General features: G+C 33.6%; 1 protein-coding gene and 2 long non-coding RNA genes across 3 annotated transcripts in view; 2 read left to right on the top strand and 1 right to left on the bottom strand.

Moving 5' to 3' along the window:
* Nucleotides 1-27,998: 27,998 nt before the first annotated feature.
* LOC147074166 (uncharacterized) lies at nucleotides 27,999-36,533 on the top strand. Its single transcript, XR_015070270.1, has 4 exons — nucleotides 27,999-28,221; nucleotides 28,626-28,775; nucleotides 32,086-32,211; nucleotides 34,676-36,533. It is a non-coding gene; the product is annotated as an uncharacterized LOC147074166 (long non-coding RNA).
* Nucleotides 36,534-39,836: 3,303 nt separating this feature from the next.
* On the top strand, nucleotides 39,837-47,450 carry LOC147074165 (uncharacterized). The gene is made up of 5 exons (XM_085943797.1): nucleotides 39,837-40,072; nucleotides 41,048-41,194; nucleotides 42,374-42,478; nucleotides 43,497-43,649; nucleotides 45,310-47,450. The coding sequence occupies exons 1-5, from the start codon at nucleotides 39,917-39,919 to the stop codon at nucleotides 46,645-46,647; spliced, it is 1,899 nt and encodes a 632-aa protein (XP_085799923.1). The 5' UTR covers nucleotides 39,837-39,916; the 3' UTR covers nucleotides 46,648-47,450.
* Nucleotides 47,451-68,562: 21,112 nt separating this feature from the next.
* The window catches only part of LOC147074164 (uncharacterized), a 5,376-nt gene continuing 1,849 nt past the window's right edge, over nucleotides 68,563-72,089 (bottom strand). Inside the window, exons 3-4 of the long non-coding RNA XR_015070263.1 lie at nucleotides 70,517-70,669; nucleotides 68,563-70,326 (exon numbers count right to left, since the gene is read on the bottom strand). This is a non-coding gene — a long non-coding RNA (uncharacterized LOC147074164). The remainder of the gene's footprint in view (nucleotides 70,327-70,516; nucleotides 70,670-72,089) is intronic.

Genomic DNA, 72,089 nt, shown 5'->3' with positions numbered 1-72,089 from the left:
GGCGTATTTCAAAAAAATACTACCTTATTCTTAGGTCAATAATTATTATAAAGCAAACATTATTCGTAGGATGTTTATCACATTTGAATGTTCAAAGACATAGATTATAATCCGTATCTTCAAAATTATCTTCAAATGTATTAATCGTGCCCATTTTTGAATAATAAAATGCCTAATTCTAGTCAAATTTGGGATCAAAAAGATTATAAAATATATTTTTTTATCGTTAATATGTCGCTATATAATGTTAACATTAATTTTACAAATGGTTTTGTAAATGCATCTAAAAATTAATAAATCTAAAAATCTTAACACTACTGCACATGGACGTACTAAAATATGACTATATTATAAAACATTACAGCAAGAGGTTTAAAAGAATACTTTTTATGTAATAAAAATACTTTATACAGTCATGAAATGTTTAAAATAAATAATAAGGCTTCAAAATCATAGAAATAAAATACTATCTAAAACGTTTAAGGAATGTCCATGGTTATGCTTTGAAGATACTATAAAAGCTCCATTTTGACCTACGCTGAGCATGTGGGCCGTTAAGCAAACTAACAATACCTTCCTTCTTTCATTTTTAGCTTCAAATTACTTCTGACCTATCTCAATACCTATATATTTTCGTTTATGTTAAACAGACAAATACTCTAAAAATATTTAAATTGACATACCTACAAACTATCTACTGAGAAAAAGAACATTTCCACGAAATCTGTTCTCAAAACAGTTGCGGTTTTAAGTAGAGAGAGAAAAGATTCCTCCGGCGTTGTGCCACGACTAAATCGCTTTGGAACAGTATTGGTGTCATTAAATTTGATAGTAGGTAACAAACCAACACCTGAGTCACCTGAGGCACTGCCACAAGAATCTAACATTCTACTTGGACAAAATGTAGCGCTGATAGGTTTCGAAGCACACTACTGACAATTTCGCCTATTACAATATGTATTACAATGGGTAAAACAATACCTACAAAAATAGTTAAATGATCAGGATTTTTTATGCTTCTATTTTTTAAACTAACATAATATCTACTTTCTAATGACAGTCCGTTTTATAAAAAACCGTCACTGCTCTTTTTAAGATTATGTTAGGTTAGGTTATCATGGGATCGAGGGATGGTTTCCAATCCTGGTGTCCTAATAAATTTGAATTAACATGCGCCTGTCAATTACCTACGTGGTCGCAGCCATGATTTATTCTGGATCGGAACCGTTTCCTCGTGTCAAGCCTATCAGGCACCATTAGCAAAGGGTGCAAGATTAGTAAATGCGCTTCGTAAAGACAGACATTTTCAATGATGTACTCTGCATTTTGTTTTTAAAACTATTTTTTCGTATAAAATTGTATCTTTTTTGTTTGAAAAAATTATATTTTTCTGTATTAAATTATTGTACTTAAGTATGTTTTGATTTATTTTTTTTCTGTTATTATTATACCTAATTATATTCTATATATTATTCTCTTTTTCTATCTTGTGAAGGTAATATTTGTTATAATGTAAATCACATGTTGTGTACGTCTTGGATTTAGATTTGTTATGTCCACAATGTTTTGTATTCTTAAATAAATAAATAAATCATTCTTGAATTATTAATGAATCAGCTAACCTTCAATAGCTGTTTTGAAAAACTAACCTCAAAACTGCTGGTGGCATTGTAGCTATTCTCCTCAGTGTTGCCAACCGTACTATAATTATAGTATTTGTACTATAATTTTGGTCCGCGTACTATGTACGATATAAAATAGGTATAGTACGCCCAAAATACTATAATTTTGAAAATCGTACTATAATTTTATATAAAAGTACTATAATTCTGCATTTGCCATTTCGCAATCGAGTGGTCTTCGAAAATTTGGAAATCTGCGGCCCGCGACGAAATATTTTTCCTAAAAAAAACAAGCCGACTATGAAAAATCGGGAAAATTTTCAACAGATGACAACGCGTACTATATTTTTTTATCTCCAAATACTATAATTTTGGAGGCTCTGTACTATAATTCCTCTTTCAAAATATGGCAACACTGATTCTCCTGCTTGGTGCACATGCTGTTTGGATAACATATTGGCACGTCAAGACAATGATGCCCTGCTGCATCAGCTTCGAATTTATGTGGTTCCCGTTTTATATCCATTGTATAATAATATTATATTTAAAGCAAACACGCGTTGCTTATAATAATAGCATTGAAAAATAACTATTACCTACTACGCTGGCAGCCGTGACAAAGTATAAATTAGTCTATAGCCGTGACAATAGACGTTTTGTCATATTACAGTGTTGCCATCTTTTCAGTGTACAATTATAGTACAGAGCCTCCAAAATTAGTATTTGGGGAAAAAATATAGTACGCGTTGTCATCTGTTGAAAATGTTTAGGTCTTTTTGTTTCTCAGAAAAAAATAACGAAGAATTTGAGAAGCTCTGAGACCTCTTTTTATTTAGGTACCTCTTTCGACCAAAAATGCGTACCAAACAAGGCCTGAACAAAAACGATGCATGAGTGCGAGTAAGAAAGTATTCGGCACCCTTATGATCTCTGCGACACGCGCTAGAGTAAGATAAAAGGTCTACATATTTTTGAGATGGTTTCCAAAATTATCGCCGGCAATTCGTGCTGAATCGCTTCACGTAGCATTGATAATCTGCGAGTTCGTGTTGCTAAATTTGCTATTTTTTGTGTTAAACATAAAGTCAGTGGTAAATATTTTTAGTTAATTAAATAGGAAAGGTGGTTCTGCGTGTTGTATTAAAATATGGTAGCCGTACTGATAAGCAAGAAGATGGTATTACGTTTCATAGGTAAGTTGATACAGTCATGTTCGTGACAATTTATTTGTATATTATTATTTATTTTAATATCAGTGACCTAGTGTTTCTTTAAAATAACTTAAATTATGGATATCTTTACCTAATTGGTTGCATTTTGCCCGCTTAAAAATACTATAGGTATAACGTAAAAAAACAGAAAATCAAATTTTAATTCTGAGCGTCTAGTGCGAGCACTTTGGGCGTGCACTAGCGAAATGGTCTATGGTCTCGAACATTTGTAGGCGAATGAGTTCGCTGGCCCACAAACCAAACGCACGGCACGTAGCTTCATTTAGCAATGCAACGGGTGGCGTCTAGATGTATCTATAGTCTATAATTATTTAAGATAATAATTTATTGTATAATAATTTAAGAATTTTCATTTTAAACCAAAATCATGGGATTTTTTTACATTTTTCGAGCAATTTTTTCCCAAGTACTCCAAATCTTCTTATATTGCGAAATTATAGTACCTATATCGAAGTTTTATTACTTTTTACATATTTTTTCCGATATTCAAAATTATAGTATTTAGGGCGTACCTGTTTTATATTGTACATAGTACGCGGACCAAAATTAGAGTACAGATACTATAATTATTATAGTACGGTTGGCTACACTGTCATATTATGAAGATCTAAAATGTATTGCCACTGTGATAAGATTGATGGGACAAACGACATCTAATCAACCACCAAACTAATAAAACACAGGATTTTATCACAGGCCCGGGGCTGTTAATATTCGATGTAAAATGTGCACACGAAACTTTGTCAGACATACGTACTTAGTTATTTATTTTCATTGAACTTAGAATACCTACAATTTGCAGATTGTATGCCTAAACCTAAACCATTATAGTAAAGTTTAGGTTGGTAGATATTATATTATTATGATGTCTTTTTTAGTCATACTACCTTTCCTACGTTTTTTTAGAATAAATAAGAATACTTGCTTACATCAATAAAAATATAGATGGTCTTGGTTACTTTTTTTAAAATTCCGTGAGCCCTGTCCCGCGAAACCATTATCGATAAAAATATCTAAATAATAATTATTGTATTATACCATACATTAACACATATTTTTTGACTAGGTATTATCTACCTACTATGGCTTGGATTAGGTAGCGTTTAATTGAATTTTATAAACTAGGTAGCCAACACGAAGTATCTACACTTCGGTCCTAGTCTTATTTTAATGAAAGCATAGGTACCTACATCAACCCACATATTTTGACTGACAAAGTTTGGTTTGTACTATTTTTATCGGATCGTAACAGCTTACCTCCACTCTTCGCTAGTGTCACCTACCTACTTACCTAATATAAGTTTAAGTGTTTAGATAAGCGGTCATTTTTCTTGAGTGTGTAATTTAATAAGATAATAATAATTAAGAGCTAGTCAAAGAATTTAGTTTATCACAAGTTTTGTTTATGTTTTGTTACCTACGCCAAAGTATAACTTCTAACGCGCGTACCCAAATAAGTAAGTACACACACAGATTTTTTTTAAATAATACTAAAATAAATAGGTAAGTAGGTACCTATAATAGTTGATGTTGCATTTCGTTGATTTAAACATTTTCTAAATAGGTATTATTGATCTTCACATTCAAAGTTATTGTAATACGGACAAAATGTCAGTAAATTCTAGTGTGTTGGAGACTTATTATCTTTAATACAATACCTAGTTAGGTATTTAATTCGTAATCAAAGTGTATCAGAAGAAAGCAACTTTCCATAATAAATCGAATGTAATGACTTGACAAACAAAATTATGTACTAACTCTTGTCTATGGTATTGTTTGTCTACTATCACGTCTGCCAAATTCTGGTCTGTCAGGGTTTGTTACATTCCGTTCGTGAGACATAAATCTGTAAAAAATAAAGCGATTTTAATTCGTAAAATGGACGTAAAACGTGAAACAGGTGACTGCAAACCTGATGCAGGTGAGCAACATTGGTTCGATGTGTCCTTACAGGGAAATAACCCAGAGCCAAATACTTGCATCAAACAAGAGTATGCCGATGAACCCGGCCACGTTGCCAAGGTTAGTTTTTCAGAGCTTATTTATTATAAAAACATACCTGTTAAATAAGTTTTTGTTTTTTTACAATCGCTAATATTTGTGTGATTGATTAAATTGCGATCTCTCTTATGATAAACATTATCATTGCATTGGTGGGAAATATTGTAAATCGTGTAAGAAATTGAAAAAAATCGGATGTTCATAAAATATTGTTGTGTTGACTCACCGCCATCTTTAGATTATTAAAGCCTGAGCATAACTTTTTGCACAAGCAACGAGTGGTCCACTGCCATACTATTTATTGATAATGTACTTGCAAGCAGAGTTTGGTATTTATACTTACTATAATGACTGAAGACTATAAATAAGTTATTAGTTATTGTCGCTAAGAATCGACTGTCGCATTGACAAACGTCTTAGTGTATTATGATATTATTATACAGAGAAGAAGTTTACTTACTTTGATCGTCACTTCCAATAATTATTAATAACACATAACTACTAAGCCAGATGAACTCCAAGGTCTCCAATATACATTAAAATAATCTGAAACTAAGAATACTCCGACAAGTGAACACGACAGTCGCGTCAGTATGAGCACTCTATAGACAATGACAGGTCATCCATAGACAACGGGAGGGGCGAAAAGTAGGACCAGTCGTGTAATTTGAACCAAAGTTTGAACTTCAAGGTTCTAATGTTTCAATATTGCATGTTTTATGATGTTTTTAGAATATTAGGTAAGTACAAGTTTGTTTACTGAAAGCCAGGCGTGAACAGCGGCAGTTTTCATAACCAATTTTGGTAATAATCCACAAATTCAAGAGTTTTAACCTAACCTAACCGACACCAGACAGTATATTTCAGCTTCCACTAAACAGGCAACCCACGGTGGCCGCGCGGCTTTAGCGTTGGTCTATCACGCCGTGGGTCCCAGGTTCGAATCCTGGGTATGGCAAGTACACATATTGTTTTTCAATTTGTGTGAGTCAAGGTATGGACCTAATAGGTTGAGCAAGTGGCTGACATCCATTTCTCGTAAAAAATAAAATCTGTTTATACAACCTCCACTCTGCGGAGGCCCATATGATCCTATTAGGATCGGACATGGTCGGACAAAAAACAGACAAGAACTGATTATTAACACGCAATGTCAAATACTCTAAAACAAATCATCATCAACAGCCATCCACTGCTGGATGCAGGCCTCCCGAAGCATCTTCCAACTCTCTCGGTCCTGTGTCCTAAAACAAATAAATCAATATTATTCAGAACCTCTGAACATCTGATATTAATTTTCAGGGAGTTGATTTAAAAGAGGTGTATGTTGAAGACACAATACGCCAAAGCATTCATGAGGACCCTCAACCCGGTTGTTCATATTCGGAATGGAAACCAGTAAATCAGGTAGATACACAATATTCTATGAAACTTGAACAATGAATGCATGGTTTAGACCAGGGGTAGTCAACCTTTTTTATACCTACCGCCCAGTTTTGTATCTCTGTTTGTTGTAAAATTTTCTAATCGCTTACCAATTCCACAGTAATGGTGATTTATAAAGTAGGGAAGAGTACCTTTTTTCTTCTTCTTCTTCTTTTTCTTCCACCCTGTCACGTCCAAACATTGGGGCATAGGGCAAGCACAAGTCCATCGCCAACTCTTGCGCCTCCTGCTATGTCAGACCTGCAGTACGTCGGCGACCACGGCGACGAAACCCTTGAGGCTATGCCACAAGAGTACGAAGTGTCGCAGAGTACCATTACTTTATAAAATTCAGAAAGCAGAGTTAGCGCAAGTTAAAACATATAATAATCATTACTTAACAAATACTTTATGTCAGACTTTCGCTAAGTTTGGCAGAATAAATCTTTATAAAACAACTTACTGCAGTTAAATTTATCTTTTTATTTATAGTTTGCATACATATAGCGCCATTTAGTTTCACCTACGTAACGTGAACTAAACTTATGCGAGGGCAATACAAATAGCATATTTTCTGAAATTTAAATTGTCACGGGAAATTTTAGGAAAACATGAAAATGTCTGTAAAACCCCTAGCGCCCACCATGAAAGGTGGAACGCCCATTAGTGGACGGTAGGGACCAGGTTGACTACCCCTGGCTTAGACTTTAATTAATACCAAGCATTCATGGTAAGCGAATATAAGGTAGGTAAGTTCAGCGCTCGGAATGGAGCGGAACGCCCCGGAGCGCCGTTCCGGTTCGTGAATTCCTCGACAATTCCGTTCCGTCTCGTGGAATCCTCGAATCTACCGTTCCTTCTCGTGGAATCCTGCTAGCGAGATGTCTCGTAAAATTTTTTCGAGCCTCATCAGACTATTTAATATAGCATTTCGGTTCAGAATGTGTTGAAATTGAGGAATATGAATTAGTATAATATATTTTAACAAAAATCTTTCTATTAAACAATGATTTTACTTGTTGACTACCCCTGTTAATACTTCGTAGATGTCGATACAAATTGGTGCCAAAGTAAGTCAAATTTCTTCTTAGAAAGGCATCTAGGTATATTTTTTCCTAACAATGCATTTCTAGACAACCCATGTGTCTGATAATAAAAAATACAGTTTTTATTGAAGAAAGAACCCTTACATTTATTGCTCTCTTCCGTTTTCTTTAAGACAATATGAGATAATAGTACCTACTTATATGTATTATTCTATTCTATAGTGATATTTAACAAGTTGTTTTTTGCTTGAAGACAAAATCACAGAATACATAATTTATTTAGGGTACCTACTACTAATAACGATAATAACGTACAATTATTACGTACCTAATAATTGTAATACACACTGGTAGGTACGGTTTGATTTTCAATTAAAACACATGAAATATCTACATAACATTATTGTAAAAAATAGTTAATTTGTTAATTAAAGTTTTATGAATAATTAAATTACCTCAGTGTAGGTATCTACCAAGGCTTGGATTTTCGACCCTTTGGTATCAAACGCGGAGCTTAACTGACTTGGATAAGACTGGTAAGAGTGTGAAATGTTTTATGGAGTGAAATGAATGGGAGACACAAAATCATAACTGTCCGATTGACGATTGCGCAAAATATAGGATATAGTATAGCTAACTTTACATAGGTAGGTTTGACGCATTAATAGTTTTGACAATACATCACAAGACAATCGAGGCCGTTCATTAGTCGACCTGTTGATGTTGGTGTTCAGCAACTATGCCCTTTTTATGGATTTTAGGGTCTCTCATATTGTCCGAATTATTGCGTCAATAAAACAAAAGCAAACGCGCGCTGACCGCCCGTCATCCAGGCAAACAATAGTGATTTATTGCAGACAGCTTGCATTTATTTTACTTGCATTGTTTATAAAGTTTTTGTACTTAACTTACAAAATTTTGAAAAAATAAAGCACTTATTTGGTCATTTTTAAAGGATGACATATGTCCCAAAGTTAGTACGTATCTTCTTTCTCTCTGAACTGGTCGCATTATTTCCTTGATTCAGTGTAATTTAATATTTCCTATAATCAATCTCAATACAAAATATTTTTAACGTATATATTTATAACATAAGTGACAATAAAATATCATCCAAATGTTTTTGATGATAAAATCAATATTAATATTGATACGTTTGAAAATTAAAAGCGTATACCTATTTCTCGTTGATATATATTCGTGTTTTTTGCTTGACTTTTTTATTATTATTTTATATATCAACTTACCTACAAATCCGTTTATTAAGAAATATCTGTTATCTTAGTGTAAATTATTATAGATTGTACAGTACTTAGTGTAGTGAAATATTAGTGTCGTGTCATATAATTACTAAGTATCTATAATATACCGACCACAAGAGAAATTGAGTGCTTTAATAGTGGAACTAAAATATTTTTTTTTTATAATATTTTTATTTTATAGCAGTTTAGTTTTGTGTTACCTACCCAGTAAAAATCGCAAAATTACTATGCCTGTGGTGAGTTCCGTATTTTATTTTGTAAATAGTTTATAAAAATGGTTCTCTTTATCGCTCCAAATAAAAAGTAGACATATTTACATACATATTATAAATGAAAACTTATCGAATTACCTTCAGGTTCTTAATATTTCACTAGGTAGTTTTGGAGTTGATAATGCTATTGAAACCACCATTCGTATTTTGTATTGTTGATTATGTATTAATTGATCCTGGTCCAATTATTAAGTATCGTTATAGCCATATATGAAAAGATTTGTGCTTAATTAGGAATCCCAATGAGCCAAGGAAAACCAATGCCAATCGAATCGAGTAGAGATAATAACTAGATCTGTGCATATCAGTCAAAATGAAAATATGCACTAGGAAAACAATTTATTACACGAATTATAGAGGATAGAAGAATAATGGAGAGTAAAAATTAACACAAACCAATTAATGGTGAGGCGGAAATACATAATATTATGTCATATGGAGACGTTAAATTTTCCTCATATTACTAGTAGGTATATTAAAACAAAATATTAGAAGTGCGACATCTTTATAAAACAATACAATGAAACCGAGTTTTCAAAATATTCAATAATCAATAATATGTAATTATTGTTGATTGTTTTTACTGCAAAATGAGTGTAAAATAACGCACTATTAAAATGTATTAGTAAATATTTCAGTTATGAAAATTCTAAATGAATTTCTCCAAAAATGTAACGTAAATGTCTAGTGTATAGTGTAACAAAAATGTAATTCTGTATTATTAATAATGTAACTATTTATGCCTATAGTTAAAAAAATGTAGGTATGTATACTTTTGTAAACCATTGTAAAGCAGAATAGCCTTTCATTCAGAGAAGAGCTCAATTGCTTCCAAATAAAGAAAAAAAATGTATTAGTTGTTCAAGCATTATCAAAAAAAAATTTGGAGGGATGAAATGATGTTCTGACGCATTCACATATAGCATACCTTGGACTTCCAACTGTCCCAATTTCATTTGAAATAGTTAGGTAGGTACAATAACGATTGACACTATTGGAAAAAAGAGGCTGCGTGCCATATAGATTAAACATTTATTTATGTATATTTTTTTTAGAATTATTAATAACAACGTCCTTGCTTTTTCGTACAAGTTGGTTCTTAGTAATTTTGAACAATCACAAACACCCAGGCTTTGAGAAAAACAAATTAATATTGTGTCCTCACCGGGTCAAATCCAGAACTCTCGGGTGGAAGGCCAGCGCCTTACGCACTACATCACGAGAGCCTTATAAATGTTTATAATTTTATTGCTGATTGAAAATTTAGAGATATTTTACATCATAGGTATTATGATAAAATTATATGTGTGGGTATCTATATTATATATTATTATATATTGATATTTATATCTAAATTATATTGTGTGGGTTGGTAATTAAATGACGATATGAATAATATGATTGACGGTCTTAAAATATTATCAAAAAAATTGGGATGGCCATGAACTCTGGCTAGGGGCGATATTTTCTTTAGTGATGCCATAGAGCAGTCACGTCTTGAAGGGTAGGTAGGTAATGCACTGTTTAGGTGTTCCATACGTTAAAGAGCGGCAAACAGACAATGAATAAAAAGAGGATAATATAATTTTTCGAAGAACTATTTCGTGGGAAAAAAATCGCCTGCGATATATTTATATTATTTATTATTTGATTTGTCCTACAAAGGCCTATAATATAGTATAGGCTGTTCGGACTTCAGATGTGCCCCAAATTTGCAATTGTTTACCCTTACAAGCAGGGCTGAATTTACCAAAGGGCTACAGGTCCGGGACTCTAATTTAGTAGGTCTCTGGAACCAGAAAAATAATTTGAAATCACAAAAGACCCTTGCAGCAAAGGAATACGCAAATGTACGAGCTTCTAGAATTTTGAAGATAAGAGCCCAATTATAAGAACATTGATGACAATTAAGTGATTTTGCAAAAATTGAGTAGGTATTTAAAAAAAAAAACTACATTTAATATGTTATTGACGGGGGGGGGGGGTAATGTGTATTAGCGCAGGGCCCCTTCAAGCGTAAATGAAACCCTGATTACTAGGCATATCGCCCTTATGATATCCGAAAAATATCTAACCCAATTTGATATTTTTTTGATTATTCAGCGCTCCGGCTCGTAAGATTTTCTATTTCGAGCACTGGGTAAGTTGGACACTCACCACAACATTGAAGGTCTTTACACCATGGTATACGTCAGCAGAACGGGTATGGAGACTTGTGTTGCTGAAAAAAAAGCAAGTGTGCGCTAGTGAAATCGTACCTGCGCATATTCTGTATTAAATTGGTCCCCTATTGTGACTTACCAAGTACGTAGTGGAACCAACAATACATCATCATATGGCATACATGCTGCAGAACCTAAGCAATAATTTACTTCGTAGTCGGAATACCCCACCGGATTCGTTTCAGAGACACCATATAATATAGTCATATGAAGACATTGATATGCTTTTTTATGTTTTTAATCAATGTATTTTTTAGATCCCTTCAATCTACCCTACCAGTGTTAAATTGGAGACTGATTTCGAGCGGGATGACTCAGAGAATGAGATGGTTCAAGAGGGTGTAGGGCAAAGCAATTATGATAACCCTCAACCCGGCTGCTATTATTCCGAATGCAACCCTGTAAATCAGGTATTTATTTATTTATTTAATAATAAAAAATATTGTGGACATAACAAATCTAAATTCAAGACTTTCACAACATTACATACATTAAAACAAATATTACCCTCACAAAAAAAGAAGAAAATATACTATATTGTAATAATAATAATAATAAACATAAGTATAATTTTATACAGAAAAATACAATTTCGAAAACAAAATACATAGGACGTCACCGAAAGTGTCTAAGTCTCTGGGCAGCGCATTGACTAATCTTGCACCCCTCGCTAATGGTGCCAGATAGGTTTGATATGAGGAAACATTCCTTTGCAGAATAAATCATGGCTGCGACCACGTATATAATAATTTATTTATTTCAAATCTATATTCGATTAATATAATGTTGATGCACCAAACATGACGTCGTTATATAAAACTTCTGATCCTTATGGTCAGTTTCTAAATTGGAATGTAGTGTACTATTGCCCACTGAATAAGAAAGCCGATACATTACACGACTGGTCCTACTTTTTGCACCTCCCGTTGTCTGGATGACCTGTCATTGCCTATAGAGTGCTCATACTGACGCTTCTGTCGTGCTCACTTGTTGGAGTATTCTTTCACTATTCCTACACTTTTAATAATAATATATGGATACACTGCTAATAAAAATATGAGTATTATAATGCTATTACATATCGATATTTCCAGCTGCCTTGACACAGGGAGTGGTTTGATTTGGATATATGAGTTAAATGATAAATAATACACTAGAATTTATACACTTTCTGCAAAATGTATTATCACCGGTTTTTGTGTGAAGGACTAGTCTGACTTTGACAGCTGATGAATAACAGGAATGTATATTATTTATAAATACCACTGATAGTTAATATATTTGAATTGAAAATTTTTCATCATTCAATTTGAAATGAGAAAAGGCGAATCAATATGTCGAGCAATCTGGGATCTGATTTTGACAGCTGAAAAGTGGACCAATCGTTGTTGTGCAAAAAGATATTCTCAGGCTGTATTATCTAAAGATGGCGGTGAGTGCACCTATATCTGACGTTTTACACATAAGACTATGCCTGGGCCCTATAATATATTTATATATTTTTTTAATATTTATTATATGTATTATTTGTGGATTTGTTATATTTAAAAAATAATTACTATTAAAAAAGTAGGTTCCATGAAAAAATATTATTGAATACTAAATGTTTAACGAATAACTTTTAAAGACTGATATCATAGATATAATATATCTCCATTAATCCCCAATACCTACGTTACTATTGTTCCTGAAATGGACGATTTTACACCTCTCGAGTGTAGTATTTTTATTGTCTATAATTATGAACTATCTAATATTAGGTTTTACGACTTGTTATACGCTTATCGAGTGTATTATTATTGGTAAGATGTAGAGTTTTTTTTCAGACATTTTAACTATTCATGATTTGTTTGATACATTATGGCTATACTTCAGCTGGGGCGCGGTCTAAAACGATCGTGACTACGCGACGCGAAGATTGTGCAAATGACGCGTACAGATTAGAACATAATTTGTCATAAAAATTCAACATGCGTCCATTTAATGTTATGTTTATTGTTATATTGCTTATAATAATAATATATTCATTGACATGTTTTCTTTTTCAAGTAAATGCGTAACGTTTTTTAGTCATCTTTACACAATTTAAGAATTAATTCCCCCGTCGCCATCACAAAACAAATTGACGCGTTCACAGCTCGACTTTCGCTCATCGATTGCCAGCCAGTCCGAAATTTCGTCGCACTCATAGTTGAAAATTATTTTCCGTTTCACTGAAGTACCGTCTTAATAATGGTGTTCGTTGTCAATGTTAATTTGCCTTTTGGTGAGTGTACACAGTGCTTGAAAATGCCAAAAGGCGAAACCCAGCTCGCAAAAGACGACTCAAATAGAATAGTACAAAACTTAAATCCATTAAAATTTTAATTCAAATTCCATGAAGTATCTTTGGTCGTAGTATTATTATTTTTAGTACCTAAGTTAAAAATAATAAAATTGAGATTCTACTATGCGTTATACACGAGAAACACGGCTACATTTTGCCGAACAATAGCCACTCTATAATATTACTCTGAGACTATTATATATTATATTATATAATATGTTTTATATACTTACAAATTTTATGTGTAAGTTTTCAATATATTATAAGGGTATAACTTAAAGTGGTCATAAATGCATTTCAAACAACTCATCATTACAAGGTCACATAACAGGGTAAAATGGTGATGTCAGTGCGGGTAAAGGAACGCGTGCCTAGATCCAACTGTTGTTTATCTCGTTAATCTTTCACTATTTGAGAATAAAACAATAGAACCCGAGTAAAATATTCATCAAAAACAAGTAAAACTGCTTCATTTCCATCATGAGGCTAGTTAAAGCGGTTCTGATATAATATCCTTCACCCGTCTTCACTTTTAATACAACATTCAGCACTTTCCCTTCAATCCAGTTGGCAAATGCAATTTGGTGACTACATACATGGTAAAAGACACTATTCGAGAACTACCGCTCTCCCAACTCAAACTGATAGTAGGATGTGCCTCAACAAATATCCATTTTTTTTAAAACATAGCCATTGTTTTTCCCAGAGCCCTTCAACAGATTTTCCCATTAATAAATCAGATACTAATTTTAAAGAAGTTAATTTTAACGAAGAGTGTGATTCTGACACAAAACCCTAAAGCAAACATGTGAATCTCAACTCGGTTGAATTTGAATTGCACTCCAGGAAATCAATCTGATACACAATATTCTATAAATTTTAAACAATATAGTTTCTATGACTTGCACTCAAGTTGGAGTAGAAGTGTACTGCTGAAAAATATGTTAGTCATCAACGAATATTAAATTTGTACCTAGAATTAATTAATTTTGCCTAGCTCTTCCGTCTTACCCACCGCCAGGTTACCCTTCAATCCGTCGACATTCTCATAGATATCCGCAATTCGCAGCTGTACTCTGTGAAGTTCATATTAAGGGCATTACAGTGCTATATTTACAATGTCCTCTACAACATGACATTCATTGCAGAGTTGCGATTCGCTTCTATCCATGAGGACATCAAATCTTTTGCCCATTGTGTGCCCTATTCTTAGCCTCAGTGTTAACTTAAGCTCATTTCTCGTCAAAGGAGACTCTACAAAACAGGGCACCTCTCGTAGTGATGGTAGAATAGACTTACTCCATTTCCCCTTTTCTAATGATGCCCTATGGTGAAAATATATCCACATACTTTGGCCCATTTTCTTTATAGCCTCAATCCAGTCCAGGTTTTCTGGTATCAAATGAATATAATATATCGCCCAATTTCATATTAGTGGTAACTTTAGGTCTTATACGTGTATCAATATTAAGCACTTATATGTGGTGATAGGAACAAAAACAATCGTCCGATATACCTAATATATTTATGTTTCTTGCGAATTCAGTTGAAATAAATACAATGCTACAACTTATTAACATACCCATTTTCCTCTACATTATATTATCATCGTTGCATGTCAAGACCTACGTGTTTTTAAAGTGTTTGATTTATTAAATACCTACTGTTTTCTCATAATTATTATATGTTGTTTTGAATTAATGTTAATGCAATCACGTTATTTTAGTTGATACCTGCAACCACTGCAATGACATGTTCGGCTATTGTCGGCTTGTCAAAGAGGATCTTAGAAGTACAAGAGCCATACGATGAAATAGAGATTGACGATCAGGACATAAAAAAAGAATTGGGGGTATATGAAACATATTTCAATAATCTAAACAAAATTAATAAAAAATCTAATAATCAGAGTGACTACTTCAGTAGTCAATCTGATTCGTTGAAACTACACAAAATGAAATACTCTGATGAAAAACTATTTAAATGTTCCCAATGTGACTACTCATGTAAAACATATAGTAAAATGAAACTACACAAAATGGTTCATTCTGATGAAAAGCCATTTAAATGTGACCAGTGTAGTTACTCATGTATAATATCTTGTTCGATGACTAACCACAAAATGACTCATGCTAGTGAAAAGTCATTTAAATGTGACAAATGTAATTTCTCTTGTATAACATCTAGTGCGATGAAATTACACAAAGTGATTCATTCTGCTGAAAATTCATTTAATTGTGACCAATGTAATTACTCGTGTACAACATCTTATTCGATGACGAAACACAAAATTATTCATTCTGGTGAAAAGCCATTTACATGTGAACTGTGTAATTACTCCTGCATAACATCTTATTCAATGCAAAATCACAAAATGACTCATTCTGGGGAACAGCTATTTAAATGTGACCAGTGTGATTACTCTTGTATAACATCTAGTTCGCTAAAAAAACACGTAGTGACTCATTCTGGTGAAAAGCCATTTAATTGTGACCATTGTAAATACTCATGTATAAAATCCCGTGATATGGAAATACACAAAATGGTTCATTCTGGTGACAAGCCGTTTAAATGTGACCAATGTAAATACTCTTCTTCAAGATCTAATATGATGAAAATACATAAAATGACTCATTCTGGTGAAAAGCTATTTAAATGTGACCAATGTAATTACTATTGTATATCATCGAGTTCGTTAAAAAAACACATTTTGATTCATTCTGATAAAAAGCCATTTAAATGCGACCAATGTGACTACTCATGTAAACAATCTGGTAACATGAAAGTACACAAAATGACTCATTGTGGTGAAAAGCCACTTAAATGTGAGCAATGTAATTACTCTTGTATCCAATCTAAAAATATGAAAATGCATAATATGACTCATTCTGGTGAAAAGCGTTTTAAATGTGACCAATGTAATTACGCGTGTATATTTCCTAGTTCGATGAAAAGACACAAAATGAAACATTCTGGTGAAAAGCCATTTAAATGTGACCAATGTAATTACTCGTGTATAATTCCTAATTCGATGAAAAGACACAAAATGACTCACACTAGTGAAAAGCCATTGAAATGTGACCAATGTAATATCTCTTGTATAACATCTAGTGCTATGAAATTACACAGAATGACTCATACTAAGGAAAAGCCATTTAAATGTAAAGAGTGTAATTATTCTTGTACAACATCTTATAAAATGAAAATACACAAAGTATTCCATTCTGGTGAAAAACCATTTAAATGTGACAAATGTAACTACTCTTGTATAATTCCTAGTTTGATGAAAAGACACAACATGACTCATACTAGTGAAAAGCCATTGAAATGTGACCAATGTAATTACTCGTGTACAACATCTTATTCGATGAAGAAACACAAAATTACTCATTCTGGTGAAAAGCCATTTACATGTGACATGTGTAATTACTCCTGTAAAACATCTTATTCAATGCAAAATCACAAAATGACTCATTCTGGTGAAAAGCCATTTAATTGTGACCAATGTAAATACTCTTCTACAAGATCTAATATGATGAAAATACATAAAATGAATCATTCTGGTGAAAGGCCATTTAAATGTGCCCAGTGTGACTTTTCATCTAAAACATCTCGTAATATGAAATTACACAAAGCGACTCATTCTGGTGAAAAGCCATTTAATTGTGACCAATGTAAATACTCTTGTATAACATCACGTAATATAAAATTACACAAAATGACGCATTCTGGTGAAAGGCCATTTAATTGTGACCAATGTAAATACTCTTGTATAACATCTCGTAATATGGAATTACACAAAATGACGCATTCTGGTGAAAGGCCATTTAAATGTGACCAGTGTAATTATTCTTCTAAAACATCTCGTAGTATGAAATTACACAAAATGACTCATTCTGGTGAAAAGCCATTTAAATGTGACCAATGTAACTTCTCTTGTATAACATCTTGTTATATCAAATTACACAAAATGACTCATTCTGGTGAAAAGCCTTTCAAATGTGACCACTGTAATTTCTCTTGTATAACATCTCGTAATATGAAATTACACAAAATGACGCATTCTGGTGAAAGGCCATTTAAATGTGACCAGTGTAATTATTCTTCTAAAACATCTCGTAATATCAAATTACACAAAATGACTCATTCTGGTGAAAAGCCATTTAAATGTGACCAATGTAAGCACTCTTATATATCATCGAGTTCGTTAAAAAAACACATTTTGATTCATTCTGGGGAAAAGCCAATTAAATGTGATCAATGTAATTACTCTTGTATTATATCCGGTACGATGAAATTACACAAAATGATTCATTTTGGCGAAAAGCCATTTAAAAGTGATCAGTGTAATTAGACTCGTAGAACATCTGGTAATATGAAAGAAGACAAAATGACCCATTCAGGGGAAAGACTATTTAAATGTTTTCTTTGTGATTTCTCCTGTTTAACGTCTGGCAACATGAAAGCACACAAAAGAACTCATTATGTTAAAGAGCCTCATTATTGTGATCAATGTGACTACTCGTGTAGAAAATGTTAGCATGAAATTTCACAAAAAGACTCATTCTGTTGAAAACCTGTTTAACACTCAAAGCTAGTAGTTTATTATACATCACTTTCTAAATTATACTTAGTAATATTTAATTATGCCTTCGGCTGTTCTTACCGTCCTATATATTTTCGTATCTGCATAATATTTTTGAGTTCTCTTGTAGGTGTAAAAAAATCTGGTATCACTAGTCTGTATTTATTGATAACCCTGTCTGTATATCTGCTTTAATTAGGTAACTTGTGTGCCTTATATATTATTATACAATTTTTCGTTTTCTAATAAGCTTAGTTTGGCAATCACACAATATAGGCTCTAGCAATGTTACGTAATTAACCAAATTTACTTTGAAATCAGTCTTCGATTCGCGAAATGTATAGCAGTTGAAGATAAAATTGTCTTCAAGCAATTTGGATAATTTCTGGCCCAAAGGATTTGCCAATAAACAAAATTGTCACATATAGAGTGAGGCCAAGCCAAAGTGACACTGCAGACTATTACACCTACTAAGTGTAGCGCTTAGAGTAATATCGGTTAACTTTGGAACATATTTCTTCTGAAACCAATAATTAATATGGCCACGATATTATTAATTGTAATATAAATTGTAAACGTTGCATGGAAGGAAATGATGAACATTTTACTTTATTTTTTGTACCTATTCATAAGTAACAAAACATACAATGGTTTTGAAGACTACTTTAAAGTAGAATGAACAAAAACTTTGTTTCAAAATCATTATAATGGAGTTCTACCACATAATCGCCAGTTCAATTATATACAAGGAAAGATTCTTTGCATAAATATTGTTTGATTATAAAATAATACTGAAACACCATTTTTTGCTGCTTGATTGAAGTCATTCTTTTAGACGGTATTCAATGTTAAGAACATTTTTGCATCTTTGTGATGACGAGACGTGTGATGTGACTCATCACTTACATAAAACCAGGTTATGACTTCGAGTTGTAAATGTATTGCTGCTGGTAGGTATATTCTTCTGGACACTATATTGCCTCATGCCTTTGCGAAAGCCTCTTGTTAATTTTGTGGTGCTTTTGCTAAATTTGGTGAAATATCTACCTACTGCATATTACCATCAATTCAGAATTCATACATTTAAAAAAATCGGCGGTCTATTTTGCTTTCAAACGTATCAAACTGTTATTATAGTTATTGCAACATGGTTCTCTCTGTTAAGAACTTTTTTGTATTTTTAGAGCATTTTTAAGCATCAAGGTTCCATGTCCAATTCTTTCTACTTAAATTAATATAATTACAATATTTAAATAAAATTATTCTGATATACATATTATTTTGATTACAATAATACTTCGAAATAAATTACTATTAACCTAAAATATAGTTTCTAAAAAAAGTTAAATTTTCTGAAATCCCTAATTATTTGTCCTTCTGAGCCATCCTTTTTTTCAGGAAGAACCTTTTTAACCCAAAGCGACAATTTGCTGTTTTTATAATTTTTTTAGACCTTTGCTGTTTTTATAGCAAAATTGAAAACATGAAATAGCAAACAATGTGACTAAAATTATAATTTTAGAAACAAAACAAATACATATAATTATATTTTTTTTAAATCATAATACAATATTTAATAAGGTTTCGTCATAATAATCATAATCCCTTATTAGTACACTACTTACATGTTCTAAAAAATCTGAAATGTTCTCAATTATGTGCATGATAATACTGATTAGTCTTGATCAATCACACCGTTGCCCCCACACCCTGAAGCGGGTTCCCAGGCCAAGATGTTTGGTGGGCCCCCCAACATATCGTTGTGGTTGAGAGCAGTATGATAGCCAAGTGACATGCGACCTTTCGCTATATTGGTTAAATAGCAGTGGTGAATGGTGAAGATATGCTGTCAAGATCTGATGTAATTAGTGCACACTAAACTTTGTCAATCAAACGTATTTGTTTTCATTATTCAAGCCATAATAGACAAGGTGAAAATATAATCGTTTATCTACAAAATATCTATATAGTATTATAATTATAGTATGTACATTATAGTCACTTAACAAATTTTCATAAAACGATGCAGTTGTCGGGTTTTGCAAATACTAGAATAACCTTTTTCTAAGCTGTTTCAATCTTTGCAATCGTATATCGCATTTAATTTTTCTTCGCAAAAATGAATCTATCCTACAGCCAAGACAAACTGAGATGTTTGCAAAGCACTTCTTCCTAACTATCTTGGTCTATTTTGTACATTTTAACGTGCCTAAGATGACGATGATAAGATACCCACGGTGGCCGCGCGGCTTAAGCGTTGCACTATCACGCCGTGGGTCCCGGGTTCGAATCCTGGGTAAGGTAAGGGTAGGTAAGGCTTTAACGTGTATTTGATGATTAAATACCTAATCTTTATGCTCCATTTTCTCCTGAAGGAATTTTTCTGGCACCTAATACAACCTTATCAGAATCCTCTAGCACGTCTGCAAGCATTGTTTTTCTTGGATTGCTGAACAAATGAAAGTCAGCGACATTTGGTAAAAATGTGTGCCTTCCGATATGAAATATTATGTGGTTGATTCATTCATTTTTTTAAATATATGCACCGAATCATAGAAAAATGATTTATCCAGCTCAAAATACACAGTTTTTCTTGGCTGCTGGCAATGTTGGCAGTGGCGCACTCAGGATTTAGCTCAGGACATTAATCAAATATTATCGGCTGTGCTACCCGCTTGGTCTAGAAAGCTACAATATTTATGCCGAATTCCACTGAAAAAAAATGTTCTTTTGATTTACACCACCACCGACTAGTGGGTGTAGTTGTTCTTTTCGCCGAATGTTTATCGTCGATTTTTGGTTTTTTAATATTGAGGTTCTAAAATATTAAGTGAAAATGAACAAAAAAAGTATGAGTGCATTTAACTTACACAAACCTACTCAACACAACACAGCCTAATTTCTCGTTTATCGGTATTTTGTCTATTGCACTCGGTGTACCTACAACACCATGGCCCCTACATCCTGTAACGGGCCCTCAGGCTAGGACATTTGGCGGCCCCCCTACCTAACGCTAAAATTAAAGTCAGTGTGAAACACTACATTAACTTTTTTCAAATTGTGTTCTAGTTCAAATTAAGAGTACTTATACAGTGAATTATTTGCGATTTTTAAAACATCTACTTTAATAATGGAGCTGTCAAGTATCGACACATAAAAGTCAGAAAATATATTGCACAATTATATTATAATCTAAAATGTTCATGGCCATGAAGGACAATGGCGCCTTATTTTTTTTTACTATTAAAGCTTATTTATGATGTGTGTTTATCTCACTTATCTGATCAACCCGACACGCCGGGCACCCCGCTGTCCGGGCCCCCAGGCTAGTGCCCTGTCAGCCCTCCCCAGCCATGACCTACACCACTCCGGAATACGGGTGGACATCGAGATTTTTTTGACAATTCCATTAAGGATTGGGTTTCTAAAAAACCCGACAACAGTGTTTCGAAATTTTTGTGTTAAAAATTAAAATCTAAGAAATTTTTCTAAAAACGGTGCTGAAAAATTACATATCATTTTTTTGCCGTGTTTTTATTTGTCTAAACCCAAGGTATAGTATATTGGCTTTCAATTTCAATGTTTGGGGGTGCCAACGCAAGCTTAAATTATTTGTTTTAACGTGAGATTATTTTTTCCGTTGTATTCTATGTCGAAATTAGAACCAAATGGCAATTTGTTTCAGCTGATAAAATCTTAAATATAATAAATATAGGCAAAATAAAATTGGACATAGCGCTGCTTGTACCTCACTTTTTAATTTAATTTATAACCGTGGCACTGTCGTGAGTTTACTGGATGCTACAGCATGGGAGACGCCATTTCCAATATTGAACATTCCCTTATTGGTTGACTTAAACACGCGCGAAATCAATCGTGCTTTAAATTATATGAAACACGGACTTAGCGCTTTTTGTAATAAATCGAAACATAAAATATTTTTTTTCGTAGGGTTATGTCGCGTTTTGGAATTTATACATCAATACATATTGTGTAAAATTATACAAAGAATACGTGCGTATTTTTTTCTCGATTTTGACCAAATGTGGACTTATCGCTTATTGGAATTAGACGCCTCAATTACGAATTTTCGCTATTTATCGTGGACAAAATCACTTACCTACTTACATCTTCTTCTGACAAAATATTATAAGATGACGAAGTGACCTTTTAAAGGATTAGGCGGCATTTCTTAAACACTCATTTATTGGCGGTAATAAAATAGGTAATAAAAAATGTAATTGACAGTCAAGGAAGCATTTTCATTGGTGTCTCCATAAATATTTAAAAAGGGTTGCAATAAAACGTCGTATCTAGATAGAATTAACACAATAGTTTCTTCGTTTAAAACTTGCCCATCAATTAGTGACTGAGAACGTTTTATAATTATTTATTTGCCAACTAACTAAGTACCTATATTATAATCTTTGTGTTTGTGACTAGTACCTATCTAGTCGATGCTAGTTTATAATATTTTCTGAACTACAGTTTTATTTCTATTGTAAATAAAATTTATACGGTTAGCTATTTTTATTTTGTTTAAAACATAAATAAAACATGTCAGATCGTGCAAAACGTATATTTTATTACATTTGGCATCCGATCGACTTTAAAACAAAACATCAATCAATTAACTCGTTCAGTGCACCCAACGCGCCTGGCTCAAGTCCATTAGAGGTCATTAGCATGTTATCCAAATGGGGAAATTAAGGGGTAATTATTAGCTCAGCAATGAATGTATTAAATATATATATAGTAGTGGTAAGTTTAGTATACACATCCATATACATGCTATTTACTTATTGATTATGATTGTTTTATTAAAATGAAAATTAGTAAGTACTAATTTTATTTCACTCGAGTAAAATTGGACAGAGTTTATATTATTTTGTAGAATGGTCAAAATAAAAAACAAGAGTTGGGTATGAATGACAATAATTGATAGTAACCCCTGTTTCTTTGAGAGAGTTTATAATAAAACGTTGATATTTAAAGAAAATTCTGGTTACCTACTTAAAACCCAATAACTTCATTTTTTCACCAGTTTGATTTATAAGTTTAATGCATAACGCAGTCCGGCTTAGGATATAAAGATTGAATTGCTACATATATTGTGTTTCTTTAGTAAAAAGTACCTATAATGTTATGAAAATATTCAGATGAAACTTTCATGTAGGTATATATTACTCTATTAAGTACATTATTATGTATTAAATAGATAGGTTTTAGAAATTTACATTACTTATTGATTTTTATAAATTACTAGCTAAAGTACCCGGCTTCGCACGGGGTCGCTTCGTGGTTATATTTATCTTAGATATTTGAAAAATAATAAGAGGTAATTATTTCTTTAATATTAAAATATCTGTGTAATACAATATGGCAATATGAAAATAATTATAATAGGAGTAAAGGTCAAACATAAGAACACTAAATTAAAATCGAATCCAAAATATGAAAACGTTATTAATGTTATAAATATGTAGTAAAAAAAAAAATCAAAATTGGATGGAACAAACAAACAACAAACTTTGTATGTTATATAATAATAATTTAGAAACCGCACACAACTGACAAAAGTTTCATCGCAATCGGATGAATGGTATAGGAACGCATACGAATAGTAGAAGAAGATGATTTTCTAATTCAGAAACCTTCGTGGGCATGCGCATGACAACTCACCAAAGTTTCATTGCAATCGGATTAATGGTATAGGAACGCATACGAATAAAAGAAGATGGTTGTACTAATTCAAAAACCTTCGCGGGCTTGCGCACAACAACTGGTCAAAATTTCATCACAATCGGATGAATGGCATAAGAACGCATACAAATAGAAGAAGAAAAAGATGATTGTAGTAATTCAGAAACCTTTGCGGGCAAGGGCACAACAACTCACCAAAGTTTCATTGCAATCGGATGAATGGTATAGGAACGCATACGAATAAAAGAAGAAGAAGATGGTTGTACTAATTCAGAACTCTTCACGGGCGTGCTCACAACAACTGGTCAAAATTTCATCGCAATCGGATGAATGGTATAAGAACGCATACAAATAGAAGAAGATAGAATAGAAGAAAAAAGAAAATAGTTGTAACAATTCAGAGACCTTTGCGGCGTGAGCACAACAGTTGATCAAAATTTCATTGTAATCGGATGAATGGTATAGGAACGCATACGAATAGAAGATAGAATAGAAGAAGAAGATGGTTGTACCAATTCAGAAACCTTCGCGGGTGTTGGCACAATTACTGACGAAAAATTTGTTGCAATCGGATGAATGGAATAGAAACGCATACGAATAGAAGAATATAGAATAGAAGAAGAAGAAGAAGATAGTTGTACTAATTCAAAAACCATTGCGGGTGTTACCACAACAACTGACGAAGGTTTCATCGCAATCGGATAAATGGTATAGGGACCATACGAATAAAAGAAGATAGAATGAAGAAGAAGAAGAAGAAGATGGTTGTACTAAATCAGAAACCTTCGCGGGTGTAGGCACAATTACTAACGAAAATTTTATTGCAATCGGATGAATGGAATAGGAACGCATACGAATAGAAGAATATAGAATAGAAGAAGAAGAAGAAGAAGATGGTTGTACTAATTCAAAAACCATTGCGGGTGTTACCACAACAACTGATGAAGGTTTCATTGCAATCGGATGAATGGTATAGGGACCATACAAATAAAAGAAGATAGAATGAAGAAGAAGAAGAAGATAGTTGTACTAATTCAGAAACCTTTGCGGGTGTTGGCACAATTACTGACGAAAATTTTATTGCAATCGGATGAATGGAATAGGAACGCATACGAATAGAAGAATATAGAATAGAAGAAGAAGAAGAAGAAGAAGATGGTTGTACTAATTCAAAAACCATTGCGGGTGTTACCACAACAACTGATGAAGGTTTCATCGCAATCGGATGAATGGTATAGGGACCATACGAATAAAAGAAGATAGAATGAAGAAAAAAAAGAAGATGATGATTTTTCTAATTCAGAAACCTTTATGGGTGTGCATACAACTACTTACCAAAATTTCATTGCAATCGGATGAATGGTATAGGAACCATACGAATAAAAGAAGATAGAATGAAGAAGAAGAAGAAGATGATGATTTTTCTAATTCAGAAACCTTTATGGGTGTGCATACAACTACTTACCAAAATTTCATTGCAATCGGATGAATGGTATAGGAACGCATACGGGACAGACAGACAGACATTCATTTTTATATATTAGTATAGCCTATACTCTTCCCGCAAGTGCAAGCAATAAGTTTACAAAGTTTTATCGCAATCGGATGAACGGTATGGCTGCGCATTAAATACGAACAAACAAACACACAAATATTAATTTTTATATATTAGATTGTCATGAAACGCATGTTTTTTATAGAGCAATAATAATTGTTTATTTGTAAGAATTTTCATTTATGTAGGTAGGTATTCAGAATATTTTTTATGTAAGTAAACTAATTTACAATGCTACCTATATTAAATATAGAATATTTTTCTAATTCTAATACAATTCAATTGATTATTGTTTAAAGGCTTAAAACTATCCAATAAAATATACATAAGACGCGTTGAAAATAATATGTAGTAGGTACCAACCTATCATTTGACTGAGTAAAATAACAAACAAGACGGAAATTTATTCGTGCCACAGTACATTGGTCATCATCATCAGCCTGAATCTATCCACTGCTGGATGAAGGCCTCTTCAAGCTGATTCCACTTCTTTCGGTCCTGTGCATTGCGTTGCCACGTACTTCCGTAGAACTTTATCATTTCATCGATCCAGCGGCCACTAGGTCTACCTTGCGGACGTTTTGTACTTCTTGGTTACCTACCACTGGATGATTAGATTTGTCCAACGATTGTCTCTTCTTCGAGATATGTATCCAGCCCATCTACATACATACACAGTACATAGGTACCTAGTCGATATTTTTATTCGCAGAACTTGAATTGAAGGGTAGGTACCTACACATTCAAAACAAGAAAACAAGTCACAAATCCAAAAGTTGTAGGTAATTAACAATATTAATTTATTTATTATTTTTGTACACGTTGGAAATTCCGAATTGGTTGCAGAACCACCTACTTTTTTATATCTTTTGCAACACTATCCGGCACAAAAATTAAAAACTTGACACGAAAATACACAATACAAATTACCAGCTGCCTAAAAACAACATTAATAAAAGTCGACGTTTGTAATTCTTGTCGGATTTCATTACGTCACGTCAAAGGATCTTCCTACTTTTTGACCTGTATGGGGTATTGAGAAATCATTAATTACGGAGGACTATGATTTTTTCACACTTTTTCATTAATTTTCCTTATTTTTCATTATTAAGACAAAAATACACATTACACGTGGATTATTACATGTGAGTGTAGGTAGGTACTAAGTGTGACATTTCTTGTGTTGCTCAGGCAGTGTTGCCAATCGTGCTATAATTATAGTATTTGTACTATAATTTTCGTCTGCGTACTATGTACGATATAAAACAGGTATAGTACGCCCAAAATACTATAATTTTGAGAAATCGGAAAAAAGTTGCCAATAGAAGAAAAACAACGCCAAAATAATCCTTGAGAAGCAAAAAAAAATAGTCCCCATATCTAAAAAAAATACTTAACACAGCGATTTCTAAACTAGGAAGGAGTGTTGCAAAGGGAGGCGCGAAAAGTTTAACACAATTAATGTAGCCACAGGTTTGCAGTTTGAAAATGCATAGTTTATAAAACGGCCGCTAGTTATAAACTACACAAAAAAAACAGTCCTATAAAAGGGTGTTTGCAAACCTTTCTGCAAATATGGAGACTAATTTTATAATCCCTCACTTCTATACTATTGTGAAGCGCAATGGCTATCTCGTAAAAAATGAAATAAAAGGGTCAAATTAATCAAAATGTTGAAATTTGAGGCAAATTTGTTTAGGAACGATAATTTTGGTGTTAAACTTGTCTATTTGGTTGAAATTAAAAAAAAAATGAGTGAATAAATCAATCCAAGGACTACTAATGCATCCACTGATTTAAAACGACAAAGTGAAGGCATTAATAAAATAATTGGAGCTTAGGAAATCAAAATGACAAAAAAAAAAGTTCGCCATGTCTCCACTTTTAAATGATTTCTACGCCAGATATATTGAAGCAAACAAAAATCTATTTACTGAGTTCTTGGTTAGTTTGCTAAAATGCACTTTTCACATTATTTTATTAATAGAAAAAAAGTCGCCAGAAATGACCCGGGGTGTCCGCTCCAAGATGTGGGGTCCATGATAGAATCCATTTATCAATGAACGAATATGAATTTGGATTGATTACTATTAAATTGATTGTGCTAATAAATAAGCACATTCGTCAAAAATTAATGTAATATAAGTAGTAAAACCTAGTTATTTTTTTTCATTTTTGTATTCGTAAGTAGGTACATTGTTTTTTTAAAACGGTGTCTGTATTATTTAATGAAATAAGGGGGGGAGTCGCCTAGATTAGATTAGGGAGGCGTAGTAACATAAAGTTTGGAAACCACTGACTTAACATTTGAATTTTGTCTAAGAAAACAAGACGTTAATTACCCCACGTTTAATTTTTTGAAAATGCAGAAAATTATTGGTCACTCAACGCGTACTATATTTTTGGCCGAAATACTATAATTTTGAAGGCACTATACTATAATTCCACTTTCAAAATATGGCAACACTGTGCTCAGGCGTCTAAGCGTGTCGGTGATCACACTATTATAATATTACGAGGGTAATAAAATGAGACATATTATTATTAGAAATTATTAGTTTCCTTTATAATTTATTATTGTTTCCAATTCAATTTACTATTCAACAAGCGGGATGCCTTGAATTTGATTTTTAGAATAATACGGTTGCAACTATTTTTCTATAATCTAAGGTTGCAACATTCTCCATAGGTACTTTTTGTCTATGGTAATACGAAAAGTATATTTGTCTATGGTAATACGAAAGTATATTAGTCTATGGTAATACGGGTGCGTATCTATCTGTCACTGTAATCCCAAAGATATTTCCAGGTTAAAGACGAAACATGGACATCAAACGTGAACCAGAAGACTTCGAACCTGACACGGAAGAGCAGTATTTGTTTGAAGTGCCTATTAATCACATAAACAGCCCTGAACCCGTTACCGAAATAAAGCAAGAGAACGCCGACTATGCCGGCAGCATTTTTGAGGTTAGTTTTTTTGAACCCTTTTCATTTTACTGATTAAATACGGGGGTTATACGACAATACGATGTATGTTAAGACAGTACTCCAGTTAAACGGCAAATAATTTTCAACTGTAGGTGCGACGAAATTTTGTACTCGCTGGGAATCGGAGAGCGAACGTAGAGCTGTGGTCACGTCAATTTGTTTCGTAATGGCGACGGGGGTATTAATTAGTATTTTCAGGTCCCGTCGGGTTTTTCTAGTAGGCATATATTTGATATGTTTTCAAATTATGTATGTTCAATATAAAGAATGATACATTCTCAAATTTTGTTATTAGAAGCATGGGAGAGATCTACGATTGGCTAGAATATCGCGTACCTACAGTAACATCATATATTTAATTGTAATTACATGTATTGTTTCAGAGCAATCCACCAGTTATCACAAATGTGCGATCGGAGATTGATTTTCCGTCAATTAGCATGAAGGAAGAGTTTCTTGAAGACACTTCTCCATTCAACTATGTCGATCCTCAACCCGGATGCTCGAATACAAAATGGAGACCAGCTAGTCAGGTAGTATTGTTTTTATTATTAAAATTTTAAACACTAAACAACGAAATATCGTTGTTCATAATAACAACAAAACATGCTAACAACGATCGCTGTTAACGTCATAATGCTTGAAATAGTAAATTATTTTGGGAATGGATATTTATTTTGTTCGTTTTGCGGGTAGGTACCTACATAGTTATAAAACTCTTCTTATTCGTGCACTCATGGCTGAGGATCGTGACCACATTTGAATTTCATTGTGGCCCCAGTCAGCTCTTTCACTTGGTCGCTCCAGCGCGCAGACGCTCTTCCTCTGCTTCGCCTTCCCTGGAGGCCACCCAAAACTATCAGTCTCTCCAGGTTGTCCGTCCGCGCCTGATATTAAAACATCTTAAATCGTTAAAAAAGCAAAAAAAATATCCATCTTTGTCGTACCCTCATGACTGAAGTGACCACCTTTGAATTTCGCCATTCTTTTAGCGACCAAGACCTTTAACCCCTTTTGATCTTCCGCTTCTCTCAGGATTGATTAAATGGTGCTTACAGTCATATTATTCACTTGGTCGCTCCAGCGCGCCGTCACCCAAAACCACCAGTCTGGACAATATGTCCAAAAAACTGCAGAATGCGTCTCAAACATAAATTATCGAGAGCCGTTCCTTTGTCTGCAGTCTCTGGCTGATTGACTGGTTCGTCCTGTGCTGTCCAATAAATACGGAGCATTCCGCCTAACTCCACATCTCAATTGCCTTCCGCTCCTTTGCCTTCAGGGTCCATGGCTCGACACCGTTTTAAAATATGGAGAACACTAATGTTTGCACAACCATCTATGTAAAATTATCTAGCTGAAACATTCTAAAATGGGTTGTGCTAGGGTTAATTTTATTAGTCTCCCGCATGTAACATCTCGACGTCGCACACTCAATAAAAATGTAGGGTGATTACAAATAATACCATTTTATTTTTGCCAAGAATAATTAAAGCTCAGTGGCGAAGGGTGGAGATAAGCTGTTAATATCCGCCGTACATATTGCACACGAAACTTTGTCGGTCATACGTTTTTGTTTTCATTGAAATAATACAACAATTTACAAATGGTGTAGGTTAGTTTTTAAAATTCAATTAAACCTTGCGAAAACCAAGCCATATTAGACAATGGTCAAAAAATCCTCGTCTATCTATAAAATATCTAAAATTATGCAATTAAATGATACGTAACTTTGGATATTTTATAGACAGAATAATATTTTATATCTTTTATAGTTTGGTTTAGACAGGGCTTAATGAATTTAAAAAATGAACCAACAATATGTGTAATATGTATTCTTAATTCAACGAAAACGAATAGGTAGGAATGAAAAAGTGTGCACAATTTTGTATTATCACCCAAAATATACCAATACTATTATGGTTTGGTTTAGGCAGGGCTTAATTGATTTTTAAAATCTAACCTACACCATCTGTAAATTGTAGTCTTAGTTCAATAAATATAAATACGTATGACTAAGAAAATTTGATGTGCACTATTTTTGTGAGGATCTTAACAGCCTACCTCCACCCTTCGCCACTGTATAAAGCTAGTAGCAGCATTTCTCTTCGGGGATTTGAAAATCAGTATAGCAGCTGAGCTAAATGTTATAACTTCGATATGTTAGTTCAATCTTTATGGCTTCTATCGATTGCAGACATCAGACACAGGAGTAATAAAATTAATGAAATTCCGCAATTAGAAGCTTATAGATATCCGTGAGAATATTTTTAACACATTCCAATTAATCGAAAGGTAGTAGACGGTTAGATGAACTTCGTTCGCCAATCTTCCATATGCAATGGTACACAAAGAAGAAAAAATAGTGCAATATAATTTTATTAGCGTTTTTATTTACTTTAACGTATTTAAAAAAAGTTAAAATGGTTAGCATAAGGTTATCCAAAAGTCATAAAACATAATTGTTTGATAAATAATTGCTTGTATTAGATTTGTGATTGTAGGAATAAAGGAACCCGGGAACTTACATGATGTAGGTGGCAGGTACTCTGAGCACCGGCTTAGCTCTTAAGGCTGGTTCGGACTAGTCGAGTAAATTAGTCGAGTGGCGAGTAATTTAGTAACTAAACATGTATGAACAGACAAATTTAGTCAAGTAATTTAGCAAAATCATTTAGTTGAGTTGATCCATTTTGTTCTTATTTTTCTGTCGAGTAGCGACCCCCACTACCTCTCATTAAATACCAAACAAGCAACGAGTCTTTTAGTCAAGTTTATTAGTTGTTGTCGAATTTCTCCCTCCAATTCTTCTAATATATTATGAAGTTAATAAATTATTTGTTTTTTTAATTATAAAAATTTCAATAAGTACAATAATGTTATGTTCTTAAATCTTGTGAATTTTTCGTTGAATAAAAAAAATAGTTCACTTTTAATTTTTGCTTTATTACATTGTAAGGTACTTTGCTCATTTTGACACGTCACTTACTAATGTACTGTGTTCGGACATTTTTCAGTTAGGTACTTATTCATTTAGTGGTAACTACATCACTTGCCACCTGACAAAATTACTCGACCAGCCCGAATCGGCCTTTAGGCGTCGTCGAGAGCTCAACCCATTAACGGTTTATATTTCGTTTGTATTATCTGTATGATGCTAATCTTACATAGTCTGTAGGTGGAGGAATGAATATTGATGCTCGCTGCTTCAGTGTTGTGAAGTCACTAAATTATCCATTGTAGAGCAGGCCTATAATAACATATCACTTAACATCTAAAAAGAGTTAATAGTGATAAATATATCACATTTATTACTTTACGTATTCTGGCGGGTAATCATCTAAATAAGTGAACCGTCTGAAATGTCAAAAATGCTTTCTTTTAACAGCCCCTCGACTGTGTTAATTTGTAGAGCGAGACAGTATGTCAATTTTCCATATGTATTGAGAATCGAGGAGCAAGATTCGACTGTTTTAAAATATGATTACGTCACGGCCGCTGTCGTAATTTATAGTTCCTCGTGAGTTGTCAAATATCCAGTGGCTAGTACCAGCTAGAAATAACATAATATTGGTTTTACGCATTCGTAATGACATGACTAAGAAAATTGTAGATAATGATGTTATGTCTGACGTGTCAATATAAAAATTTTGCGTTTGGCCGTCTCCGCTTGGGTTCGGGTGTATCTGTTAGCACGAACATACCTGAATTTAACCGACATGTCTACCAACGTAAATTTATATATCCACAGGACAAATAGAACAAGGAACTTTAAGTGGGATTTAGAGATGATTGAAACAGTAATTTAACCATAAATTATTACCCGCTGTATTAATTTTTCAGAACTCTGCGACGGAGCCAGTCAACATTAAATCTGAGGTCGTTTATAAAAAAGACGAGTTTCCAACGAGCTCAACCAATTATGACGATACTCAACCTGGTTGTTCAGAATGGACGCCAGATGATCAGGTAGATTCAATTCTATTATTATATAATAATAATGCAATTGGAGGGGTATAATGTGATAATATATGTCTCTTCATCCCCTTTTTTAGGTCAAGAAACCCAATTAAATTTAATTATATAATGTCAAAAAGTTTATTAAAGCGCCAATCTCAGGTAAAAGATCTTTGTATAATTTTTGACTATTCGTTATCCTTTCACTCGCATATAACTTCTACAGCTCTATGTGTTAAAACTGGATACACATGTTGCATTTGCATCTGGAATGATGTTAAAATACACTCCATATACATATTTATTTTTCAAGAATCCGGCTGAAACTAATTCCAACAATTGATATAAATCTTCTAGCATGGATTTTGTATTAATGTTGAACGGATATCTTAACCATTCATTTTTTTTTTGTTTATTTGTATATTTTTTATTTCTGTTTTTAATCGAAAAAAGTAAGCTGCTTGTTACACCTAGCGCAGTCAAAGCCCGGTGCAACGCGTACCCCCACCAAACGATTCCCGTCCTCCAGGGGGTATGCGTACCACACTCTGGGAAACACTGTAAACCAACAAGAACCGTGTTTTATTTAGACATTAATTTTATCACAGTACTATAAGACCCAATGTGGTTGGACGGGTCTTTAAATATACAACCATTTATATTTCCGATACAATATTTCACGGTGAAGTTTGATACGGCGAACTGCATACGTACAAATCTCCGGAGTCAGTCTAACTTTGCTTAATATACTTGACATTTTAAAGGACCTTCCTATATTGCATTAAAGATCAATAAACAGAAGCATCATGGGTAATCGTCAGCCTATGGAGTCTGCTAAAGCTCAAATTACATAGGCAGATTGGGTCTGGCCCGATCGTCTGCCACGACTGTCAAACTATATTCTCTGTGGTTTTCAAGAATCGTGAGCGATCGGGACAAAAGTGGAAAATTTTCTATTATTCCGTCGTGAGATCCATTAATTAGCAAGCGAATATTGCCGAAAACGTACAAAAATAGCTGAATACGCGCACGCTCGCGAGCCACGCAAATGGTCGTTCATTCTATTGCGATATTTCAACAACTACAAGCTGGCAAAATCTCAAAAAAATATAATATGGACTAGCGCTGAAGACACGATCCTCGTCAATTAATACATGCCAATTGAAATATAGCCATACTCGTTACAATTAGTCTTAATCGATTGGTTTGGAGATTCTAGCTCGCCCAGTTATTCATGATGTAAATTAACATTAAGTATACAAAAATTTCTATAAATGTCAAACAGCCGCGCAAATTTTAACAGATGCTCGCTAGGTTTGACAGCTCAGTTTTTTTGACGTAAAATTGCGCGGAAATATGTTCAGTGTAGCCACCGATCTAAGAAATATCTAGTTTTCGGTCAACCTATATTTTTAATAACAGCAACATTATGTTTATTTTAAACCAATCAAAAGCAAAAACCAACGCGATTGAATCGTTGCGTGTAATAATTGAAAATAATGTTGAAACCTTGGCGACGACGGTTGTTGGATCGGGTTGGGTCTACGCGTCTGCCAATGTAATTAAGCATTAATATATCAGCATAAGCAGAAGTATCATTCTATATAAATCGTTTTTATCTATCCGGGTTTGCATTCCGCCATCTTCAGACTTTCTTTCAAATATGCTTAGCAATACCTCGAAGAAAGGCGGATTATGAAGATTCTTCGGATCAGGTAGTTTAAAGTCATCGTTTTGTTGGTGTGTGTGTGTGTGAGAGAGAGAGGCATGGATGACTTAATATCGCATTATAAGAACACAGAATTATAATTTGTTAACGCTGCGCAGAGTTGGATTTATTATAAAAATGGAAAAACATTATCGTTATTACAATATTTTATTTTCTTTTATTTTGTTAACTGTCAATTCATGGTGGAACTGCATTGTATTGTTGTTTAATTTAATAAAACGCATTTTCTTTTGTAGTACTTATTCCACTTTTAATCAATAAATTAGGACCGGTTTCGTCCGCCTCAGACGGACATTTTCAACTAAATACATTTTTTTTAAAACAAGATTTATCAAACGAAATTCAAAGCGACAGAAATAATATAGGTCAGTAACCTTAAAAGCAGGTAGTTTTTGTTATGTTCTTGAAAGGCGTATCGTAAAAAAATGCTTTTAGTAATATTTATTTGCGCGGTCGATTGTTGCGATTTTATATTAGATTTTTGACATGGAATTTTTGAGTAATTTTTTTGGGAAAGGTATATTAAATTTGGTAATAATATATATTGCAATGGTTTGAACTTATTATTTTATCGTATTTGTTGTTGGTTCACAGCTGAAAATGTTGCTATTGTGAATCTCAAAGATGCGCGCAGCTAGAACGTTACAACGATTTTATTATTTTCATTCGCAGTGATTATAAAAGAATAAAATAAGTATTCAATATGTCTAATCAATAATGCAATAGGTGTTTAAAATCTTTTTGCAGAATTCTGCTCAGCGATGGTCTACAGGGCGCAAGTGTGTGAGTCCACTGCCTATCGTGAATTTAAATACCTTTTATAAAGAAGGTGGCCTTTCAGAATGTGCATCCAAAGAACTCCATGAAACGATGACTCTGCATCCAGAGATCACCATAGATGACCAGTCCATCAAAGAAAAATTGCAGAAACCCTATCTGCGAAAGGTGGCTCAAAAGTCTAAAGGTTATAAAACACATAAAGCGATGAATTCCGGTGTTCTCAATATCAACAGAAATAAACCTCAAGTTGATAAATCGCACAAATGCGATGTTTGCTCATTTACGTGCTCAAAATCCAGTAATCTGAATAAACATAAAATGAATCATACTGGTGAAAAGCCATTTCATTGCGATGTTTGCTCATTCAAGTGCTCGTCATTAGGTAGTATCAAAAGACATAAAATGACACATACTGGTGAAAAACCATTTCATTGTGATGTTTGCTCATATAAGTGCTCGCTATTCGCCAATCTCAATAAACATAAAATGATACATACGGGTGAAAGACCATTTCATTGCAAAGTATGCTCATATATGTGCACGTCATCCGACATTCTCAAAAGACATCAAAGGAAACATACTGGTGAAAAACCATTTCATTGCGATGTTTGCCCATATAAGTGCTCGCTATCCGTCAATCTCAAATTGCATAAAATGAGACATACTGGTGAAAAACCATTTCATTGCGAGGTTTGCCCATATAAATGCTCGTCATCCGACAGTCTCAAAATGCATAAATTAACACACACAGGTGAAAAACCATACACTTGCGACGTGTGCTTAAAAAAATTCACGCAGTTAGGTCATCTAAATATGCATAAAAGGACGCATACTGGTGAAAAACCATTTCATTGCGATGTTTGCTCATATAAGTGCTCGTCATTAAGTAGACTCAAAAGACATAAAAGGACACATACTGGTGAAAAACAATTTCATTGCGATGATTGCTCATACGATTTCTCATCTTTAAGTAGTCTCAAAAGACATAAAAGAACACATACTGGTGAAAAACCATTTCATTGCAATGTTTGCTCATATAAGTGCTCGTCATCCGACAGTCTCAAAAGACATAAAATGACACATACTGGTGAAAGACCATTTCATTGCGATGTTTGCTCGTTTAAAGGCTTATCATTGAGTAGTCTCAACGTACATAAAAGGACACATACTGGTGAAAAACCATTTCATTGCAATGTCTGCTCATATAAGTGCTCGACATCCGGTAATCTCAAATCGCACAAAATGACACATACTGGTGAAAAACCATTTCAATGCGATATTTGCTCACATAAATGCTCTTCATCCGGTCTTTTAAAAACGCATAAAAAGACACACACGGGTGATAAACCACACACTTGCGATGTGTGCCCAAAAAAATTCTCGCAGTTAGTTAATCTAAAAATGCATAAAAAAACACATACCTATTGATATAAAATTGAAGTAATTGAAGTAATTCGATGTGTATTCATCTAATATCTCGCGACCTGGCAGCTTACAAATTGAGTAAAAGAAATTGAGTGTAATGATGAAAAATCATATGATTGTTGTGTGTGCCTAAGAAAATACCTTATAAGTGATAACGTATACTTTAATGTAATTTTCATGCGTTTGTTTAAGACAATATTACATAAAAAAGTATAATATTACCTATTATGTTGCATGATGATATTATCTTGTGAGAGTTTTTAACACACACACAGTACGTTATAAAATTGGACATAGTTATGCAGAAAGTAGCCAGTCTACGAAAATAAAAAAATGAGATATGATATAAATCAGATGCGAGAAAGTTTTCTCTACGTTCTGCTGAAAATAGCCAAGCCGCAAAAAAATATTCTTGAAATAATATACTATTTACAATTTTTATTTTACATACATTTTTAATATCATGTTGTTGCCAAAGTGCCATTATCTCAGCTCGATATTATTGTGGACTGGCTACATTCCGCATAACTACGTTCAATTATGCGCAATTACTTAGTATAGTATCGCGAATTAAAGTCAGGTTCAACAAATCTTCTCACATTATCACACATTTTAGCATGGTTTCCAAGATGATTTCTCTATAAGTATTTACCAATGATTCACTCTGGCAATGAAACTTATCTTCCGCTCCGGTTTTACTCCGCTGGGGGGTAGGTACGATTAAAATTTATATAATTACATTTATGAGGTACTTTAAACTTGAGATAAAGTTAGAGTAACCAAATTAAATATTCATAATTTTCCAGAAAAGCCGGGAAATAAACTGCTTTTCTGTAATTGGTCCAAGGATCTGGCTCTGGGTCTGATGGAGGAGGTAGAAAAACTGCCCCATTGGTCCACTTTTCGCGTGTGAACATGCCCCGAAAAGTCATGTACGACCTTTTCCTATCTTTTTCTGTATTTTAAGTTAATAAAATCCATATTTCAATGTAGTTGAACCCTTACGCGTAGACATATTTTCTTAATCAAAATTATGAACGATTCTTTAGATAATCGATAAAAACATAAATTTAGAGGGGGGGAATTTTGCATCTGTGACGTCAATTTTAGGGGAGACCCCTTCTGAAGGGTATAAAAAGACGAGTTTTTCTATACAAAGTCAGTCGTCGATGTTCAATACTAGAGTTAAGTTCTCTGAACCTGTGTAGCTGCCGAGCAAAAACACAGAGTAAAATCTCGCGTTGTTAAAAATTATCGGGAAGTTTTTCAAGTGAAAATAACGTCGCGTTATATTCGTGACCTCATCACGAATCGTGACGTGGGTATTAACGCGTCGACGGAAAATATTCGTAAACAAACAGATACGTCATTAAGGCCATGCATTAGTTGAGGCACGGTCTAAAAAGATCGTTGCTAGGCGATGCGCGGATTGCGGGTGGCGGGTGAAAATGACACCTGTCAAACGAAATATTATTTGTCATATATATCCAACACACGTCCATTTTATGTTTTGTTTATTGTTCTATTAGTAACAAAAATAATATATTCATTGACATGTTTTCTTTTTAAAGTAAATGGGTAACGTTTTTAGTCATATTTACACGATTTTAGAATTAATTGACCCGTCGCCATCACGCAGCAAAGTGACGTGTTCCTGGGTCAACATTCTCTCACTGAATGGCAGCGAGTCCAAAATTTCGTCGCGCGTACAGTTGAAAATTATTTGGCGTTTCACTGATGCGTCACCTTAAGTATCGCGTCATAAATACTTCGCGAATCTTCTATAAATGTAACATGGTTTCCCAAACTTTATAGTCGGCGACTCATTAATATATAAGTGTGCAGCTATATATAGCAATTAGTTTTTATATAATAAATTAATTAAATAAGTTTATAAAATAATTATAATATTTATTTAAAGTTAAAATATAATGTTAAATTGTTTATAAATGTCAACTATAATAAATTGATCTATGGAAAGATAATTTAATAAATATTTGAAGCTGAGCTTGAGTTTTATTTTTAAATAATTTATTCTACTATCTTTTTCATGGAGAAATAATCCGATATAAAAACTAAGTGACAGTCGATCAGCTGTTTTTGACATTTCAAGTATATGGTTAAGAAATAAAATAAAATTGGAGGTTAATAAAATATTTAAAGATCTTGGCGTCAACCTATTACTAGGTGGCGATTCTTTTTGGACAATTAAATAAATAATATTGTTACAGTGTGCTTAATAGTGTCGAACAGAACTTTAGTTGACTACTCCTTCCTACTTAGGGCTGAGCTAGCATAAGCAAAGGTTCTCAAACTGGTCTAAGGGCTGGGCCGGTTGAGGGTATAATGCCTTTGTGGTAATACCAGGACCGAGGTAACGTCAATGGCTATATCGTCATTATTTTTTTAATATTATAAATAATTACTAACCGTGCTCTGGGGGGAATAGGGACCAGTGGTGCAAGGGGCGCTGGCACCCTCCAAACATAAAAATTATTAAAATGATTTTAAGCATTGAAATTGAAAGGCAATAAACAGATATATCTTGGGCTTAGACAAATAAAAACACGGCAATAAAAATAATTAAATTTGTATTCTTTATTCTATTCTCCAATTTTATTCTCCAGCACCTTTTTTAGAAAAAATCCTAAGATTTAAAATTCTAACACAAAAATTTCGAAATACTAATGTCGGTTTTTTTTAGAAACCCAATCCCTAATGGAACTGTCAAAAAATTATCGGTGTCCACCCAAATTCCGGAGTGGTGTAGGTCATGAATGTGGAGGGCTGACAGGGCTCTAGCCTGGGGGCCCGGCGTGCCGGGTTGACCAGATAAGTGAGATAAACACACAAGTAGATAGGTACCCTTAATTTGAACTAAAACACAACTTGAATAACGTTAATGCAGTGTTTTACACTGTTTTTAATCGTAGAAGTAGGTAGATGGCCCGTTTTAGAATGTGGGGACCATGGTGTAGGTACGAACGAGGTATAAACGAAAAATTAGGCTGTGTTGTGTTGAGTAGGTTTGTATTTAAGTTAAATGCAATAGGTAATATTTTTTTGTCCATTTTCAATTAATATTTTGGAACCTCAATAAAAAAAACCAAAAACGACGATAAACATTCGGCGAAAAGAACGACTACACCAACTACTAACTAACAGTCGGTGGTGGTGTAAATCAAAAGAACATTTTATTCAGTGGAATTCGGCATAAATAATGTAACTCTCTAGACCAAGCGGGTAGTACAACCGATATTATTTGAGTAATGTTTTAGCATACTAGGCGCACATGTCCAGCATGGTCGCTATTTGTCACTTCCAATCCGCATGTCGCTGATGACACGCTCAACGGTTACCGCCACTATGCCGTCAATTAAAAAAAAAACTAGGTGAAACTGTAAAAATATTCCGCCGTGTATAATTGTGAAAATATATAAAAATAATAATTATAAGAAGAAGAAAGAACCTATGGGACTAATTTATATTCTCCTCCTTGCCCCCCCCCCCCTCCCCAATATTAAATCCTGAGTGCGCCACTGATAGGGACTACGGGGGGCGTAGAGACGTAATCGATACCTTAATTTCAAAGTGGTACAAACTGAGTATGACTCGGTTATTTTGTTATCGGGAGTTTATTTTTTGTATATTGCCATATCTGTTTTGATATGGCAACACAGGTTAACGATAAATCGGGTCTAAACTTGAAACGAATGTCAAACGCACGTCACGGTTGTTACGTTCTGTGTGGCACGATAAACTCGAAGACCGATAGTTAATTGTATGCAAAAAATGGATATTAAACGCGAACGAGAAGACTCCGAACCTGTTGCAGAAGTGGAGCAATGGTTTGAGGTACCTGTGAATCATGATCCAAACAGCCAGCTGCTTACCTACATAAAGCAAGAGGACACCGAAGAGGCTGGATACACTTTTGAGGTTAGTTTTTCATAGCGGGATTGTTGTACGTAGTAGTATTGTTTGTTTTAAGATGCGTCGTCTGGCGTAATTAACAATGTAGGTATGTATTTTGTATAATAAAAACCGCGTGCAAATTTTGACAAAGTTCCGAGCGGCCTATATAACCTTTATAATCCCAGTTAATTTTGCTGCTAACAGTGTATCTGTACTTTTAACTATGAGTTTTCGTAACAATTGATACCACACCTAATATTGATATTGTTATTGATATCATTGCCCACAAACAAGGCATTTATTTCCATAAAATAAAGTCAGCTGCTGTAAACATGGGACTCCGGATAAATGAAACTTATCAAAATACATTCCTGTTCTCGACAGTGCAACAAATGATAATAAAAGCTTTGTTATTGGCGGCGATGATTTTGAAACTTTGTCCGCTGTCACAAATACTAATAACACAAACGATGAAATAAATCACCGGATCATTTTATTACAACGTTTTTATTAGGTCGTATTCTTATTTGTCCGGTGGTTGTTTATCCAGTACAAATCTTGCAATCGATTTTTAACTAACTTCCCGACTAGCTAGACATTTGAAACTTTTAGAATATATCAGAGCACGATGCCAATGCATTCTTTTAAATACTGTTAGCCATCTTTAAGTAGAATTGAATTCATTTTCAGTTAATTCTGTTTTCACAAGTTTCGTCCAATTATATTCATAATATTTAGTTTTATATCAAATTAATTTATACTATTGACATTGACAATTCACATATTATCGTAGATTAGTACTTATTATTTGCAATAATTATGCTTGTTGTCAATATATTTTTAAATACTTATTCTTATTAGATAACGACAAACAACATGTCCATATTGCAGAGTGTAAGAGCTGAGAACCCTCGAGTGTGTGGTCGAGGTTCACACGTATTGTCAGTCGTCCTAAAAATATTCTCTATTTTATAACATAGGTTGTATTTTGTTTTTCAGAATATTGTTTCAGACCTGACATCGATAACATTGAAAAGAAATACTCAGCTAATTGACATCAAGACTGAGTCTATTGAAGACGTAAAATCCCCATACAATTATGAAGATCAGCAACAGGGTTGTTCTTATTCAGAGCATGTTCATCGGGTAAGTATGTACTTTTATTTTAAATACTGATCGTGTAAAACTGTAAGTGATGGAATGAACTGACAAGACTCGAATATATTATAAATAATCAGTAATACCAATGAAGATAAAATCTTCGAATTCTAATTTCTTTCTTTCAAATCAAAATCAAATCAAATTTATATATTTTACATATAATGAACATAACTAATTACAATTTCAAAGCGTTCACATAAAATAAATGTTAACAATTTTTAAAATAAAAATACATAAAGATGTGACTTAATAATACAATAAGTTATAAAATAAGAAACAAAATAAGAAAAGAAATAAAATAAAGCAACAAAAATAAAATTAGATGGAAGCACACAGGTGAACTATCGATAGATCCTATCTTAAAAACCTAGGAAACAACGTCCACCTTAATTCACCCTCACGTAAGTGGAATATATCAACATCCGAAGCGATTTAAATAAACATGCTTATTGCCCTCCCAATTGGCATCACTAATGGCAGGTTAGTTCTGCACCTTGGGAGAACAAACAACGGATGCCCTTGATTCCTAGGGTAATTATCACAGACACACAAGCCAACACCACCAAGATTGGCAGAGTTCACATTTACGCCGCGTATAAGTCTGAAAAATATGTAGCTAAATAAAGATCCCTTCTAAATTTTAAGCTACAGTAGACCATGTCTGATCCTAATAGGGTCATAATGTGCCTCAGTATAAATAGTATAACTGCTCAAGTCCAACCGTTGTATATCCCATTGATTTACCAACTGTCTTGATTATACAACATGAATAAATGAAAGTTGATGTTTTATTAATAAAAGAAAATGAACAGCTTGACCACCGTTGAACGTCTCAGTACGTAAATATTTTGTTTGCTATAGTTTTTAACTGCCATGCTTGTGGCCATTCTGAATCCCATGTACAATGGACGTACCTATCCTTCAGTTGATACTTTTTCCATGCAACATGCAGTACTTTTACTTTATGCGGTAGCTGCAGGCGAAATAAAGGTCCATTCTAGAACAATCTCCTACCAGATTTTCCATTACCGTTGCACCATTACGGTGCACCTATAGTCTAAGGGTGCACCCTCATCAAATAACCGTTTGTTTTAGTTTCAAATTTAGTTATAAATTATTGTTGGTTCAGAAGGCCATTAAAAAAAATCTGATATTAATTTTCAGGGAGTTGATTTCAAAGAGGAGTATGTTGAAGACACAATAAGCCAAAGCATTCATGAGGATCCAAAACCCGGTTTCTCTCATCTGGAATGCACACCAGTAAATCAGGTAGGTACACAATATTCAAAGAAACTTGAACAATACATGTACCTACTTATATGGAGAAGTTTATGTGAGAGGGTTTGTTTCAACTTTGAAACCACACATTCGGAGCAACTGAGTAATATGAAATAATAATCTTTATTTTTACATGAGATATCTGCACATAATATGTAGATGAAACCAGTATCAGGAAATAAAAACTAGAATTGCGATCGCAAGGAGCGCCTTTCTCAAAATGAGACGCCTCCTTAGCAATCGAGATCTTAACCTTAGTCTGAGACCGCGTATGGTACGTTGTTATGTTCTCTCAATTCTTTTCTATTGTATGGAAGTATGGACGCTAAACCAAGAGATGTTACGGAGACTTGAAGCTTTCGAGATGTGGCTATATAGACGCATCCTCAAAATTCCTTGGACTGACGAGTGTTAAATGTTGAAGTTCACAATCGAATGGGGAAGGACCGAGAAATTTTACGTATTATCAAAGGAAACAACAGTACCTCGGCCACATTATGAGAGGACAAAAATACAGCATTCCCCAACTTGTTATTCAAGAAAAGATCAATGGGAAGCGTAGCAGATTTCCGTACCGTATTTCGTGGCTTAAGAACCTCCGTGATTGGTACTAGTGCAGCTCCACTGAACTGTTCCGGGTAGCAGACGATAAAGATAAGATCGCCTTGATGGTGGCCGACCGCCGCTAGGGGATGGCACAATAAGAAGAAGAATATGTAGATATGGTTACCTCCACAATCGTGAAAGTTTATGAAATAATTGTCAATATGTCACGGGTACTATGTCATCATTATGGATGACACACTGTTTTTCTTATTGGCTTAAGAAAACGCAGGTGTGCGAGGGTAAAATCACACCTCACATATTCATTTTCAATTATTGATTCACTATGTTACATAAAAAGTTATCTACAGTTAAACCTTCTAGGCCTAAAATTAAACACTATATTATATCCCCATAAAAATACAATCATGATATTTTTATTTATATACTCGATGTATTTTTTTAGATCCCGTCAAAATACCCAACTAATATAAAACTGGAGACTGATGTCGAGCCGGTTGACTCGGAAAATGAGATTGTTCAAGAGAATGTACGCCAACGCGATTATGAGAACAATGAACCTAGTTACTCCTATTCCGAATGCAATCTAGTAAATCAGGTACCTATATACTATTAATATTATAGGTATCGTATGTTTCTATTTACGGGTAGGTTTTCAAAGTAAATGAAGTTTTCAAAGGTCACATAATAGCGTTAAAGGATGATATTAGGTGCGAGCAAAGAAATGCGTGCCTATATGTAACTGTTATTTATTACGTTAGTTGTTCACTGTTGAAGAATGAAAACAATAGAAACTGTGCAATTTTCATTAAAAACTGACTCATTTCTATCGGGTGTGATTGACAGTGTATAGTAACATGGTGTGTAAAAATCCCACCTCCGCACCCGTTATATATACGCAGCCACGTCGATGCGCGGCCGCCTAACATAATCCTTACATATGCCAGATCAAAAAATTTAAGCCCTCATTTTGTCCCGAGCAGAGCCGCACGGGACTGGTGAGGAAGTGTATAGTTACAGTGAATTTAGCTCATACATCTTCACTTTTCATGCAACATTCGCCACTGTCCCCTCAAGCTTGTAATATGGAATTTGTGACTACAGCCACGGGAACAGCCTGTATAATATACAGGCTGTTCCCATGCATGTAGTCACAAATTCCATTTATGAGGAACACCGCTCTTTTGGTATATCATACCTAAACCGATATTAGCATGTGCCTTAAGAAATATCTTGTTTTTTTAATTTTTAAACCTATATGTAAGTCATTGTTATTCTGAAAACCCTTCCACAAACAAATTGCATACTAATTTTCAGGAAGTTGATTTTAACTACGATTATCTTCCTGACAAAAAACCCCGAAGCAAAAATTAGAATCCTCAACCCGGATGCTCTGATTTATAATGCATACTAAATCAATTACTTTTCCAATATTCTTTGAATTTTTCACAATTACCATGCCTTGCACTCAAGAAGAAGTACTAGCCTGCTGCTTAAAAATATGTAGGTAGTCAGCGAATATACAAAGGATTAGGATTCTTTGATCAAAATAGATGGAAGACATGTGTTTTATTGTGAATCCCCATTAGCGGGTCTATTTTATACACAAGCCTGCTTTGTATAAAATAGACCAAATTTTGGCAGTTCAGAAATTAACTTATTGTAATTGTTACAATACGTGTTAATAATTGGATACTTTCCTACCCCATTTAGCTGCCGTACCGGACCGAAACCAGCCTTGTGTATAGAATAGACCCATTGGTCAAATGAATACATGTAGCCAGATTCCGTGTTAGTGCTATCTTGAGGTCTTACTCATATCCTGCCTAGTGTAACATACATTATTATATAGTGTTGGGAACATAAACAATCGTCTGAAATTACAATATTTAGGATCCATGGATGGGAGACATGTGTTTTATTATGAATCCCCATTAGGTCAAGTGAATACATGTAGCCAGATTCCGTGTAAGTGCTACCTAGAGGACTTACGCATACCATACCTAGTGTATCATACATTTTTATGTAGTGTTGGGAACATAAACAATCGTCTGAAATTACATATTTAGGATCCATGTGTATTGAAATAAACAACTGATATAACTTATCAACATACCCCTTCTTTCTCTATATTCTAGCCTCCCTGTATGTCAAGTTTTTTACATCAATCTTTATGGTGTGTGATATTTTAAATTATATTCTCTGATATACCTATGTCATATGCCTTTATATTAATGCGATACTTCACGTTCTTATAGTTAATTCCTGCATCCACTGCCATGGCACATTTCACTGGTCTCAGATTGTCAGAGAAAATCACACAACTACAGGAGCCATTCGATGAAATACAGATTGACTCTCAAGACATTAAAAAAGAATTTGGCGTATATGACACGATTACTAATATAGTCAGTTGCACTGCTAAACGTAAGCGTACACAATCTAACGTTGCAGAACCCAAATTATTAGTAGCCGTTATAAAGTTAGAAAAAAAATCGTTTTATAACGAAAATTTTGCATGCAGTTTTTGTTTTAATTTTTTTGCATCGTTATCTCTATTGAAGCTTCACAAAGCGTGTCATAAAAAATCAATAGCGGATGAAATGGAAAATTTCGAAAGCATTCGATATGATGTCAAGAATCCAAATATAATAAACCATTCTGATAAAAAGCCATTTCAATGCGACCAATGTGACTACTCAAGTAAACGATCTAATAACATGAAATTCCACAAAATGACTCATTCTGGTGAGAAGCCATTTAAATGTGCGCAATGTAATTACTCTTGTATCCAATCTCAAAATATGAAAATGCATAATATGACTCATTCTGGTGAAAAGCGTTTTAAATGTGGCCAATGTAATTATTCATCTATTACATCTGGTCAGATGAAAATGCACAAAATGACTCATTCTGGTGAAAAGCCATTTAAATGTGACCAATGCACTTACTCCTCTATAACATCTGGTGATTTAAAAATACACAAAATGACTCATTCTGGTGAAAAGCCAATTAAATGTGACCAATGTAATTATTCATCTAAAACATCTAGTAATATGAGATTACACAAAATGAGCCATACTGGTGAAAGAGCATTTCAATGTGACAAGTGTGAGTATACATCGCAAATATCGAGGGAAATGAAATTACACAAAATGACGCATACTGGTGAAAAAACATTTAAATGTGATCAATGTGAATACTCGTGTATACAATCTGGTAACATGAAAACACACAAAATGACTCATTCTGGTGAGAAGCCATTTAATTGTGACCAATGTGATTACTCTTGTATAACATCAGGTGCTTTAAAAAAACACAAAATGACTCACTCTGGTGAAAAGCCATTTAAATGTGACCAGTGTAAATACTCATGTATCCGATTTAGTGATATGAAAAAACACAAAATGACTCATTCTGGTGAAAAGCCAATAAAATGTGATCAATGTAATTACGCATGTATCCGATCTAGTTACATGAAAAAACACAAAATGACTCATTCCGGTGAAAAGCCATTTAAATGTGATCAATGTGATTACTCTTGCATATATTCTAGCAGCCTGAAAAGACACAAGATGTCGCATTCTGGTGGGTGAAAAGCAATTTTAATGTGATCATTGCAATTATTCATGTGCACGACCTGATACGTATAAAAGTGAGATTGTATAAAATGACTCATTCTGGTGAATTACTGTTAAAATTTATTTTATAAGATTACTTGTGTATTCAATCTTAACCTAAAAATTCCCGTAATTTCACATTCTGCCGAAAAGAATTTTTAGGTTGTCGAATATTATAACTTATGTTTACAATATTTCATTTTTAATTATCTCTGATACTTGTAACGAGAAACCCGTAGAGAATGATTAAATCGTTCTCTACTGGCAACATTGACGTAACGTACAAACATCACTGGCCGCGACCTACGACGGCCGTGTCGGATAGGTGGGGGGAGACGCGGAGCAGCGGGCGGAAGCAAAGCGATTCCCTTTCTTCACGCCCTCTCTACTTTCTGCCGTGGTGCCGAGCTGACGTGCCCCGGGCGCTGCCCGCATGGGCGAGCAGGCGTCTCGTGACCCGGGCACGCGACCATTGTGAAAAGTGTTTTCGGTATAAGTTACTGGTCATGTGAAACCCGAAGATGTTGAAGTTGTGATGGTCAAACCAAGGACGAGGACTCGATTAGCTCCGTTATGCCGCTGCATACGGATGCACGTAAATATGTGTCAAATGTTGTCTATATTCCTATCATGTTTTCTTAAAATTTAATTTAATAGCTGGCGACGTAGATGTGCATGAGACGATCTCCGTCCCATTTATCTTTCCCCATGACTAATTGTAAACCATCGCTGTATTATTATTTTTCCATTAAATGTTGTATCTTACAGCGACCTAACTTAATAAATCATCTTTTAATTAATTACCTAGAGTTCCCGTTAAACACATGGACTTTTGCAGCTGTTTCCCTCACAAAGAAAAGCTTGCTGGCGTCCATCCCGGTGGGATGGAGGTCGCACAAAGCTTTGGTGAGACATGCAATCCTCATTCCAGACTCCATAAGAGCTTGGGAGTCCACGCAAGGGGAGACAATTCCCGGCGTGGGTTTCACTGCTTTGAATAGTCCACCTCACTGAGAAAGATCACCTCATGCTCTACACCGAAAGGTGGCAATAAAGGCAGGTGGATGTGAGAGCGTGGTCGGCAGGCGCACCATCTCTGTTATAAGTCCGGCGTTAGTGCAGGCGGTATCCATCTTTTAGCCTCATACAATATATAGAAGTATCTGACATTTAGTTTTCTATTTATTATACATTCTAGCAACTTTCAGTTGTGTAATGTTACATACTTTTGTACATAATACGGTGGCTTGAAATCACTGAATTCAAAAATGACACACTCTGGTGAAAAACTTCTTAATTGTTTTGTCACATCCATAACATCAGGTTATTTCAAATGACTACAAAAGAACATTGATAAGCCCTTTCCATCGTACGATGCAGTGTGTTAGACTCTTTCTACATTTAAGAAATTTGACATTTTACAGCCTATTTAAAAATAAATGATCATTTAAAATGGATAACCATGATTTTTAATACATTGTGATCATCGATTTACACATTTTTTTGTGTACATCACATGCAATTTACACGTCATCGTCCATCAAGAACCGTACATTCTAATCCGATTAAGGCTTGTCGCGTTCCGCATTAGTAAAAACGGCCGCTACAATATGTCATCATCATTGAACATCTCGACTCTGCTATAAGGTTTTCTCGAGAGGTGACCTACTTCGGGGTCGTTCTGGACGAGAAGCAGACCTTTTTGAAGCATGCTAAAGTAATTGTGGCTAAGGCCAACTCAGCCTATCAGAAGGTTGCTCGCCTGGCGGGCAACAATTGGGGCCTAAAGCCTCGGGCCCTGAGAATCGCCTACGACGCTATATTCATGGGCATCGCTGGCTATGCCTCCAGCGTGTGGCACACCAAAGCCTCGCTGACAATTGTGAAGAGGGCTCTGCTTAGCGGACAGAGGGCTGCTCTGATTGGCCTTACTAAGACCTATAGGACCACATTTTCGGATGCCCTGGCGGTCCTTGCGGGGGTCTTTCCCCTCGACGTGCACGTTCAAATTAGAGGATCGATCACTCTCCTTATGAGGAGGATCAATACAACTCTCGCCGGTGTCCCTCTGACACCGCCATCGAGAGTGGAGGGCGTGAGCTACAGAAAGACTGTATCTGAGCTCTACAAGACCGCATATGCGGCATAGCAGGCGAGATGGGTGGCCTCCTCTAAGGGCCGCCAGACTTTTCTATACTTTCCAGATGTCTCGGTGAGACACATGACGAGGAGACTGGTGCCGACCCACTGGACTAGTCAATTCATGACTGGCCATGGAAACTTTGCGGCCAAACTGCAGGGGTTTGGTTTGGCAGGACATGGGTCGGGTTGCTCATGTGGACACGACCAGCAGGACGCAGAGCACGTCCTGTGGGACTGTCCACTTATGGGCCCCGAACGAGCGGAGTTGTTTGCCTGGGTCCGACCCCATTCGGGCCCAATAGGACACGCGGACATGGTGGCAACCGAGGCCAATTTTGCGGCCTTTACTAAATTTGCCAGAACGTACGGGGGGCGGGACACTCTCGACTCCCCTTGCGACTCTTCAAATAAAAGTCACTGATAGTTGCTATATAAATTAACATCATGCATTCGCACTTCGGTGCAAGGTTGCATCACCAGTCCCGTGCGGCTCTGCTCGGGACAAAATGAGGGCTTAAATTCTTGATCTGGCACACGTAAGGGTTATGTTAGTCGGCCGCGTATGACGTGGCTGCATATACATAACGGGAGCGGAGCTGGGAATTTACACACCATGTTCTATTAGTAACAATAATAATATATTCATTGAAACGTTTTCTTTTTAAAGTAAATGGGTAACGTTTTTAGTCATCTTTACAGGATTTAAGAATTAATACCCCCGTCGCCACCACGAAACAAATTGATGTATTGACACCTCGACGTTCGGTCTCCGAGTGCCAGCGAGCCCAAAATTTCGTCGCGCCTATAGTTGAAAATTATTTGCAGTTTCACTGAAGTATCGCCTTAACTGATTGCTTTGCTCTGTTTAATTTAAATTATTTTTGTATAACCTACCTACAATATTTATCTTCTGCTGCATAAAAGTGGCAAAACACGATGACGATACAATTAATTTTATAATGTTTCAGTCTGTCATCAGAATACATTAATTATAATATGGACTTAACTTACTGTCAACAGTGACCGCACACTGACGTGCTCTACCAACTTAACCCCTTCAAATGACCCACTCTTGAAAACCTACAACTAACTGAGCTAGGCCGAAGCATTGAAGGGGGCTGTGTATTTTGCACGGTACGACCGCCGACACGCGTACCATCAGTGTCTCAACATTAGGTCGTGGTAAAGAGCGAGCATGGTGACTGCTGCGTCCTGACCGACGTGTCTGCCACTTTACCCGCTCTTTCCCGGGGTGTCAATATTATACTATTTCACTCACCGAGCGTCATTGAAACAATATTGTACATACTACGCAAAAAATGATATGATTTATTTTGTACTTAAGGTACCTAATAGCATCTTTCATTATTATTATCCTAAGAGATTTTGGAAAATTCACTAACGGCTCATTTAAGCGACATTTTATTGTTATTTTTACATCTTCACTTCGAAATGTGCGCTACTACTTCTTACATACCGTATACAATTCGCCATACTTCTTTTAACATACAGCAGAATGACGTCTTCGTCGCTTAAGACCTTCTAATCCTTTATTTGACAAACGGATTCGATTATTTTTATTCAAATATCGTAATGTAGGCATTGGCGCACTTTTTTCCAGTGAAAAATCCATAATCTTGCTACAATTCACTGCGTAAATAAAAATCTGTGTGTCCGCCACTGTCCGTCATATCATAGATAACGTGATATTCCAAATTTGATTTTTTTAAATACTTCTTTGTGGCTGTTCACCCACTATTTTTGTTATTGAATAATTACCTAGGCTACTAATTTCCATACTAAAAAAGTTGCCATTGCAAACAATGAAAGAAATTAATACGAATTGTTATAGTTATCAAAATGTGTGATATTGTATAATATCTACCTATTTTTTTCGTCCCTATCATCATCAATCTTGACCTATACACTGCTGGATGAAGGCCTCCTCAGCCTTATTCTACTCCTTACTTACACATGAATTGTTATATTTATCAAAATCAGTGATATAATATTATTATCTACCTATCTATATATAATGCCATTATTATCACGAGCCTCAATAAATCCACTGCTGGATGAAGGCCTCTCTTCGTTGATTGTATTCTTGACAGTATTTAATTTCTAATGTTATTTATCTACATATTCATATCGTCATCATAATCATCATCAACTAGGATCAATCCACTACTGGATGAAGGGTTCCGCAACCTGATTCTACTACTATCGGTTTAACGAATTTGTGATATTATACCTATTTCTATCATTCTTATATCATCGACCTGAACCAATCCACTGCTGGATAATGGCCTCCCTAGCCCGGTTCTACTCCTTTCTGTCATATGAATTGCTGTATTTATCAAAATCGGTGATATTATATTTAAAAACATATTCATATCGTCATCATCATCATCAACCAGGATCCATCCACTGCTTAATAAAGACCTCCCTAGCCTGATTCTACTCCTTTTGTCATATGAATGTATGTATTTATCAAAATCTGTGATATTATATGTATCTACACATTCATATCGTCATCATCATCATCATCATTATCATATACCTGAACCAATCCACTGCTTAATAAAGACCCCCTTAGCCTAATTCTCCTCCTTTCTGTCATATGAATTTCTGTATTTATCAAAATCGGTGATATTATATTTATCTACATATTCATATCGTCATCATCATCATCATCATCGACCTGAACCAATCCACTGTTTAATAAAGACCTCCCTAGCCAGATTCTACTCCTTTCTGTCATATGAATTTCTGTATTTATCAAAATCGGTGATATTATATTTATTTAAATATTCATATCGTCATCATCATCATCAACCAGGATCCATCCACTGCTTAATAAAGACCTCCCTAGCTTGATTCTACTCCTTTTGTCATATGAATGTATGTATTTATCAAAATCTGTGATATTATATGTATCTACACATTCATATCGCCATCATCATCATCATCATTATCATATACCTGAACCAATCCACTGCTTAATAAAGACCCCCTTAGCCTAATTCTCCTCCTTTCTGTCATATGAATTGCTGTATTTATCAAAATCGGTGATATTATATTTATTTACATATTCTTATCGTCATTATCATCATTATCATCATCATTATCATCATCATCATCGACCTGAAACAATCCACTGCTTAATAAAGACCTCGCTAGCCTGATTCTACTCTTTTCTGTCATATGAATTTCTGTATTTATCAAAATCGGTGATATTATATTTATTTACATATTCATATCGTCATCATCATCATCATCGACCTAAACCAATCCACTACTTAAAGACCTCCTTAGCCTGATTCTACTCCTTTCTGTGATATGAATTTCTGTATTTATCAAAATCGGTGATATTACATTTATCTACATATTCATATCGTCATCATCATCAACCAGGATCAATTCACTGCTGGATGAAGAGTTCCGCAACCTGATTCTACTACTGTATTATACCTATTTCTATCGTCCTTATCATCATTGACCTGAACCCATCTATTGCTGGATAAAGGCCTCCCATGCCTGATTCTACTCCTTTCTGTCATTTGAATTGCTGTATTTATCAAAATCGGTGATAATATATTATATATATTTATATTTCCATTATCATTATGAATCTGAATCAATCCACCGGTGGATGAAGGCCTCTCTAAGTTGTTTGAATTTCTGTCGGTCATATGAATTACTATATTTATCAAAATTGCTGATGTTATATTTTCCCATTCATAATATCGTCATTATCATCATCAACCAAGATTAATCCACTGCTGGATGAAGGTTATCCCAACCTAATTCTACTCTTCTTGGTCATATAAACTGCAATATTTTTTTAAATTTGTGATTTTATATACCTACCCATTTATATCGTCATTATCGTCATCAACCTGTATCAATCCACTGCTGGATGAAGGCCTTTTTAAGCTGATTCCACATCTTTAGGTCTTATAAATTCCTATTCTTATCAGATATAATATGTATTACTTCATTATTTATCAACATTTGTCTCGATATGAATGTCCCGCACCGGGAAACTATATTGTTTAAGGTTAATTTTTAAAACAAAATATGATTTTTAAAATATTATTCTGTGGCTCCAAGCAATTATTTTTTATAAACAATGAAACAAAATAATGTTTAAATTAATTTTTTATGCTGCTAACCTTTTTCTATTATGTAAATGGGACCCGAAAGAGATTAATATTCGCGTTATATTGGATCGCTATTTATGATAATCACGATTGAGATGTATAACTATTTATCATATTTAAATGCACATACCTACACATATATTGTATTAAAATTAAAATGACAGTGGTAGCAATCGGCGATTGCCAGCTGTTTTGCTAGGCTTAGCAGCCTGAAATGGTGTCAGATGATATTGAGAAGGCCAGACTCCAGAATAGACTACGCACATGACTCCAAATTTGTATTTGCAGTGACGACATGCATATCGTAAAACTGACAAATCAGATAAATTTTCAATTGTCTGACGTGAATGAAAATCCATCCCGAAGGGAAAACTATGGCGCCGTCTATACACACTTTACAATTATTATATTAAAATCCAACACCAAGACACTATGATGAAAAGCTGTCTGCATGACCTAGCGAGACAGACTGGCGAGAGCCAGCTGGCTCAGCTAGTTATTTTATTATTATCTAAGATGCAATGTTTTTTTAAGAATTTATTCAACAGACGTAAGGTGGGTCGGGGTAAGTGTAACTTTGGGGAAAGTGTAGCTACTAAGATATCTCAGTATCTACTACAAATTGGATGATGCCATCTATGGAAAGGTGATAGCAAAGTCACCGATTTATAAAAATAATCGGAAATGGTGTCTATACCATGTTTTTTGAGGTGACTACATGGATTATTCTCCAGACGACATTTTGAAGTCGACGAGTGAGATGGTAGCTGTTACTAAAATATTTTTTTAAACACGGAAACCTGCACATTGTGGTCGTAAAAAATGGTGAGTATATGTGTTTTGATACGCTGCTTCACGTGGTTTTATCGTTTTACTGAATTATAAGCATTTGAAACTTTTATTCAAGTAGACACACTTCCCCCACGAAAGTAAACACGTGGGGTAAGCGTGCCTTTGTATTGTGTCATACTTCCCCCATATATTTTCTATGAATTTGCAAAGTCAATATTTTAACTAGTGATGGGACATGACGCATTATTTATATCGATCGAAGTATCGAAGATCTAAAATGTTCGTAATTGAAATAGAATGTTTATATGTAAGAATTTCTATACCAGTATAAACTAGATAATTCGAAATCCAAGGGACTCTGAAAATTTGATTTCGAATTCGCGAAAATCGCTATAAATCGTATTTTCGGTACTGTTCGATCAAAGCGGATACAGCGGAAAACGCATTTTGAAAATAGCCGATAAACTGGATTATTTGTTAGGTTAACCTAATCAAACCTAACCTAACCTAATCTAACCCAACCTAACCTAACCTAAACTAGCCCAAACCAACAAATAATCCAGTTTATCGGCTATTTTCAAAATGCGTTTTCCGCTGTATCCGCTTTAACCGAACAGTACCGAATTTTCTGAAGAAGAAGAAAAAAATCGTCAATTTGTATGGGGACTGTTCGACTCGAAAATGTTCTTCTAAGCCAGGGGGGGGGGCAAACTTTTTGGATGGAGAGCCAAATTCAAGAATTCAAAATGAGCGGCGGGCCGCAAGTAAAATACCATTTTTAGATATACCTACACTATTTATTATCACGAAAAATAAACATTTTTTTAAATTCAGGTGTTAATTTTGTGGTTGATATTCTCAAAACTGCTTGTAAATGGGCATCGGAGATATGTGATCGTAAAGAATTTTTATCGAGGTTCATGGTCAAAAATGTAGGTTGATCAAAAAATAGCGAACATTTTTCTTGCATAATTTTTAAGTTGGTCGAATTTGTCTGAATTAAGGGCATTGTAAAGTTTGGAGATTTCTTCACGACGATGCAATTTTCTTAAATCAGTGTCACACTGCAAATCAAAAATGTCAAGTTGTAGCTCTGTCGGTACACTATAAATATATATATTGAAAATGGATCGCGTACTATTGCTGAACTTGTCTCAATTTTTCGGAAGTCACCAAATCTTTGTGAAAAATCGTCATTCAGAGCTTCAATAATTTTACCATAGTCTTCAAATCTATATTCTGATATATTCAGCAACTTCAAAGATGGAAAGTGGTCCACGTCGTTATTCGATATTTGTCGAAGGAATAACTTGAGTTTTAATTGAAATCCATTCAAACTTTTTACCATATCATGGGCATATATTTTTTTCCTTAAAACGCGGAGTTAAAAGTATTTAAATGTGTCACGATCTTCAACGTAGAAAATAGTTGTTACATAGTGTGAGAAGAGGCGCAAGGAAGACGTACTGAGATAATACATTTACGAAACAACAAATTCTTCAAATTTTAATCTATTGTCAATATTTTTAAAAAAAAATATAAAAAAGTTATTCGTAATCAGAAGTACAATGATGGCGGGCCACAAAAATAGCCGGCGGGCCACATGCGGTCCGCGGGCCGCAGTTTGCCCCCCCCTGTTCTAAGCCTATAATTCTGGATTGCAAAGTTGTTCAATTACCAAATAAAGAAGTTACCGAAAGTTTATTAGAAATACCACTGTTACAAAAGTTTCCTGCAGAAAATATAGAAAAAACTTTGTTTGAAACACTTATGCTGAATTCTATCAGTTGTAAGGCGTATATAAAGAATAGGAGAAAAATGGTTGCCCCAGGAGCAGAAGTGATTACATGTTATGATGTTATAGAGCGAATGAAAAATAATGTCCCAATAGAAAAGAAAATAAAGCCATTGCAAGACAAAACTAACATATAGAAGAAGGTATTAAAAACGGATAAAAGTATACCAAAACAAAAAAAAAACACGAACCCATATCTTCGGAAGAAGATTTGTCATGGACATCATGTGACGAAAGCGAAGATAATAAATATGCAAGACTATATTAAAGATTTTCTCGGCGATAAGGAAGACGATCCTTCAATTAATATGCTTAATATATCAATGTTTGATCAGTTTGATGATACTGCAGGTGCAACTTATTAATAAATGTTAGAGATTGGAAAATATATTGTAGTACAATTTGCTACATAAAAAAACTGTGAAACATTTTGTCGGAGTTATAATAAAACTTGAGCAAGATGACAGAATTAGGACAAAGTTTGCCCGAAAACTTAAGACGATTAAAAATGAAAACGAAACTATGTTTTCATTTCCAAGAGTAGAAGACATTTACGAAGTGAAAGAAGAGGATCTCACCTGCATATTGCCTCAACCATCAACTGGACGAAGAGGCGAAATAATTTTCAAAACAAAAATCTCTGGTTACAATATTTAGTAGTCATGCAATTTCAAATATTGCAATTCGAAATAATTACGTTAGAATAAATAGTTTTGTAAGTAAGCACTTAACTTGAATTGTAAGTACAGTAAAAACGAAAGAATGATTCGAGAATCAGACCCAAAACGTTACTAGAGATTTAATGTTTTTGTGTATTAATTATTATTTTTTCTTTTATATCTTACTTTCTATTTGTATCCACATTTTATTTTTGATGATTGTTATTTAATTTTTTAATAATACGAAAATAATCATGTTAGGTATATTAAATTTCATCAACTGTTTGTTAATGCTCACTGTTTCGAGCTAAAAAAATAATGTTTTACCCTGTTAATTCTTGGTGAAGCTATTATAACATTTCAAATTTAACTCATTCTTTCGTACACTTATTCTCACGCCGCACGCAATCGACAAACCTCTTTAACGTTTTGATTTTACTGTAAGTGCTTACGTCTTTGTCATGTAAGTACTGACTATTTTAAGGCTTACTCTGCATTCCTGTATTGTATACTTTGTATTTGTGCAAATTCGAGACGAATAAAATTATAAGTTAATCTTCAAAGGCCTTTGATTGATTTACCTACCACTCCTGTTGCTGAGATAACCACATTAAATAATTAGGTACCTACCTAATAAAAAACGTCATTTTTGTTTCGGGACATCACTAGCTCTACATACATTGGAATGACACCCTTACGCCAAAAATAATGATAGAGATTATTTTTGTTGAAAATCTATACAGAAGTTTTAATTTAAGAATCAATATCCATTAAATGATATATTACCTTTCTATTCATGTAATACGTAATGGTTTTGAAGAACTTTTGGAATAATGGTGAATTTATTTAGTTACACTTACCCCAATATTGGGTAAAGTGTAACAAACTGACTAGTAATCAAAAAATATTAAAATGTCGTATTATAGTAAGATATACAGTGGGTTCCTTCTGTACATATTAATTGTAATGATATTTTAGATCATATGGTAAAGTTTTCAACTGTTTAAAACATACCTATTCATCATGAACCTGGTTGAAATTCATCTCATTAAATTCTATGTCACACTTACTCCGACTCACCTTAACATAATAATAATGTTGACTGTTAGTGCTCGGCCGTAGTGATTTGGCGGGCGCGGCGCGGCGGCGTCTTGCAAAACTCAAACGTATAACCGTATGTATTATGCCCCAAAAAAGACACTGTCTACGAACATTTCACACACGGTTATACACGCCGCGCTAGCCAAACCACTATGGCTGAGCACAGTGTTGCCAACTAACATTTTCAAAATTCAGTAGATTTTTTGATTTTTTCTTCAAAATATCAGTAGATTGACAAAAATGTATGAAATTCAACGACTGTGCTTGGTGAAAGTGTGCATATTGACGTAATCTCACAAGCGTATTTTAAAAAATCATGTAAAAAGTGACTTTTATTCATCACAAGAATCATAATATCTTCTTTTTCTGACCAAAATTTCAGTAGGAAGACTTACTGAAATTTCAGTAGACATGACAGCACTGCCGTCGTGTCTGCCACTTTACCCGCCCTTTCCCGGGGTGTCAATATTATACTATTTCACTCACTGAGTGTCATTGAAATAATATTGTACTTACTACGCATTTTATTTTGTACTTAAAGTAGGTACCTAATAACATTTATGTCTATGATGCAATGTTTTTTTTTAAGAATTTAGTCAACAGACGTACATAATAATAATTTGACTGTTGCAATGGCAATGCAGACGTTTAGTCTATGTCCGAAAGATATCGTTTATCCTATTGTCTATTGTCACACCTGCCACTCTACTTAGCTACATTTGTGATATTTTTGCATCAGTGAAACTTCGTAAAATGGATATAAAACACGAACTAGATGATTTAGAAGTGCAGGAATTGTTTAATGGTACAACAATGCAACCAAACAATCCGGTTACAAACATTTGTATAAAGCAAGAGAATGTATACGATGCTAACAGCACTATTGGGGTTAGGTTTTCCAAAGTTATTAATTATTTTAAGATTGTGTTTATTATTCCCTGAAGTGGTGTTTTACTAATGCAAATAAAACAGTTGCGTGACATATTGAACTTTACTAACTGAAACATGTAATAAATTATACATTGCTGTTTTGATACTTCATAACTATTATTTGACTATGTACCTACCTACCTATAGGTTCTGCGTCTCCGTGGCCGCTGGTTTACTACTTTCATTTATTTGAAGACAACTTTAATGTTCAACGTTTATTAATAATCGCTAGACAGTATCGAACCGTGATAAAAGGTCACATACAGAAACGTCCGTGTGTTTGTGCTCAACGCATAATGCTAGGTAATATAGGTGTAAACACGTATTATAAAAAACCTACTGTCTTATTTTTCAGAGCCCTGTAACCAACCTTGCTGGTATTAAAACTGAGATTGATACTCTTCGAGTTGTCTTCAAGGAAGAATTTGTCGAAGACAGTGATCCGCAACCTAGTTGCTCATATTCAAAATGCGAGCCAATAAATCAGGTACTTCCTTACCTACTTATACAGTATTTTATTTATTTTAAATATGTACCATTAGACGATCATCTACATATATAATTACTCTAAAATATCTGAGATAACTCACTAATTTTTTATTTATTTATAAACTCTTTCACTTCGATTTTTCAAGTCCCCAAGTTACTACATTTTGAATCGAGCACAATATTTTAATTAAGTAGTTACCTACTTACATAATCATAGATATATTACCTACTCTTAAAAATGCATTTTCTAAATATTTAGATGATATCTCGTCATAATAGGTACCTACACCGTCATATCGCTTATTACGTTCAATATATAGGTACTTATCTAAAATGCCACATTGGCGTTCAACGATCATTTTTGGTGGAAAAGATTAAAACTCCATAAAATGATATTTCACTAGGGACATCATTTGACGGACTAAGTACACAATTTCGTTTGTTTTTCAGGCGTAATATTTCATTTTCAAATATCGAATCATTTGTGATATCAGAATCTCCTGTATATTATTATCCTACGAGATTTTGGAAAACGCACCAATTTCTTATTTAAATACCATTTTGTTGATTTTTAAACTATTTCAATTCATCTTTTATACCTCTTCATATCGTTTATAAAATATTTAAAATTATGCCATTAAATCATACATCATTTTGGACATTAAATAGATAGAAAAATATTGTTTGATTTAGATAGGGTTTAATGAATTATAAAAAAAACTAACCAACAATATGTAAGTACCTATTCTTAGTTCAACGAAAACAAATAAGTATGAATAAAAAGGTGCAATATATAAACACATTATATTTTATTAAAATGCCAGTGGTAGCAATCGGCGATTGCCAGCTGTTCTGCTAGGTTAATCAGCCTGAGGTGGTGTCAGACGAAATTGTGAAGGCCAGACTACAGAATAGACTACGCATATTATGATCCCAAATTTATATTGGCAGTGGCGACTTTCAAATCGTAAAACTGACAAATCGGCAAAATGTCAAACTGTCTGAGGTGAATGAAAATCCATCCCGAAGGGAAAACTAGTGCGCCGTCTATGCATATTTAAATCCAATACCGCCAAGCCGTCTTGAAAACCTAGCGAGACAGACAGCTGGCTCTGCTAGTAATAATAATTTATTGATTTAGACAGGTAGGTAGAGGTAAATTTTATATTTAAGACTGTCACTAACACCAATGTTATATTTGTTACTTGATAGAATTTGCTTGATATGTACTTATATGTGCAATCAAGCTCTCTCATTGGCTGACGCTAAAATTATTATTAATAAAACATTGTGGCCTAAAACAAAGTCCTTGAATAAACATGTTATTCGGACATTTTCGTGTATTCACGGTCTGTTAATGCTGAAAATTAGGGTGTTCAATGTCACATGGTTTAAAAATACTTACTTCTAAAACGACGGTAGTTCAATTATACTTTAGAGCTGAAAGAGTGGATGTCCGACATAAGTCTTTTTTGCTATAAACTATAGCAAAAAGATTAATTGCAAAAGTGCTGAAGTCCAACATACAGAGTTTTAGTCTGACCGCGAGTGAGTATTTTAAGAATTTTAGCAACACTGAAGTCACACTTGAACTGTATGTTTGGTCGTCACCTGTTTCTTCGAGTGTTTTGGTGTGTTTAAGGTTTAAAAAATAAACTATAATGAAATATTATTTGTCTTGGTTTAAGCAGGATTTAATTATTCTTCAAAATACTAACAATCACTAACTGCCTATTGTAGTTATAGTTCAATGAAAACAAATACTTATGACTGGCAAAGTTTAGTGTGCACTATTAATGTCGGATTTTAACAGCCTCATTTGTAGTTATATTTTTTATTAATATTTCTATGTTTGCATCGTGTGTGGCTTAAAATATACCTGTAATTATTATAATTACAAAAATATAATTTTAAATGATATTATCTCACACGTTTTATAACATATTTAAAATCCCATAGTATATACATTATACAATAGAAACTTTAGAGCAGATAGTGTTGAAGTCCTGTAATTTCCCAATTATGAATTTAAAAAAAGTCTAACATCGAATGGCCTTTACAATTTACAAATATAACAAAATAATTAAATAGATATTTTTTAATTAAATTTTATTGTATTATAAATCTTTTAGTATAAACTATTATTTTTGAGCCGTTCTGCACCAAACCGTCTTATAAATCTGCACTGACTCTAAATAAAATTCACGTGACGCCTTTTATTTTTAATACTTTGGACGCTAAAGACGCGCATGCGCGTAATTGCCAGGCAGCCGATCGATGTAATTAACGTGCATTTTAAAGGGGGCAATTAAAATCTCATTATATAGTTAGCAGCGAATGCGTTAATAGACATCGTTTGTAATATTTTATTATTAGTAATTATGTATGTTTCTTTTTATTTTATATTGTAAATAATGACGTTATATCGTCACAAAAAGATACTGATATGGTTTATTATGTATAAAATCATTGTATTTTTATAGATTCCTTCTAAATACCCGACTACTGTAAAACTGGAGAAAGATTTTGTGCGGTTTGACTCAGAGAACAAGATTGTTCAAGAGGATGTAGAGCAAAGCAATTATGATTACCCTCAAGCTAGTTGCTCTTATTCCGAATGCAACCCAGGAAGTCAGGTATATATCAATCTATTTATTTAAAATAATCTACCATTACTGATATGACTTATCAACGTACACTTGTTTCTCTAAATTTGATCCTCCCAGTATGTCAAGATTCCTACATAATTACTTTAAGATGTTTGATTTTTAAAATATTATTCTCTCATATACCTATGTCGTCTGCATATGTTAATGCGATACTTCACCTTGTTGTAGTTGATACCTGCAACTACTGACGTGACCTATTTTGGTAGTCTCGGATTGTCAGAGAACATGTTAGAAGTACAAGTGCCATACGACGAAATAAAGATTCACAATAAAGACATTAAAAAAGAATTGGGGATATATGCAACCAATAAAAATATAATCAGTCGCACTGCTAAGTTTAAGCAAACACAATCTAACGTCATAGATCCCAAATTATTAGTAGCTGTTATAACGTTGGATAAAATGTCGTTTGATAACGAAAATTATGTGTGCAATTTATGTTTTGATTATTTTGCATCATTATCTCTATTGACGCTGCACAAACTTAATTGCTTAAGCATTCAAACAAATTTTAAGAAACTATACAAAATTAATCATTCTGGCGAAAAGCCATTTAAATGTGACCAGTGTTATTACTCTTGTATAACATCTCGTTCAATGAAAAATCACAAAATAACTCATTCTGGTGTAAAACTATTTAAATGTGACCAATGTAATTACTCTAGTAAAACACCTCGTTCAATGAAAAATCACGTAATGACTCATTCTGGTAAAAAGCCATTTAAATGTGACAAATGCCATTACTCTTGTATAAAATCTAATTCGATGAAAGATCACAAAATGACTCATTCTGGTGAAAAACCATTTAAATGTGAGCAATGTTATTACTCGTGTATAAAATCTGATAACTTGAAATTAAACAAGATGACTCATTCTGGTGAAAAGCTATTTAAATGTGACCAATGTACCTACTCTTGTATAAAATCTGGTACGATGAAAAGACACAAAATGACCCACTCAGGTGAAAAGCCATTTAAATGTGACCAATGTAATTACTCCTCTATAACATCTTTTGATCTGAAAACACACAAAACGACTCATTCTGGTAAAAAACCATATACATGTGAGCAATGTGATTACTCATGTTTAAAATCTAGTGATATGAAACTTCACAAAATGACTCATTCTGGTGAAAAACCTTTTAAATGTCAGCAATGTGATTACTCTTGTATACAGTCTGGTACAATGAAATTTCACAAAATGACTCATTCTGGTGAAAAACCTTTTAAATGTCAGCAATGTGATTACTCTTGTATACAGTCTGGTACAATGAAATTACACAAAATGACTCATTCGGGTGAAAAGCCATTTAAATGTGACCAATGTACCTACTCTTGTATAACATTTAGTACAATGAAAAGACACAAAATGACTCACTCATGTGAAAAACTAATTAAAATTTGACCAATGTAATTACTCCTCTATAACATCTTTTGATCTGAAAACACACAAAACGACTCATTCTGGTAAAAAGCCGTATAAATGTAAGCAATGTGATTACTCATGTATAAAATCTAGTGATATGAAACTTCACGAAATGACTCATTCTGGTGAAAAACCTTTTAAATGTCAGCAATGTGATTACTCTTGTATACAGTCTGGTACAATGAAATTTCACAAAATGACTCATTCTGGTGAAAAGCCATTGAAGACTAGTGGTATGTATCCATAATCCTCCTCTCTATGATATCTCCATTGAAAATAAATTGCCATTTGTTTAATTCATCGCCACCGAGTTATTAATCATGTATCATTGTTAAGAATATTCGATCGATGTAATTTCGACTACTGCAATGCACCTACTCACTATTAATATTATTGATCAACCCCAACACATATATACCTTTGTACATGAACTAAGCGTCACTTATATTGCTTACTTACAATTTCATATTTATAATATTGTAAATGATTCTAAAATCATTCATTAAAACTTAACTCAGCTCTACTCTTCGAGTTATTTCACTGCGGATTGGACTCTCTTTTATTGACAACATGTAACTGTATGACATGACGTATATACATCACTTAAGATTGACATAATATTCTACCGAGTCTTATTACTGTCATACATCTTCCACTGGACCACTTGATGGTTCAAAACCCGTTGGTAAGGATTTCAGGTGCGGTAAACATAAAATGTAATAATATTGATCATTGCAATGAAGCTCACTTGCTGATATAACATTAGTATTTTTTTTTTTTTTAGCTTTTGGCATAATAATAATTGAAGACCTCTGAAGAGTTGTATTTAGCAAAATTATAATAGTATGTCTGTATTTGGTCAATAGAGTTCGTTATATTGATTTAAGTTGGGACACCTCACAAGTCTTTCTTCCATCTAAAATTTTGCGGCTATTATGGTGATATCATGACCTTACTTTTGTCTGTCAGATACTTTTGTTGTGAAGCTGTTATTGTTCTTTTATCATATTATATTTTCGTTTTTTAATTATAAACAGACATATAATATCAAGAAGTAGTAGAAGATAGCAAGAGTGTAATTATGATTGATTATTCTCATAATGATGATTCAGACAATCGTCACAAGTGAGTGACAATCGTTCACGAAGTGAAACAATCTCGGATGCATCTGATAGTGACAATCTCGTGTCAAAAAATCTTGGAGTGAAACGTAAAAAGTGTAAAGAAAATTAGAAGAAGGAAGTAGCTAAGAAAAAAAAGAATTCCGGTGCAACATATACAGCAAATACTGGAAAAAAGTTAATGGAAACTCTTTTGTTTGTGCTCAAAAGTGCTGTCCAAAACAATGCTTAGATAAAATTAGATGTTTACCTAGGTATCTATTTCAAAAAGAGTTTTACAATAATTTTTGGGGCATTGGTAATAAAAATGCTCAAGGTACTGCTCTTATGGGACTTATTGAAACGAGTTAAATAATGTTGTTTTAATTTAATAAAACACAATTTTATTTGTAGTACTTATTCCACTTTTAATTAATAAATTAGGACCGGTTTCGTCCGCCTCAGAGGGACATTTTCAATTGAATACAGTTTACAGAAACCGGTCCTAATTTATTAATTAAAAGTGGAATAAGTACTACAAATAAAATTGCTTTTTATTGAATTAAAACAACAATACAATGCAGTTCCACCATGAATTGACAGTTAATAAAATAAAAGAGAAAAAAACATGTGAAATAATAAAGAAATATACCACATAATCTGGGAAAATAGATAAAATTCCTATGTATATGTACCTACTTACCTACAACTTTTAATTTAGCAGCGAATAACGAATAAATATTTTTTAATGTTTAACTTATGTTTTTTAGTCCTATTAAATAATCATATAATATACTTTTAGTTAAATTTATTACCATTCCCTATATGTTCATAGTTTACCATTTTCTCACTATTTACCTATACTATTTATTAAAAAAAACTCATTTCTTAAATTTGTACCCTGCCGTGTGGAATGACAACTTAAGGGGGTAAATGCTCAGCGTAGGTCAAAATGGAGCTTTTATTGAAGAATTAGGCATTTTGTTATTAAAAAATGGGCATGATTAACACATTTGAAGATAATTCTAAAGATACATTATAAGTTATGTCTTTGATAATTCAAGTGTGATAAACATCCTACGAATAATGATTGCTTTATAATAATTATTGAGCTAAGAATAAGGGTGTGATTTTTTTAAATATTTTTTGGCATTTTCCAGTGGTTAAGCTACAACATACGGCCGTAGCCATAAATTGACAAACTAAAACTGAAGTAGGGAGTAAGATCATGTTAACGCGCATGTTTGAACATGTACCTAACCGAAAAAAATCTTTTTTTTTAAACCTTATTCTTGTCTAATTTGGGATCACAAAGATTATCAATATATTTCTTTACCGTAAATATTTCACTATAATAATGTCGACATAAATTATACTAATGATTTTATAAATGCGTTTAAAAATTAATAAATGTAAAAAATCTTAACACCACTGCACGTGGATGTACTGAAATATGACTATATTCATAAACATTAGAGCGAGAGGTTTAAATGAATGCTATTTTATGTAATAAAAATACTTAATGCTGTCATTAAATGTTTAAAATAAATATAAATGATAATAAGGCTTTAAAATCACATAAATAGATTATCTACAACATTTAAGGAATGTCCAGGATCATGCTTTGAAAAATACAATAAAAGCTCCATTTTGACATACGCTGAGCATGTCCCCCCTTAACACATTGTGTCATTTACAAGGCTATATTTTCTTAATTAAGATTAAAAAAAACATTTTGTTTTGATTACCTACTTATGTAGGTAGCTGAATAATGTTGAAATATTATATCAAAGCATAAATATGGTAACATTTCCTATATCCAATAGAAAGAAAAGTTTCGAAATGTTTAACATTGAATATATAAGAACAGGGTTTGTACCTACACGCTTTATAATATTATTACAAAAATCTTTCGATATGTACCTAAAATCGACGTGGAACGTAAATCAGGTGATTTAAAATCCGGTGCAGAAAGACACTATTGGTAGGTACCTGTGATCTACGCGCTACAATTAAAAATTCTTTAAAATGAATAATTTTCTTACCACACAATGCAATAATAATACGAGACGTGACTGATGCTCATATTATTTCTATTCGATGCAAGGCAGAGTTCTTTTGCGAATACCATCTGTAAGGGATCTTGGCAATTACTGGCTATATAGCTACCTATTATTTGTAGAAAGTCGCTACAAATACTGGGCTTCGTCTTGCGGACTTCCAAGATCTTTTCGGATGTTACAGTATTAAAATTGTATATAACTCCGTAGTTCGAAGACAAACACTATAGAGAGTGGGTCAATAATTGTTTGTCTCCGCACCAGTTGAAATACGAACTTATGGCGGAGCGAGTCAAAAGAAAATTTTGAGACTCCTTTATTTGAGGTTATATAGATACTTACTATTCGTGGCCTTATCCAACTGGCTTCCTCTTAGGTATGCTGACATACTGTAGTTTAACCGGTTAAGTGCCCAAAGCGTCTTTGGACGCCATAATTACACCAATTCTTATGTTAATTACTATCAATTAACTAATTGCGGCATAGAAAGGATTAAATGCTATAAGACATCAATATTTGGCCACGTATTTTTTTCTCTTATACGTTGCTAAAATGAAAAATCTGCCATTCTTGGTAGTATTGACCTAATAACTATCTTAGAAATCGGAAGCATCAGTTGTTTGTTCTCTCAAGGAACAGAAATAACCTGCCATTGGTGATGCTAATTGGGAGGGCAATATTTCTTTTCAACCAAATCGCTTGGTATGTTGATATATTCCCCCTACGTGAGGATGAGTATTATAGGTGGTAGTTGTACATATTATAAATTCTGAAAATAGGGAACACTTAGTTCATTAGATGTGCTTCCATGCTTTATAATATATACTTAGTTTTATAATTGTATTTCCATTGTCAAAAAGTTATTATATAAGATAGAATTATTAAAATAATAATTCCACATTAGTTTTATTGCCAACCCTGACAGAAGTTTATCAAAATGTATAAAAACACAGAAGAACCGGTTCGTTACTTCGCCTACTACCAATATCTTGCTAAATTGAACCATTTATACAACCATTGGTTCATTTTGTTTTGAATACATCTTTTTACTATTAAATCTATTTCTTTCTTCGGGTATATGGCAACCATTGAAAAATACAACAATAGGCAGTTAGGAGAATTTTGTTAATGTGCATTTTTACGTCACTTGCATGAAATTGACGACGCAATACTTCATTGCATACCTAATAATGACTAGTGAAAACTTCTTAATTTTCATATTATGCAAAAACACACGAAACCTAGACGAAGTTCGGGGTAACGACGGAATTAAAAATGTAAAAGAACTCAATGTGAATTAGATCTTTTATAAATTTCTATTATATTATGTAAAACATATTATATGCGTGGAAGATCCAATCCATAAACTACGCTTTGTTGCGCGACCCTGACACTTACAGCTGATTTTCAGGATCGATTTTTTTATATTATGTAAAAATGGTAATAGCAGGGGGTACCCGACTGGCCAAAAATTACTATGAAAAAATTAATCCTTAGAAACATATTATAATGATTGAGAAATATAATATTAAGGCTAGGTATACCTCAGTTGAGGCATGGCCTAAAAAGATCGTGGCTAGGCGATGCACGGATTGCGGGTCGCGGGTGCAAATGACGCCTGCCGAACGAAATATAATTTGTCATATAAATCCAACATGCGTACATTTAATGTTCTGTTTATTGTTCTATTAGTAACAATCATAATATATTCATTGACATGTTTTCTTTTTCAAGTAAATGGTAACGTTTTAGTCATCTTTACACGATTTAAGAATTAATACCACCGTCGCCATCACGAAACAATTTGATGTGTACCAAGCTCGACGTTCTCTCTAGACTCTCTCCGAATGTCAGCGAGTCCAAAATTTCGTCGCGCGTATAGTTGAAAATTATTTGCCGTTTCACTGATGTATCGTCTTAAGTAAATCATAAAGACTCTTAAAAGTAAGGTCAGTATGTTTACAATATCATAAATTAATTAAATTAATAGTGCTAGTAATAGGGCTAGTGTAATGTGTGTAAAGTACATCGTACTAATGAATTGTTAATACATATTGCTGTGCCTCACACTTGATATTAGTGACAGTGTCACTAAGTCAGAATTTTAAATTTCAGAAAATTTTCCTAAAAGATTCCATAACGTATCAGTAGATTTTGGAAAATTCAATAATATATTGTGCAAATAACGACTTATGGTCTTTTAATAATTATGAAATATTATAAAACTATTTAGTTGATAGGACAACTTCGTAAACCTGATTGAAATTTTTGAATAATACATGTTTCCTGTTTTTATTCGGTTTTCTGATACTGGGTACTCATAATAACGCAGTTCTTCAACATTATTACATTTTATTTGTCGGTTACACAAATCATCGCTGTATAGATTATATTATTATATTTATATGAAAAAATAAGACTAATAAAGAGGAATAACTACTAATAATAACAAAACCTAATAATATTTAAGTATTATAAACAATGATTATTTTGGGTAAAAAGGCGGTCTTGAGTTGCTTTCTTTGTCAATTTAAAAGCGTCACAAATCAAGAAAAGCATTCGGAAATCATTTCAAATTTTTTATTATAATAAACATGAATCAACAACAAATATGAAAATACATCAGTTGATTTCTTGCAGTTCGAAAAAAAATCAAGAATTCAGTTTCCCAAAAATGTAAGTAGATCTACTGATATTTCAGTAGACATGGCGGTGATCAGTGATTCACACAATGTTACCATTGCAAAATCGTTTCAAGAAAGATCCAAAGACAATTGGATCTTTCATACAAAAATGATTGAAATCGGAATCGAGACCAACTATCACTGGACTTTGTAATACGGCATTATTTTAGAAATAAATTGAAGGGAAAGGAATAACTTTACAGGCTGGATCTTTTTTGCATATATATGATGATAATATACTTGAAAGACAGCAATGTGTCAATATTGCAACCAAACAGTCCGGCTGCCAATATTTGTATTGAGCAAGAGAATGCTGACGATGCCAGTTTTAACGAGTTTTAATCAGTCCCTTTGTGTATTTTAATAGATTTGGATGTAATACATTGTCAGTGGACAAATTTAAATTGCTTCACACAAAAATGATCCATTTTGGGTATTTTCATACCACCAAATCTAATACATGAGTAATTATATAGGTTACATTTAAATAGCTTTTCATCAGAATAAGTCGTTTTGTATACATTCATTACACTAGATAATAAACATGTACACTGGTCACTTTTAAATAGTTTTTCAACAGAATGACACAATTTGTGTATTTTTATATCACGAAATATAACACATGAGTTTATACGTTAAACACATTTAAATGGTTTTTCATCATGAATCATTTTGTGCCTCTTTATCTTACTAGATTCTACACTAGAGTATTCACATTGGTCACATTTAAATGGCTTTTCACCAGAATGAGTCATTTTGTGCCTTTTCATCATACCGGATTGTATACAAGAGTAATTGCATTGGTCACATTTAATTGGCCTTTCACCAGAATGAGTCATTTTGTGTATTTTCAATTTACCAATTGTTATACATGAGTAGTTACATTGGTCACATTTAAATGGCTTTTCACCAGAATGAATCATTTTGTGTATTTTCATATCAGCAGATTGTATACAAGAATAATCACATTGGTCACATTTAAATACCTTTTCACCAGAATGAGTCATTTTGTGTATTTTCAATTTACAGTATGTTATACATGAAAAGTTACACTGATCACATTTAAATGGCTTTTCACCTGAATGACTCATTTTGTGTAATCTCATAGTACTAGACGTTTTGGATGTGTAGTCACATTGGTTACACTTAAATGGCCTTATACCAGAGTGATTCATGTTGTGTAGTTTCAAAGAAGCAAATTGATTGGTGTAGTAGTCACATTGATTACATTTAAATGTTTTTTTACCAGTTTGAGTCATTTTGTTTAGATTATCGAAATTGGATCGAATGCTTACATAATTAACCGTTTTTGTTATTGATTTTTTATGCAACACTTTGTGAAGCTTCAATATAGACAACGATGAAAAAAAATCAAAACATAAACTGCACACAAAATTTTTGTCATTAAACAATTTTTTCTCCAACTGTATAACAGCTACTAATAATTTAGGATCTGTGATGTTAGATTGTATATTCTTACGCTTATCAGTGCGGCTAACAATATTTTTATTGGTTTCATATATCCTCAATTCTTTTGTAATGTCTTGATCGTCGATGTGTATTTCATCTTTTGCCTCTTGTAGTTTGATTCTCTCTGTAAACCCGAGACTACTGAAATAGTTCACGGCAGTGGTTGCAGGAATCAACTAAAAGAAGGTAAAGTATCGCATCAACATATAGGTAAACGGTATACGTATATGAGAGATTATTATTTAAAAAATCAAACATCTTAAAGATGTGCATGGAGGATACAATTTAGAAGAAGATGATGTTTATAAGTCAAATTAGTATGTTAGGAGATTATTTCAAATAAATAGATTGTTATATAATATGTACCTGATTTATTGGGTTGAATTTGGAATAAGAGCAACTAAGTTGATGTTTATCATAATTGCTTTGCTCCACATCCTCTTGAAAAATCTCATTCTTTAAGTCAAGCCGTTCAAAATCAGTCTCCCGTTTTACAGTTTTCGGGTATTTTGAAAGCATCTATAAATAATTACAAGATTAAAATAACTTTTTACATACAACGTTTTTAAATTTTCTGTTGAATTATTATGCTCAATATGCTCAAACTTGTACTTGATATGAAGTAAATAAAAAACAAACAAATATAGAATACTGAAATGTCATTTTAATTTCCATAGAAACGCACGTATATATTAATAATTTAGTTGCTAGGACCACCCACTTAGGAACCAATAATAGTGGATTGCATTACGAATTTCTTCCGAAATAACTTTTCATACAAAACAGAATTAACTGAAAATGAATTCAATTCTACTTAAAGATGGCTAAAAATATTAAAAGAATGCATTTTGGCATCGTGTTCAGATATATTCTAAGTATTAAATATCTAGCTAGTCGGAAAATAAGTTAAAAATCGATTGCAAGATTTGTACTGGATAAACAACCACCGGACAAATAAGAATACGAACCAAGAAAAACGTTGTAAAATACATTGATTATATAAATAAGCATAATATCAGTATCTTCTTGTGATGATATTATGATATTATAGTGTAAAATAACGTCGTTATTTACAATATAAAAGGTATATTATAAAATATTAATGAAAATAAAATAGGCATATATACATTGAGTATTATTAGTTAGTGGAAGGTACCTAGTTACTTAAAATATTAAATAATACAAAACGTATCATGATTCGGTATTTGAAAATGATATATTAGGTACGCCTTAGAAACAAACGAAATTGTGTAGTCCGTCAAGTGATGCAAATGTGAAGTATCATTTTATATGGAGTTTTAATCTTTTTTTCCTTTTCCCCGCCATCTAATAGTCGTTGATCGCCAATGTGGCCTTATAGATTTAAATAAACACATCGAATATTGACAGGCAATGTAAATTATATGTAATAAGCGATATGATGGTGTACCCATGGCCTCCACATCCTGAAGCGGGTCCCCAGGCCAGGATGTTTGGTGGGCCTTCTATCTATCGCTAAAGTTAAGGGCAGTATGATGTCTTACACTAGTGTTTCATTAATGGTATTCCGCAGAGCTCCAGAACATATTAAGAAGCACTGATAGCAACCCCTTTTTGTGGTAGCTAAGTTACATGAAACTCTTTGCCATTTTGGATAAATGGCCATTTTTATTAGTTAGAAAATACACTAAAGATAATTATAAAATAACATTCTACACTTGAATTTTCTTCTAATTATATCAATCATCATATTACATCAACATCAAATTGCATCGCACAACCACATATTTTCTAATAAATAATTATAAAATAAATTTCTATACGACTTTTTTTTATTATTGAAGCAAATTTGTGGTGTATGTTTTTCTCTCACTTAACTTTTCGACCCACTACGCCGGGCCCTCCTTAAGCTCAGGCCCCCAGGCTAGAGCCCTGTAAGCCCCCTTTTGTGGGGGCCATG

The sequence above is a fragment of the Rhyacophila brunnea genome, unplaced genomic scaffold, assembly GCF_057557595.1.
Source record: "Rhyacophila brunnea isolate RB1 unplaced genomic scaffold, BYU_Rbru_1.0 scaffold_16, whole genome shotgun sequence".
In the NCBI taxonomy this organism is placed as follows: Eukaryota; Metazoa; Arthropoda; class Insecta; order Trichoptera; family Rhyacophilidae; genus Rhyacophila; species Rhyacophila brunnea.
The sequence above is the reverse complement of the archived record's forward strand: the minus strand, read 5'-3'. Positions and strand labels throughout refer to the sequence as shown.

Coding starts and splice junctions, on each gene's coding strand:
- LOC147074165 (XM_085943797.1), top strand. CDS start 39,917: ATGCAAAAAATGGATATTAAACGCGAACGAGAAGACTCCGAACCTGTT. Junction 41,195..42,373: donor ATTCAGAGCATGTTCATCGG/GTAAGTATGTAC, acceptor ATTAATTTTCAG/GGAGTTGATTTCAAAGAGGA. Junction 42,479..43,496: donor AATGCACACCAGTAAATCAG/GTAGGTACACAA, acceptor GTATTTTTTTAG/ATCCCGTCAAAATACCCAAC.